This window comes from Rhineura floridana, chromosome 6 (assembly GCF_030035675.1).
Source record: "Rhineura floridana isolate rRhiFlo1 chromosome 6, rRhiFlo1.hap2, whole genome shotgun sequence".
NCBI classification, from domain to species: Eukaryota; Metazoa; Chordata; class Lepidosauria; order Squamata; family Rhineuridae; genus Rhineura; species Rhineura floridana.
In genome coordinates, this window is record NC_084485.1 from 103,593,401 (window position 1) to 103,665,489 (window position 72,089).

Here is a 72,089-nt window from a genome sequence, read left to right on the forward strand (position 1 = left end):
CTTTAGTATACCTCTGCACTCTTCAAGCAATGACACTGGAGGAAAATCTCCACATATCTTACATACATTATCACCACCTTTCATAAGGTTTCTGCAGCTATTTGAACACACATTGGACAAGTTTTGCACAATTCCAGCTGACTCCTGTTGACTTGGAATATCTAAACACTGTTAGCAATCTCTTGACTGAAAATCAAAATTCTTAGATGCCTCACTCAAGTAAGACAGGTGAGGCCCTTATAAAAATTAATACTAACTTAAGGCAGTTTTGACCTAGACTGTTGTGGCTACAAAATTCAGAGATTTCTAGTTTACATTCTTTGTTACAAAAATGGCTATTTTGACAAAGCCATTCCAACTCACCTGTAATATCTAAATTACAAATTTTATAAAATCAAGTTAATACTATATAGGTGGTTTGAAGCGCTGACCTTGATGCTTGTTCCACCAGTCAGAGGCCAGTTTATTGTGATACTGGTGCCTATAGCAACAAGTAAATCTCTTTTCTGACTCTTGAGTTATAACCTGGTCAGCGCATTTCTCTAGAGCAGATACCGCCAATGTGGTGTTCTCCGGATGTTTAGAACTCCCACCATCCCTAAACCTTTGGCTATGCTGCTTTGGGTTGATGGGAGTTTTAGACCACAATCTGGAGGGCACTACAAAGGTATTAAAATAATAATTACCCTTTAATCACCACTTAACATGCCTCCCTTTCTTCAAAGAGTAAGTGATTAAAGCCAAACTGTGGTTAAATCTTTGAACCTTTAAATCCCTAGAAATGAGCTCATGGGTTCCTCTCCCAGAGTCATTGGTCATATTAAAAATGGAAATGGACTACCTTCAAGTCAATTCTGACTTATGGTGACCCTATCAATAGGGTTTTCATGGTAAGCAGTATTCAGAGGGGGTTTACCATTGCCTCCCTCTGAGGCTGAGAGGCAGTGACTGGCCCAAGGTCACCCAGAGAGCTTCATGGCTGTGTGGGGATTCGAACCCTGGTCTCCCAGGTCGTAGTCCAGCACCTTAACCTCTACACCACACTGGCTCTCCAGGTCATGTTAATAGACCCTTAAAATATTACATCTTACAAGCTGAAGGAAGAATCTACATTTTTCACAAAGGATACCTTTGCTACACTATATTCGGTTATCAGCTCCTCTATTTCTGATTCAAGTCTTCTCTGCTTGTGCAAATGTAGCCAAAACAACATGTACACAAACAGAAGACCAACAGCACATCCAGGGTAACCCAGAGGTTTGCAAGAGTACAAAAAACCCAAACCCTTAGGAACCCCCATAGCAGCCCAATAAGGACTCAATGAGAGGAATGAAATGGAGTGGCTGGAAAAGGAAGGCTGAGGAATTTGACAGATATAATAGCGCATAGAGAGAGGGCTATCTCATGGTCTGGATATGTCATTTCCTCGTTCATATTGAGAAACTATCTGTAGATGTTCCCCAGGATGGAAGTGAAAGCTACCTACATAAATCAGTTGAGAAATCTAAGATTTCAATGTAGCTGGGATTGGTTATGTGTGCCCACTCCACCCAAAGCAGCCCACAGCACATCCAGTCAACATGGAGAGGATAACTAGGGGGAGGGGGGAATGGAATGGCATGACTGGAACCCACAACAGAAGCACTTCACTCTGCAACATTTTATTGCAGGGTTCAAAATCCTGTATATATACTAACAGCAATCTCCTCAAAGACTGGTGTTTATGTAGTTAAACTGACTACCAATACACAAGAGGAAAGTACAAGCAGACCGGGGTTTGAAGAATTGCAAAGATCTTTAAGAAAAAAAACCTCAAGGGAAGGGGGGAATGGAGTAGCTGGAATCCTGAACAGCAGCACCCCATACTGCAATGTTTTGTTGGAGCATCCACTGGAACATGGTCCAGATTAACAGATGGAGCCCTTTCATTCATGGAACTGGCAGACTAGATCCAACACTCAGGAATTTCAAGACTGGAATTACACATTGTAGTACTACTCATACATTTACATCAACACAGCATTCTACATTTTGTCACAACTCCTCTGTAATTTGCAGTTATCAAGTGAAACAGAAGTAACTAGCAGAAGCCTGTTTTTTATAGCCATTAGATCAATTTCAATACCACTTTGATATACATGCCTGTTTCAACCACACATTGTTCATTTAAATATACTTCTTAGGCAAGATCATGAGCTCTTCTCTGCAGCACTTCTGAGCATCTACAGAAGTGCAGCAGTCACAAACTCTTTGTTATTGATTTAACTAAAGCCCAAATGCACCTAAATTGAAATTGTGTTATCCCAGATTAATGGATCTTATCACTTTTGTAAGGAAACTTGTATTGATCTAACTTTGAGTGACCTAGCCTTACAGCTGCAATTTCCCATGTGCTGGGAGCATTCCATCACACACTTGGCACCACAGTCTTAGGAAGGCTGTAACATGAGATGCTTCTGAACAAATAGCTGAGATCTGCAATGTTTTAGCCCTCATCTAGCAGAGAGGTTTCAAATGCCAATTTTTGACATACAGAATCAGTCCCACCAGTATAATGGAAATAGTAATATGTCAAATTCTTGGGTATCATTCTGTCCAGATTGTTAAATTCAGAAGAAAGTATCACAGGCAAAAACTTTAAACCTAAAGTACTATTTGTATAAGTGCAAATTTCAGGAGCCTTTTGTGCCAGTTCCCCCTTCTAGAAGGCTTATAGAGCTGCTAACTATTTAAGTCAGAAAAACGTTATTCAGAAGACACATTGACTTGCATCTTGTAAAAAACTGATGTGAGTTCCATCACAACTCATAAAGCTATAAACCTTGAGAAATCTACTGTTCTTCAGGGCACCTGCTGCAAAGACCACCAAAGAGCAATCCCTTTTCATGAGCAAATCCAGAACTATGGAGTTACTTCTTTGCTCTTCAAAGCAGCAGCTAGCTTCTGCCCAGAATAGTTACTATGGACAGAGGCCACTGGCGTTCTTTCCAATGATTTGTAGAACTGAGTGCAAATAAATTGCCAGCCACTACATGCATGCACCCCAACTCCATTTATGATCCAAATAGTAATTACATTTTCCCCTCACATAGCTGAAACCTGAACATAATCATTAAGTCTAATTAAGCTGAAAAAGACATTTAATTCCCTCTTTCAATAAGCCACTTAAAAAAGGTATGTATTGCTTTGAGTACTCAGGCACAAGGTCAGGATGTTTCATCCGAGAAAAGAGGTTCACAATTGCTTTCCTTTTGTTGCTTCACTATCAGGGTATGGAGTAGATACAAGAACCTCAAACCCTAAATATTTTCTGGGATTTGATGGCTCCTGGGAAATCAGTTTAAATGTGCTAGTAAAAGGACTTTAGGATCACTCTGTGTAACACATGAACCCCATCACTAAGCATCCCATCTCTGATAAAAAGGTCAAACTGCATCTTCCTGAAATACTTTGCAAAATCTGAAAATTCTTCATTTGGCAAGGTAACAAGACTTCACCAGCTCCTCCGTGAGAACTGAAATAATTTACTGTTTACCCATTCTGGAATATCTTGACCACCACAATTTTTTTCCTCAAAATAATTTCCTGAGGTGCAAAAATTATAGCCATTTTAAATTATTTTTTCCTCTGCCAAACAACAGATAAGCAGCAATACAGAAAGGCCATAAAACAGCAGCTTCCAGGGGCTCTTTTGGGATTGTAGAGTTTTATAGTCAATTTCAGAGGCAGATGCCAATATAGTTGCCCTAAAAATAGCATCCTTTTGATTCGAATTTCCTCCTGTACCATATAAGGTGTATTGTTTGTGATTTCTGTGTCCAATCAGTTTATAACTTTAAAATAACTTCATATTGTTGATAACGCAGTGAACTTCAACACATCAGACTAAAACTGATCAGTGAATCTACTCTGAGGGATGCCTTTGATAAGCCCATAACCCATATATTTGTATGGCTGCCCAACATAATTTGTTCTCTGGGTGACTCATAAAAATTGAAAGAAAATGCAGTATTTTTTTAAAAAAAATGCAGCACAAACATTTCTTTCTGGTAGATATACAATAAGCTATGAATCTTAAGAGATCCAGGTCAAACATGCATGCAGGTTGTTTAAAAGGCCTGAATGAATAAAAGGGCCCTCTGGTGCCAGAGACCACAAATATGGTGGACTGTTTTTAAAGGAAACTTTACATACAACACATTGCAATAGTCTAAATGAGAAGTTACCAAAGGATGCGTGTGACCCAACATTATCTCCATCCAGTGATGGTTGCAGATGGCTCAATACATTTTACACTGCCAGACTGCAGATCTGATCAGCTAAGAGAGTGCAACCCCATCCTGACTGGGCTGAACAGCGTTCACTTGGATAAACAAACAGAACACCAACATTACTGTCATGTCTGGATTGAGTCTTGTTTATTCACTAATCTAGCCTATTATAATTCAGGACAGCCACAATCTCACCTACATATCATAAAAGCAATAAATCTAGGTGTCACTACATACTGGTGACATTTCAGGCCATGTTTTCAGATGAACTGCCTCACTGGTTTCATGTAGGTATTACAATATAATGCGGAAGGGGGACCCTGTGTTAGCCCAAAGCATGACCATGAAAGGATTGAACAGTGGTCCCTCAAAACCTTCATCTGGAGTTAGCCATCAAAATGGGAACAGAATCGTCTGTAACAGCTGACGTGTCTGAGGTTTTGGCTAGGTTTCTTCAAGAGTGGTTAACTTATGCCTTCTTAAAGAAGCTAGACTGCTCCCTCTCTCAACAAGAGTTTTACAATCTCATGCACCTACCTAGTCAGGCTATATTTATAAGCCATGAAGGGCAAGGGTCAAGCATACAAGTTATTTGCCAGATTTGTCTTGATGATCTGTGACAAGATCCAGAAGGTATGATTTATACCACCCTGAAAATGGCATAGTTTATTTAAGCAATTCTCTCATCTTGGCTAAGTATCACCTCAAGCAGCAGGAAATGTGAGAAAAGAGGAGCTGGAACCAGGTACTTCCAGACAGTATTATTCCCAAGAACTGGCTATATATTATGACAATTCCACAAAAGATCACTATTTTCAGATGCTTAAAACCTTTGCTGTAGATTGATGCTGTTAGGATTTTATTGTCACCACTGAGTATGGTACTGTTTTAATATTCAATAAAGAAAAACTGCCATGGAAAACATGGAGGGACATTGAAAAATAGCATCTGCATCACTTTCATACCCACCAAGTTTAATTTTGCATGATCCTATCCATTCTTGAAGAGCTCATCTATACAGTCCCAGAAGTGGCAATGTGAATGTGTGTGTATATATACATATATATACACACACACAAAAAGCCTGCAACATTAAAGTCAAGTCATTGTGACCTGGACTAAGAAGAGAAGTAGTCTAAGATAATGTAGTCTTGTGTCTTCCATTCAAAATAAATGGAGATTGTATTTGGTTGCCTAAATCATGGCAAGTGATCAGAATTGGAATATTAGGTTCATACCAAAAAGTGTTGAAATATGATTACAAGAGAAATAAAAGCATGCAGATGCAAGTAATTAAGACTTTACACTACATTGTAAGCAAACCAAACTGTAAATTTGATCGATGCATCTTGTTTGGTAGAATAAATCCACGTCCAGAAGTTTCCAAACACAAAAGCGTTTGTTGCTCTGCATTCTTCATTCTGTTTAAAATCTGCTATACTACTGCAGTGTTTCCTACTGTAGAAACCTGCATGTAGGTTGGATGCTTTTCCCCCATGAGTGGAATTTCACATTATCATGTTTTTCTACGTGTACACAGAAATACACACACAAAAGCACAGGAACGCCATCAGTTGCACTCTCATATCAGATGATGCTATGCTGGAGGAAGCTGGAGTGGCAGACAGAATGTGTGCTAACAGGAATGCTAGAATTTTTTTCCGGAGATCTTTCCTTTGAAAAGGGTTAGGTGATCCTCCAGTATAGCATGGGAAGTAGTGCTGGAGAAGTGGGAAACCAATGAAAATACCCTCCCTCCAGTGGGAGCTTCCATTGGATCCCAGCCCCTTCTGCAAACAGAAAGAGCCCTCCTGTTCAAGAATGTTTGGGTCCAACCCCTTCTACAACTGCAGCGAGGTACTTGCTCATAAACTGTTTTGGTTTCCCATTTTAATAAGCTAAAGCTTGTCTATTTTTCTGTGTATACATACAGAAACCTAACTCAAAACCACAAAAGCCCCATAATAAGCATTTTCATAACAGGGTGAGCACACTTCAGGATTGTGGAATATTTTTTTAAAACTACATTCTGGAGTTCACCAACTGGAGCTAAACTAATGGCTCACAGGGCAGACCTAGTCACAATTATCTGCTGCATCCTACAAGATGTACACTGGGCTGACCACATCTGGAGGAACAAATCCACACCTGAGTTACTGAATATTATTGATTCCAATATCCACTATTAAAAATGTGCCAGGGAAGTAGGACAAAGACTTTTGTCAAAGACAATTAAAACAGTACTATTCTACGAGGAATGCAAAAATCAGTGAGAAAATTAAGTGTTAAAGCCAGTCATTGAATTTATGGCAAGTTTTTAAAAATAAATCGTCACTGAATATAGAGCTGGGATAGGGAACTTCCACAATAGGATAAGCATGGAACAAATTTTGAGTCCTGCCATCTCTGATGAAACTAGACCAGTAGCCAAATCCTAACCGTAGGTCATATCTAACACTATTTTGCTAGTGCAACATAACTTTCCCCTCCCCTCCAGCTCCGCATTCCCTCAAAATCTTCTCTAGAGGGTTGGAGGGCCCTCTGGAGCAGATTTTGAGGGCACTCAGGGAGACAAGAAGGGCAAGGAAGTTCCATCGTGCAAGTGGACCTTTGCATACACAGCATTGGATGCAACCTGCTTATTTGGTCAGAATTTCAAAAGGGGCATGCTCTAAGATGTATACATGATTGAAGAGCAGTCCAAATCTGCCTCTCCGAAAGAATCAAACTAAAGCTGCAATTCAAAGTATTTATATGAAGTCTCATGGATACACATAGAGACTGCAAATTCCAGAATTTGCACTTATTCCTGTACATAGCTAATTTTTGTTCTCCCTCCCCCACAAAAAAATGAACCTAGGACAGAAAACATTGTCCAAGAATACGCAAGTTCAGATACAAGCTGAAATATAGGTATTACAACAAAATGCAGTAATATATAGTACTGCACAATTTGCAGGAAAAGGATCACTGGTTAGAGTTTAATGTTCAGAGGCTCCCAAGATTAAGTCCTAGAAATAAGTTAAGTTCCTTCTGTTCAGACCAGAACTGAGTTCTAAAGTACTGGAATAGAAAACAGTACCTTTAAGCATCCACGAAGTGCTCTTCTCTATTTGCAAAGCAACGACAGCCTGTTCCCACATACTGAAGAATCAGAGATAATTGCAAGACTTTTATCCTAGCCCCCCTTCTGATTTTTTTCAACCAAGCAACTGACAACTGAAATACAAGCATCAGCTCTTAACTCTTATTTATAGCATCCTAACTTTAGAGTTCTTTAAACCCACAAACCAGTTTTGCATATTTAACAATTCTCTTGAAGGCAGCAAAAACTGAAATATTTTTCTAAGCAATTCTCGTGTAAACAACTCAAGTTATCTTGCAGTCTTGTTTTTGTCTTACAATGCCTTCCCTATGAGTTGCCAAGCCTAAAGCCCCCACCCCAACCTTACAAAAAAGATAAATTGCTTTACACACCATTAGGAAATACAAGCTTGGATTGATGGAAGATATATAGCACTGGCAAACAGAACGAACCTGAAATCACAGGCAAGTTGGAAGTAGAACGATGCTGTATCTGTATCTCCCCCTCTTAGATGTCCCCTTCACCCCTCTGATAGCCCTTAGTGGTTTTTTTAATGCTTTATTTAGATTGTGTAAAAGGGAAGTGCAGGATACTGGGGAGCCGGACAGTTCTCTTCAGTCCACTGGAAATCATCTGTGAATTGGGATAGATGTTGCTTTTCAACATACCGGGCAGAACAATGAGGCCGACATATTGTGATCTGTGTATTTTCCAAGATGGACCACAGATAAAATCTACAAAAAAATTGAGCTGCCTTACTACCATTTATTATCTTCTTATTTATAATTTCAGTTAACACCCCAACTAGCATGTAGCTGAAGGTAAAAGCATATCTATACTCTGAGCACTCAAGACAGCCAGAAGCATCAGTCCTGCTTTTATTAAGTCAACAGGTATGATATGCAAGTGAATCTCATAGGGCAAGACGTAATCAACCATTAGATGCAGTACCTGTCCAACAAAAAGACGATGTATATTCACAAGAGACATAGTTTTGATCCATGGTTACCTTAGAAGGGCTTGTACTCTTTTCTTTTACTAGCCTGATTAACTTTTCTGCCTGCCAGTTGACACAAGATGAACTTTCATGCTCAAACATTAAAATAAGTCAATCAATCATATTCAATTGGCCCATTTTCAGAGAGGCCTCACCTCACGCCAAAACACAGTGGTGCAACAGAAGAATAAGCAATGAGAAAATGAGACACAGAGTCAAATTAATTAATAGCTAATATTAGTATTAGACTATGCCAGGTAGATTTTTGCTAAACCTACTGCTGCTGATGGATCCACAAGGGCACCATCTCTTGGGAAAATATTTAGGGGCTTGTAGGCCATTAAGTTAGGTAAGATGCCTGGTATTAGAAGCATTCATAATGCTTACTTTCCATTATATTTTTATAAAAGAGCATGAAAATAAACCTTTATTTAACACGCACCAATATTAGAGAAAATTTTCACAGCTTGACACAAATTAAGTACACATCTATTAAAAGAACAGCAAATGGGCCATCTTTCTAAAACTGTTCTATATTATAAGTATGCTATAAGATAAAGAATGTGTCCAGTATCAAATTGGCATGGGATGTGTGGCTTTCAGGAATAACATGGACAGAAGGACGTAGGTTTTGGGCAAAAAGAGCCATTATTAGCCTGAAAACGGGAAGTAAGGGGAATATAAACAGCAAAAAAATATTCATTAAGCATGTCTTTGGGGACCAGAATACTCACAGTTGTTATATGAAGAAAATATTCTTTAAAGACACAGACAACATCCAGTATCTCTCAACATATTCTGCACTATGAGATGAGGAAGGGCAGGGAACAAAAACTACTGAAAACATATGCACCTGTTGACCCAAGGAAATTGACTACCTTCAAAATTGGAGATTTCAAAACTAAGCACCAAGAACCTTTGAAAGAATGCTTGGCATCTTAACAACCACCCTTGGGGCAAAATCAATATGATACACTTTTTTTCCTGAATTGAATGTACCAAGACTTCAATCAAATACAGTAATGTTTGCTTATGTAAACAAATATTCATAGAAATTATTCAAATGCAAGCTAGTTGAACACTGCAATGGAGTTTACTCTTCAGTTGTCCAATACTGTTACCCATCCTGTACAGCTTTTAAAAAAATAGGGCAACACCATTAGTTTTCTACCTCACTAAGAAACCCACAAATACTACATGCTCTTCAAAGTGTAAAAACCTTAAATAAATGGTTATTTTCTGTCCTAGCCTCCTAACAAAAGTTGCAGACAAAAAGCCTAAGAAGTCCTTTTTATTTTTTGTTGTTCAAGTCCTTTTGTGTTTTGAAAGTGGTAACATTCCTGTTCACAGGGATTAAGTTAAAACTATTAAGAAAACTCTACAGTGGAAGGAGAACTTCTTACAATCACCCTCTGAAAATGAAACATTCACTTGTCAGCCAGCAGAGATCAGAAGCTGAAATAATAGAGCAAAACTCCATAACATTTCAATTAGGTGGTGAGGTTTTGGTTTATGTCCCACGGAGACCATGGCTGCCTCATTTTGATGCTCTTTGTTCACCAACTTACATGAACCAAATAATCCTTCTCCCAAGTAGCACACAGTGCCCTTGGGTTTCTTCTTTAGGACCAGGGTTGCAGCTAATGGAACAGTGTTTGAATGCATCCAATGCAGATGCATTTTTATGTGGATATACTGCATTGCCAGACAAGTATCAAACGTAGTTTAAACCAACTGTATTAGAAATAGATGCCACTCCCTTCCCAACCTCCCAAATTTTGAAAAAAAGGTTGCTCCAGTCTACAAGGTATTTTTGGTAGCAACAATATTAAGAAATTTCAACAAAGTTTACCAAACAAGCAACTAATTTTGTTGAAGAAAAAAGGGAGTAAGATAAAAAGGGTGTATATGAGAGGTGGAACACGGAGTTCTTTTAAAATGGCTTAGACCAATTATCCAAACAGAGCTGCTGGATTCATATGAAGGTATTTGAGTATAAACCAATGTGCTTTGACTATTTTTCAAGTATCTGATATCAATTTTGTATAAAGACCTTCAATACAGAAATTACCAAAGATAGAAGAAAATGGACTTTTCCATTTGAATTTAAGTATTAAAAACTTAAAATACTCCAGAAGTTAGTATTCCACACAGTACTAACAATTTTCCAAATTATTTTTGTACATATCCCAGCTGACCGTGGACTGAAAACAATCTGCTAAGCAGTACTAAAAGAAAGAGTGTGTGCAAGAGTTAACATTGTTTGTCGTTCGGGGGAAAACATCTAAAATTCTAACTTAAAAAAATAAAAACAAATGAAGTGAAAGCGTTAACTGGTACACACTGTTCACACCTATATTTCAAGTTTGGAAACGCATATTTTCAAGCAGCAATACAAAAAAGTATCCATGAAGAATGCATAATTTCTGAAAAAAATTATGAAAACATCCCTGCTACCATTACATTTCTAAATACAAAACTGACTACCATATTGTTGCTTCTGTGTAGCAAGAGAAGTTCATTTTCAAAACAGGTAAAATTCAGTCTTCAGGTGTGAATGGTATGAATGAGAGTCCCCTTTTTAATTTCTTAAGTTGTTTTTAGGATCCTTAAGCATGCAAGCCTTGTAGAGGAGGGCCCAACAAGGGGCAGGGTTGGCTTAGGGCATCCAGTTTAGGACAGAGCTGGGAAAGCTTCTGGATCATCAACATCAGGAGCAGAAGCACTTGACTGAAATAAAAATAGAATGCATATTATTTGGAGAGTCATTGTATTAATTTTCATTTGTGGCATTACATTAAAATAATGGAACATTTACATCCAATTAATACGTAAGAGTTGGTTGCCATAATGAACTGGATGTGGGCCAATAAACTGAAGCTTAATCATACAAGGCTCAGCTGCTGCTAGTGAATGGTTCTCCTGTCCAACTGAGTGGTGTGCAGCTTGCTGTAGATGAGGTCACACTCCCTCAGAAAAACAGAGTCTGTAGTGAGGGGTGGGTGGATCCACTGCTGTCACGGGTAGCCTCAGTGGCATGGATTGCCTTCCACCAGCTTAGACTGATGGCCTAACTACAACCCTATGTGGACAGAGATTACCTGTCTATAGGAATCTACGATCTGGTAACCTCAAGAATGGATTACTGAGACAGTTTGGAAACTGCAGCTAGTGCAGAATGTGGCTGCTGATAGGCTCAAGGCGAACTCATCTCACAACACCTATCTTGGCACAGCTGCTGTACATTTCCAAGCCCAAAAGGCTGGTTTTGACCTATAAAGTTGCATATGGCTCAGAACTCCAAAGTATTTCACAACACCTCTTCCAATGTCAACCAACCCAGACCCTTAAATTTTCACTTGAGGCCCTTCTCTAGGTGTCTCCTCTGAGCTTACTTCAAATGAATGATGGACAATGATTTGCATCCATATGCAGGTCCAGTATAAGAAAATCTGTTGGTGAACTGGGGATTCTAATTCTAGTCTCTGGCATCTTGAGAAGTCTGGAAGCATGGTCTAATTTTACTGCAGACTGAAGAGTGTGTTCTTGTTGTTACGTACATTTATATCCCACCTTTCTTCCATCATGGAACTCAAGGCACCGTACATGGGATCCCCAGGCAGTATCCCACCAGGCACTGACCAGACCCAGACCTGCTTAGCTTCAGCAAGATGGCTGCATCATGTGCCTTCAGACCATGCCCTGTGCATAAATGTACACACACAACTTTTCAGTGGTACAAGGAGAAAGACGCATGGGCACAGGTGATTTGGTGTTAAATGGGAAAACCAATAGTGGCAAAAATATTTACACCTGTATTTGTGATACAACTGAATCCATGCCTCTCTCAGAGATTAAAAAAGATGCTTAAGTACAGCCATGGTATAGCCAGAATATTACATTGTTCAGTTTTTTGAGATGAAACTGCTTATGTCAGTTCTCAACAATCAACGGTCACAGTTTAAGCAAAGGTTTTTAATACACCTACGATAACTCTGGTCAACATCTATCTACATGAAAGGGAGAGAAATTAGTTCTATTTATGTAGAAGCTGTATACAGCTCAGTAACATCCTAATATACACTGGTGGAATTTGGTTGTGAAGTTAGTGAAATTTGCTATGCGACAAACAGATTTTAGCTTCACATTGTAACATTACAAGCTCCATTACAGAGCTAAACTCAATTTTTAGAGATAGCTAGCGAAGAGACAGCGTTGAGTGTGTTTTGTATTGCTGAAAAATACTCTACTTCCTCACAGAGAGTTGCATCTGGATTTAAACGTTCCAGGTGTCCCTGCATATGTAAATGCCATGTTGTGTTGTATGCTGCTGGTAAACTGGTATCTTTTTATAAGACATTAAGACACCTCAAGAGCCTAGACAAGAATAAAAGTATTCAGAATGGAGGAAAACATTTACTGCAGTTTCTATGATTTGTCTAAATTTTAAAAAGGAAGCCATTAGAGTCCAAACACTCCGAACTTAGTCCTGGCAAACCCTGAGAACTCTATACAGTTACAATGTTTCCATGTTATACCCAATATAGCATAAAATAACCCTGACTTGCAAATGTAACAAAAATGTAGAGGTAGAGCATAAAGTTCAGGAGGATAAAAAGATGGGTATCCTTTATAAACCTTCAGGGCAGGCAACCAAAAATATGAAAGCAATCATCATCATCATCTTACCAAACACTGCTCCTCCACCACCCAAGAACCCATGGCAAATTGCACACAAATGATATTTTAATCAGAGAACGTAGTTGAGGTCTGAAATTCTGAGAGGAGTTATACATGATCAAATTTGGGGGGAAGAGGGTGTTGAGCCCCCCCCCATCACTAACATGTTGACTTTCACTACTAAAAAATGCATGACTAGGCTTAAGGCTATAATTGTATGCATATCCCGAGAGGTTTAGGAACGGATCACCAACCTGGTTGGGTGTGTGGATCACATCAAACTCCTTAACCAACTGGAAGGAAACAGACACAAATATCAATGCAGATCTGCGTATTTGTAATGAGCAAACTCACATTTTTGAGAACCTTTCAAAAAGAGAAATCGAGAAACTAAATTCATAGTGAAACAAAGCACATTAAAATCAATAAAGAAAAATGTTCCTGCTCGTGATCAGGAATTGATTGAAATAATTGTGGAAGCTTCGCTACCCAGAAGATAGCTAAGACAAAGTAAGTGGTTGTCATGAATTGGGAACTTCATGTTTTGCAACAGAGACAGGTATAACTGAATTATGCCTAACTGTGCAACTAACACGTGAAACATACATGATAACATCATGAATACATCTCTACCTTTTGTCAAGAAAACAGTAACTTAAAACCAAAATTTGTGAGAGGTTGGTTTTGCTCAACGCTCAGCCAAGAGAGCTTTTCAGCTCCTTCCTTCTAGCTGCAGCCCATAATGTTTCCCAAAGGCAGGAGACCCCATTAAACAGTTTTCCAAGTCACCAGGATGGGGTGGAAAGAAGTAAAACCCTATAAGCTTGGAGAAGTGTCTTCTACTCACGCACAGGGGATTTGGATTCAAAGCTCTACCAACTTTCAAACTCATGGTGGAATATTAAAATCACTAATACAACTTCTTGCTCTTCTAGAAAGGTTATGAGGGTTAGACTAAAGGGAAAGCCTGGATGGAACCTTTTCACATATTTTTTACTACAACTAGTAAATGTATGAAGAAGTGTTCATTTAAACTGAAAGAACCAATTGCTACCTTGTCAGTTCTGCTTCCGCGGTTAGCTCTTCCCCCACGTCCACGACCTCCTCTTCCACCTCTGCCACCACGCCCAGGACGACCAAGATCCCCAAAATTGATCTCCAGTTGGGACGTGATATCATTTGCTGGCTTGCGAAAGTGATGATCCATTACGGAGTCTTCAGCATGAGGCTAAAATGAAAGCAAGGATTCAGAAATACCACTATGTTTTCACCAAGTACTAGAACCAACCCAGAATATAAGAGAAGAGTATTATAGTACTCAACCAACATTACCTGCTTTAAATGGTGGTCAAATGCCATAACTACCCCCAGCCCTGTTGACTACGGCAACGAGGACAGTCAAGGCCAAGAACAAAACTGAGTATGTGCACACACACACACACACCTTTTAGCCCCCAAGCAGCTCAGGGTCAGTGGTTTTTAACCATTTCCACTGCCAGCATCCCTTGGATTTCCAAAATATGTTCTCGAACCCCTTAAAAATACTATTCATTTTTTATTTTATTTTAATGTTAATGTGTGTTTTAGTCTAACTTAGCTAAGATTAAATGAATTAAAATCTCTTGAACAACACCTCACACCTCTAGAAAAAGTGTCTCGCACCCCAGGTTAAGAACCACTGATATAGATGAACACTAGAAGTATACCAATATACAGAAAAGATTTACAGATTTTGAAGTGCTACTATTTATTCATATATCTCTATTTTAACATAGACTTTTCTAACAGGGCTATATGATTATAGTTGAAATCTACAGAAAACAGCAGTGTTGGATGTGGGGTGGTGAAGCCCAGCAGCAGCTCCCATTCTATCTCTAAGTTGTAACCAGCCCTGCCTCACCCTCTGGCAAACAGCCTTGGATTTCTGGAGGGAAGACATGAATTGCACAGATATTCAGAAAGTTGCTCAAAAGCCATAGAAAGCCATAAAACTGGCTGGCACTAATAAAATGTCCTATTCCAAGCATCTTTATAGGTTGCACAGGCTTCCTATAGTTAGAAGGGGTTACTAGGTTCTAAGTGTCAGCTGACAGGCAGGATGCGCCTTTTGAAGTCGCTGTAGCCTGGAGTGCCCCATACTCTGCAAACATCTATGTGCAACCACTCCCAGCTTCTGCTTATGTTAGACTTGTGTGACTGAAGGTCATCTTAGGGTAGAGATGGGCAACTTGCAGCTCTTAGCCTAATTTCATATAGGTGGCAAGGAGGGGGAAAAGGGATGGTAGAGAGAAAAAAGAGGGATGCCCCACTCACTTTTGGCTTTGGCCTCACACACCACTGACTTCAGGCCACTGCCAGGATGCGGCTTCCTAGAGATAAACTTCGAGGGAATGTGGTGTGACAGAAAGAAGGTCCCCGTTTCCTGGTGTAGAGGCTGTCCTCCAGCTCCCACTACAACTAGATCCCAATTGTGAGCCTTTACACGCACACACCCAAAAATCAGCATCTGTCCTCCCTTATCTTGGAACTCTCCAGCTCTGTTGCAAGTAGACACACTTAAGAATCATCATACTCATTTTAATATAGTACAGCCAAAACTATGGAAGTTATTTGCTATAAGGTAGTCCCCCTTTGGATCTTATTGCATCCAAACAACCAGGCAATTTTCTTTTAGTACACAGATCCCAGAACAAAGATCAACTGAAAGACAAGACTAATTTCACTGGGAACATATTATGCGATATCCAACATTGCACCAGTGAATGCAATGGGACTTTCCCAATCTTTCCTCTGGAACCCCCATCTTTTCAAAGGGTCCCCCAACTCCTATGGAGCACATTTTGATGACGTGCAGAGGGCTACAAGGAGGAAGAGAAGAAAGTACCATTGCACAAGTGGGCTGACTCTGGTTAATGTCACTTAGTTATAAAAGATTTCATTAGGAGCTACATATCTTAATTGCATTGTCCATTTCCAGTAGATTTGTTTGAAGAAACATCTCAAATCAAGCTTTTAAAACTTTATGTTGTTCATTCACAGCACAGCCACAGCAGCTCGACCCCCTTCTACAATGGGCAGCTCTTAAGCTTCTCATATGAACCAGGGTGAGTGCCACTACTGCTCAGGCATTGAGCCTGAATTGGCTAAGATGAGGTACACAGGGAAGGTATAATAAAAAGGTGTTGCCCTAGACCTGCATAGCCTGGCCTCTGCCACTGGCCAGAGCACCAAAAGGCCACTGGAAGGCTGGATCAAGAACTTCATAGCAAGAAGCTGACTAACCTTGCTCCATCAATCAGTTAGTAAAGAAGCTGCTCCAATGCTTGTTTTCCTCCTCCCGCCCCTCCCTTTCATATCACCTTTAAGAGATTGGGAAGCTGTCTGCAATTTCTCTCTTATCTTTGATTTATTACCTGCCTGCCCTTCACTATGCAGTGAATACACACACACACAAATCTGAGAAAGTTTTTGATGCTTTATAAGTGTTTAAGAACAAAATCAACACATAAAAAGTGTCCATACCTCATTGGATTCCATCTGACTTCCTTGCATCTCTGTCACCCCCTTTGTCTGATGCAAATTGTATGTCAACAAGCAAGGGAGAAAACAAAAGAAAGTAAATGAGACTCTACATATAGAAATAATGTGTTCTACAATAAAAGCAGGTGAACCTACAGGATACAAGCAATTAAACAAGTGAATAGAGCAAGGACGAAGTCAAAAGCAGCAAGCAGAAGATATTATGCAATTAGAAACTTAAGGACAAGTTTGAATATCATGGCGGCATACACAACAGGAATTTTCCTCTTCTCCTTGCTGCCCCTCCCCATCTACTTGAGAGGGCACCCAACCCTCCAGAGCAGATTTTGGGGACACGCAGAGGCCCACTGTGCAAGAGGTATGCCAGAAATGGAGATAACCCTTGGTTTTCAAGCTAAATACTTTTTTTTTGTAAAATCAATACCAGTAAGTGTTGAGAAACTTTTAGATGCATGAAAAAAAGCACAAACACTGACCATGTTAGAATACAGTATGGGTGGGGAATTTGATTTGGCCAGTGGGCTAGACTATTATCTCACCTACGCTTTCCAGGCCAAGTTTGACAAATGGCTCATCTGTCAATCACCAATGTCAGGTGACATTTTTTTGACCACACAAATGGAAATCAAGCCGTATGGGCAGATGCATAGGTATCAGCTCCACAAGACTTGACAAGCTAATTGGCAGTGCTTGCAAACCCCTTTCATCAGCTGGGCCAGATCTTATCTGTCCCACACCCAACATCATATATATGACATAAGTGTAGGGCGGGTGGGTGTGGCTTGTCCGAAACAGTCTCATGGGCCAAATGGAGAAATTTGGCAGACCTAATTACGCCTGCAAGTTGGAGATTCCCCCTGCCCCCGGAATAGTTAGTGTTAAGTGAGGTGCACATTGTAAAATACATTTTAAGGTTGCAACCTCAACCACATTTACCCAGAAATAAGCCTCAATGAGCACAGTGGGACCTACTTCCAAGTAAATGTGCAATGGATTGTTCAGTTGGTGTCCACTGTTTTCCACATTTATCTGCTTCAGTAAATATTCCCATCTCAGGGAGAAAGTGGTTCTAAAATGTTCTAGATATCACCTACTTAGCACCAGTATTAATTATTCATTTTGAAATTTCTGATAAGAATCAACTACAGTTGAGTAGAATGCTCCATGTATAGACTGAAGAGATACACAAGCAGAACCCCACTCACAACAGGGCTTTCCTGGCTCCCTTACTACAGATCCCTGCACCTCACAAAAAGCAGCTCTGGAAAGGGCATGTGATGTGGCATGGGGTCAACAGTGGGATGAGAAAATTTGGTAGGACTTTCTTTCTGCTCAACAAGGACATTTCTGGATTCAAGCTCTGGTAAACTAAAAATCATATTTTTCCTTAGCACTGCTGGCTGTCCATGGACTTTTAAATATGGTGAAACACCGCATCTTTAAAATTACTCATCTAGGAACTTACCACATTATTTCTGACTATTTGAATTGGCCCTAGATTTGGGCTTTTAATAAAATTATGGATGCAACCCATATCCTACTAGTAAGCCTCACTGAATTTAGCAGAGCTAGAATGCATATTTATTTAGATATACTCTAAAGACCCACACACTTAAAAACTGAATGCTTTACTAAGCTTCATTCTTGCCTGAGACGTCACTAGACATTAGCTGTATCTCCAGAGTTTGTGTCTGTAAATGCAAAGGCTAGAAACCTGTTTCAAAATGATTAAATAAAACTGGTTAAACACATTTTGTAGCGGTTTGGGAAATGGTGAAGTCTGGTGAAGTAGAGAATGCAAATATGGCTAGGATACCTTAAATTACTTACTCTTAAATGAAAATAACATAAAGACAAGATAATCCAGAAAAAAAACAAGTTATAGCCTACCTCCTCACTCTTTGACTTATGAAGAACAAAACCTTTTTTCCACTGTCCATCAGCGCCTTCGTTTGGTTTACGGATGTTGAATTCAACCTTTGCCCGATCTTTATTTTGAATAGCTTTCCATTCATCCAGAGTCATTTCCTTTGGACCTTCTTCCTTGACTTCTTCTACTTCATTCTCTCTGCAATACGTTTACAATAGTGGACACTCATTTCATATTTTTTATAGTGAGTTGACACACTGAAAACCGTGAAATCTGAGTATGAGAATGTTACAGGAAACCAGGAAGCCACACTTCTACAATGTATTCTTCACGTAGAAACCTTTATTTTAATAGAAATAATATCCAATTCAGATAAAACAACGCAGCTGGAAATCATTTCACCACACAAACTTTGATCTATATCAAAGATTAACATCTGGCTCCGTGACAACTCAATTTAATCCATGTGTGCCACATTGCTGAAAAGTGAAAGCTGGCAACTAAAGGAAGACAAATTACATATCCCCAGTAGAGCATGAACAGTGATCATGAGAAATTTGAGGCAGCCTTCATGGACCACCTGTTTTATAAGCATGAGCCCTAAGAAACTCCAAAAAACAGTATTTTGTACAATAGTTCTGAATGCTCTTTCAGAGGCATTTTGATTCAATTGTTATATCAATATATCAATTTCATGACTATTTTTAATACTGTTCATTTTTGTTTTGGGAGAAAAACTACGGAAAATTTATTCAAAATATCAAGAATAAGCAATGAGCAAGTTGCTATGTGCAACACAAAATAGAAACCTGTTACAAGGTAGCTACAGTGATGATCAAATGAAAACTTAATGACTGAAATAAGAGTATCATGTTGTTTTTCTTTAACACATGAAAAAAGGCTTAAAATTAATGTTGTGATGTTAAATGATATCTCAACTTATACTTAGAACAGCCTTTCCCAACCTTTGGGTCCCCAGATGTTGCTGGACTACAACTCCCATAAGCCCTAGCCTGTATGGCCAATGGTCAGGAATTATGGGAATTGTAGTCCAGCAACATCTGGGGACCCAAAGGTTGGGAAAGGCTGCCTTAGCAACAAAGAATAAGGCTGATCCCAAAAATAAGCATTGCCCGAAAGTCTGCAAAGAGCATGCATGGACCCAGTTCATATATCTGAATGTCACACATGGCTCTACTTAGCTGTACTGTGTATCTACAACTGCAGCAACTTAAAGAAAACAGTACAGCCTTGCTATGCTGATGATACAGCTTTTCCATTCTAAAAGGTCATGACAGTAAGTCAGGCAGTTTGTATCAATGTGCATGGTTCGATGATAGTCCTGCACATAAGTACCAGCTCCACTCCCCATTTTCATTGAATTTAACATGCCATGCCACTCTGCAAAAAGGAAATATTAAGTTACTCTAAATGCATCATACAAATGCAATGGCTCAAAGAATAAGCGTGAAATCCAATGTAGGATGAGCAGACATGCTTGCACAACAGACTTCCCCCTCCCCCATGCAGTCTCCTCCAACCCCACAAATCTGCTCTGTAGGGTCCTTCACAGTTGCTCATGGGCATCTTTCAATTTCATCGTAAGACCTTAACCACACAGACATTCTCAAAAACCCTTAAGATTTGAAACCACTCTACTTTCTACCCAGTACTGAAGCTGGATTTCTTAAGTTTTACCCGTTACAACTGAAGGCCAGAGCTTCTCACATAGACTCAACATTTCACAGATTTAGGGTATGAGGAATTTTAGGTTAATTTCCATTTTATTTAAACGTCTCAGTCTGAGTAAACCTGTCATGTAACAAAGGATAGGTAAGTACACACAGGTTCCTTTTTTTAAAATAAAAGCTTTCTACAAAAACAAACCAACCACCTCCCTTTCACATGAAAGGAACCAACCTCATAAATGATCAAAGATGGATCCTGACAAATTTAATACTTACTTATTCTCTGAGTCAGCAGGTGGATGCTCCTCTCCCTCCGGTGTTTCCTCTGTCACATTTGATTGATCCAAATCACTGCAGTAAGATTTTAAAAAATATTTGATACTTCATATGAACACATTTAATGCATCTGTTAATTAATATTTATTGAGCTCAAAATTATGTAAAAGCATAAGGTGTAATTTTCACTCCCTTATACAAAAATGTCCCTATCAGTAATTCAAGAATACCAATATAGTTGATAAGGCAAAAGCATGAGCAGTTTTAAATACCAACTGAGATTCAACACAGAAACAAATTTGCACACTAGAATCATAATGCCAGATTTAGAAAAATGCTTGCTATTTGCTTCACTGCTGCATGATGTTACACCTCCATAAAAAGCACAAAAGGAAAAGAATCCTGCACTAAGCCATACCATAGTCCACACCCAAGAAAAATGGATGAACAATGAGTATTTTAGGCAATATCCAACACCAGTCATACTCAAAGTACATCCAATGAAATCAATGGACTTGCGTTTAAGTCCACTGATTTTAATGGGTCAACTCTGAGTATGACTAATACTGGATATCACCCATATTGAAATCAAGTTTACATATCTGTTGAATAAATATGTTCTGCATGGGGAATACTAAAGATCTACATAGGACACTGAAATGGGAAATCCTTTTCACCACCTCCCCTGACTTCTAACTTAGGAAGCTAAATTTTATACCCGCTGCACGTTTTTGCATTCATGGTGTGATCTTGTAAGCTTTATATAGCCTTGCTTATAACTTATTCTGAAAAACGCATTTCAAAACAAAATACTAACGTTAGCTCATCTTTGACAGTTCCCCAGTTGTGCGATCCACTTCCACCACGCTTGTCCTCATGCTTTAGACCACTGAAATGCGAATGTGAAAGAGAACTAACAAAACTGAGTTAACATAATAGTGTTGGGACACAGAAATTCAAAGGCAAATTTTCAAAGTATTACTTTTGATAGAAAACAATATACTTCAAAGGGCAAAAAGTATTGAGTTTAAGACTTACGATCTGTCGCTTCCACTATGCCTATCAAATTCACGTTTGCCTCGAGAGTCAAAGCCATCTCCTCTGCCCATTCCACGCCCTCTGCCACCACGGCCCCCTCTTCCACCTGGGCCACCACGGCCACGCATAGGACGATCAATAATGGGTCTATTGTAAAAAAAAAAATGAAATTAGGAATTACATCTGAAACATTACTTTTATCTTGGCAGTACTAGTAATTATTTTTCTTAACCTTTCTCCCCAATATTAAGCACTAAAATTATTACTATTTTAGAGCTGTTAATATTCTTTAACAACATTATCCTCAAGGAGTAACATTCAACCCTAGGCCAGACTGGCTCTGTCTATTTTGGATTTATTTTTCCATTTCCAGTATTTACATACTTGCCCAACAATAAAGTTCTCTGGGCAATGTACAAGCAATAATTAAAACCATAAAATACAAGAATACAGCATGAAAACAAACCAGCAAAGACCAACAACAGAATAAAACAAGAAGTAGAGAACATTATCAGTGCAACAGTTCTAAAAAGTCTAGGAAAATAAGGTGGTTTACCCCTTAAACAAAAAAGACTATAAGGGCATCCTACTAGTGAGAACATCCACTAACCATGGTGCCAACACCAAAAAGGTGCCTCATTCCGCAGGGGTACCTGAAAGGCCTGTAAAAATTTTGTTTTAATTTTATTTATTTAATAACCTGTATACTGCTTTTCAAGTCAAGTCTTCTCAGACTTAACTTCTGCATGAAGCCAGTTGATCTTAGACTTCACACAGGTATATGTGCAAGAAGGCTATCCTTCAGGTCACTTGGCCCCAAGACATACCTGCACTCTGAACTGGCCCCAGAAACAGAATGGAAAACAGTGCAGATGGCAAAGCACTGTTGTTGTATAATTATATTGGCCAGTCCTTGTTAGCAATCTTGCAGCCTATTCTGAACCAACTGAAGTTTGCAGATTGTTTCAAAGGCAGCCCAATGTATAAAATATTGCGGTACTCCAAACGAGGTTATCCAAGCATGGATAACTGTAGCTAGGCTGTAGGCTGATATACCATCTACAGCCCCAAGCTGATAAAAGGCACTCTGAGGTAACAAGGCCATCTGTGTCTCCAGTGGCAGTGGTAGATCCAGAAGTATCTTCAAACCTCCAATCTTATCCCTTAATACAGGTTCATATATGAACACAAAAGCATTCCACAAAAAGACAGAAATTCTACATAACCTAAATAAGTAGCTTTAAATCCATTAAATGGCTAATCAGGCCACATCAAGCACACAATTTTATCCACCAATCAATCTTAAATCTTACTTATCAACAGAAAATTCTCCTCCTTCACCCTTTTCTTCAGCAGGTTTGTCAAATCGGCGTTCACGAGGTGGCCGTCTCTCTTGCCTCCTCTCAATAGGCTTGCCTTCCCCTTGAGGCTGCTGTTGATCAGGCCTTCTGCCAATTCGCCTTATCCCTAAAATAGAAAGCAATCCAGTTATTTTCCCCTCCATAAAGCAACTGCACATAGCACAGGCATCCTATAGTGGATAGTAGCTGTTTCAAGACTTGGGCACAGTACTGTAAAACTAGTCTGCATAACAAACAAAGAGGCCCAAATTATATCCAAATAGTACCTGTATGTTTTCAACCATATACAAAAACAATATTGTTTATTTTTTTATTGGCAGAAATGAGACATTATGCCTTTAAAGGAGTGGGTGAAAGTTGCCCCAGCTCAGGAATAACCAATTTGGTGCCCTCCAGATGTTGTTGGACTACAATTCCCATCAGTTCCAGTCAACATGGGCAATGATCAGGGATGATGGGAGTTGTAGTCCAACATCATCTGAAGGGCACTTTATTGGCAAACCCTGCCCCAGCAGATGTAAATAGAAAAGAAATATTGGGTGAGTTTATCCCTTCCTTAGGCCAGTGGAATTATAAAATTTTCAGACAGCTTGTTTTGAACACTTAAGAACAGTTGAAAACTAGGAAGCATGTTTTATTTTGTTTTGATATTTTAAGAGCATACAGTATCAGTGCATTGATATCAGTATACAGTATATCAATTTCAGTATGTAATACTGAATATAATAAAGCAGAGAATTATGTATATTCTGTAGGAAGTAATCTTCCTATAAAAGATTTATCAAGTTGGAAGAATTATAACAAATAACTATAGCAGCAACGTGCCCTACCTTGTGGCCCGCTCTATTCCCTGTTTAGAAGCTGTCGCAATTGCACAGCAGCCTGGCCATGCTGTTTGTCCCCAGCAGCCTGAGTTACTGCAAGTCAGAAAAGGCCTGTGTTGAAACAACTGTCCTTGACCTGTGGCCTTCCATATGTTGTTGGACTACAACTCCCATCATCCCGGACCTCTGGTCATACTGGTTCTGCTGAAAGTAGTTCACAACTTCTGAAGGGCACCAGGTTAAGGAAGGCTGGCTTAGAACTTCTGTGCATCAGCCTCCACATTTTCCATTCAAATTCAAAAGGAACTTTGCTTGAATTTATGTGTTAGAGTGGAATTTTCCTCTAATGTTGGCTACTGCAAACATTATTTTAATATCAATAATGTATGCAAAACCAAAAGATCTATACTCCCACTTTATACTCAGGACTAGGTCCAGAATTCTGCTGAATCCATGCCTCCACTGTCAGACAGACATGTATGTATTTTTTCCATCTGAACGTGTGTGTTTTGTTCACAAGTAATGCTACACCATAATTAATGAAGGTAGCTTGTTTAATTAAGAGTTTATTTTAAACCTGGATTCCTGGTTTGAATACAACGCTAAGCTGGCATTCTTTCAAAGCAACATTAACACAGTCCTCCTCCCAGCCACGCAAGAGGACAGAGAGTATGTGAGCCCAACCCTTCTTTAAGACTCATTCACAGAGCACTAAAATATGTTTCGTATTATGTGTGAATGACTGCTATGAATGTTACACTTTGCTGCACTCTACAATGTACATCCTGGGTAAGAAACGTAGGCTACTACTAAAAGGTAGCTAGAAAAGTAATATTGCTTTTTATGGAAGGACTGGTCAAACTAAGACTTTTTATAGGAATAGCTGAAATAAAATCTTCCTTTCCTGAACAGAATTGACCAGCAGTCCATAAAAGCACTCAAGAGATTGCCTCTGGTGACCTTATCATATAATATGGTAAGCATCCATGTGACGACCAAGATCACTCCTGAAGCTACCGCTGTGGCTTCAGATTAGAGGAAAGGAGATTCCCAACAACTAATATCGTTATAGTCCTCAACCAACCCCTGCCTACCTAGGAATCATGGAGGTAATTCTCCTTGCCTTGGGGGAAATTCTCCCTGCTCCCTTTAAGCTCTCAAACGGTTCATACTGGCTCTCTTCCTAACCTCTGTACTCTAGGGAGATCCCCAGGAATGCTTCCCAATCAGCACAGGCAGCCCATCCCACCTTCTGAAGCCAGAACTAGACTGTCTTCTTGTCTTGCCTGCTGACATGTTCTTCCAAAGCCACTGACATGCTAAAATGTGCTCATGATGTCTTGACAACTGTTTTCCTCTAAGCCATTCTTTGGCAGCTTGTTCTGGCTTGTTTATGCATGTCTAGTATTGAGCATCATTCAACCTACAGTCTACCCTAAAATGAGGCAAGACAGGGACAGGAATTCTGCTGTGACAATCACACTAGGCTTTGTAGGCACGACAAAGTAGTTGGATTTTGCTTCAAAGTACCTCCAATGTACTGTGTGACAGATAAAACACTCCTTTCTCCCTTTGCTTTGTGAGAAGGGGCAGGATTGGTAGCTATCATGAAATTCTGGGTACCAAGGGCGGTACTATAAATTCATATTGCATTTTAAGCTGTATTTGAATGCTCAGTATTTTTTTCTTAATATCTGTAGCACAACTATGCAGATGAAATGCTTCCCCAAAGCATTACATCGCTGCAGTTATAAGACAGTGATTCTTTTGCTGCTGTGGCATACTTTATAACACACTGGATATAAAGCCAGAGAAAACATTAGTAGCAGATTAGTTTAAGACAGCTAAAAGCAGCTCTTGTACCACTGGAGCAGCACAGATTTTAAGATCTATTCTCTGTTGAAAGGCCTGTTTGCACTTCCTCCTGGTTATCCAGTACAACACACACTGAATTACACACCACTAGCCTAAAAATCTGGAACAAATTGTGCACCTTATCAACAGATTCCTTAACTCAACACTGGTCAGTGACTGGTAACACTGCAGATTACCAAGATGGTGTATAAATGACTATTTCTATAGAAAAACTTCTACCTTACACTTTCCGCTTCCTCTGATCCAATGTTCATCACTGCACAAACATAACTGAGTCAATTTCCTCTAGTCTCATAAATCTAGTAGAACTGACTATGCCAGATTGCAAGCAGATGCTGGTCTAGCTGATCTCTCACATGTAAAACAAACTTTTAAAGCAGCCCCAAAGCATGGGATGAGGGGGAATGTAATACAGTACATGTTGTCAGCAAGGTTACTAAAAGGTGTTCACAATAGCCATACACACAATATTGCTGAAAATGGAAATGGACTGCCTTCAAGTCGTTCCCAACTTATAGCTACCCTATGAATAGGGTTTTCAGGGTAAGGGGCATTCAGAGGGGGTTTACCATTGCCTCCCTCTGAGGCTAGTCCTCTCCAGCTGGCTAGGGCCTGCTCAGCTTGCTACTGCTCCACAAGCCAGCTGCTCCCTTGTCCGCAACTGCCAGCTGGGGGGCAACTGGGCTCCTTGGGACTATGCAGCTTGTCCACGGCTGCACAGGTGGCAGGGCACATAACCCCTGAGCCACTCACTGTGGGGGTGATCTTCAGCTGGCCCTTTACACCCAGGAGACATGAGCGGGGATTTGAACTCACAGGCTCTGGACTCCCAGCCAGGCTCTCCTCCTCACTGTGCTATACCAGCTGTTACACCATATTGTTAAGCAAGACAAACTGTACTGCTGCCAATGGTAGTTTTACAGGACAGCTTTGAAATCTCTGAAAAGATATAACCTACACACAATCTAGGGATGAAAAGATCTGTCAATTTTGGTTCTCTCGGTTTCTCATTTTTTCAATCTTAAATTCAGTTCACATTTCTGCAGCAATTTTCAAATCCTCATGAAAATTCTCCAGCACTGTAGTGAGAATTTCTCCTAATAAATCCATTTTTGCAGGCAGTTTTTGTTAATGTACAAATATTTGAAGTCATTTCTCGTCATGCAATTGCATTTCTGTATGTTATTTTCACTCATACATTCATATTTATGCACACCTTCCCCTAACGTATGTATTTTTCTAAAAATTGATTGGCAAACTGCATTGCAAAATTTGAATAAGTGCGAATTTTGAAGGATGGCTGTGTTTCAGTTTCATATTGCTTCAGAAACTGCGAATTTGGTAGATTCGGCTTGAAATGTGAACTGAATTGAAATTTTTGCCCATCCCTAATACAATCCTAGCATTGCACTGTTTCTCCAAGGGAAGTTTATTGGTAATTTTAAAAATTAAGTAGTTTTTCCTCCTCAAATGACAGTACAACTAGGGGTCCATAATTTGCCATTGACACCGGCCCCTCCAATTCCCCAAGTTGGCAAATAATTCAGGGGACTGAAGGAGGGTCATGCTGGGTTTTGAGAAGGAAGACACCTGCTCAAAATTAGACACACACACACCCTTCAAAGCTGGGAAAGGGCTATAGTGCTGTTTTGCCAAGCAAGGGCCCTTTGCTAACAATGACACCACATTTTGATTTCTAGTTTTCTCAAGTTATTCTCAAGCTTTCTGTATTTGTATCAACTCCATTACAAAAATTAAATTATTTTTAAAATTATTTTCAGCATTTTTTACTTACTGTCTCATTTACATGGGCTTTTTGATTGTTTTAAAACCAGGCTGGTTTATGCCATCTGTTTCAATGAAAGGTTTTTGCTTTGTTGTTGTTGTTGATTTCAGTTATTATATATTGTATTTTTACACAACATGCAGTATTTTTTTTATGCGTGGCTATATACATTTAGCATGCCAGCTTTAAAAACACCCCAAATATTACTACATCTATGCCCAAGGTAAACTGAGTTATCAGCCTGAACAGATTGTTTATCTCTTTGGAAGTTTGGTACTCATATATGAAGAAGAGTGAAAATATGCAGATGTTCTTTATTTTTAAGAGCATCTATAAATGCTATAACATAAAAATCAGCATGAAAATGGGGTATAGCAGAAGGAAGACATTGCCACAAACAACATAAATTGCTGACTGTACACTCCATGGCTCTATCTCATGAAGGAAAGTAAGACTGGGCCTGGCCTGTACATTTGCTGCCAAAACCTCCCAAGGATGCCATGAAAACTGCCCTGATGTTTTTGTAAGAAGGATGGATATACAAATATGTGTTCGTGAATATTCATACTCATATGAAACTCACATAAAATGTGTGCCTGAAACAGATTAAGTGCCTTAAAAATTTGAAAGACTGTACTTCTTGTTGTCAAGCAGAGCACATGTACTCTAGGCAGGTTGCATTTGGAGAGTGATATAAGAATATCAAAACAGCTTCCATACCTTGCAAAAAAGGCATCTGTGTTTCCAAAGCTAAGTCTAGCTCGAAGTTCATATAAACATTTGTTCAAGCATAACTCAAAGAGTGAACCTCTGCTCACAGGATGCTCCTGCTAGTGGAAGAAGGGAAAGAGAGATTGATTCCTACTTTCCTCAGCAGCTCCCTGAAAAGCTGCTCCAAAACAGTCTGGAACAGTGTGGGAAGCAGTATTGGGAGGCTTCAAGAGGAAAGGACAAGAATGGCTTTCCCTCTTCCTCCAATAGGTGCTTCCAATAGGTGTCCCTTACACAAATGAACTTAGTTCTACCTTTAAAAGATGGGACACTCTGGATCCAGTCAGAAGTGTTTTTAAAAAATGTTCGTAATACACAAAGATGAGCCTAACTTCTGCATTGTTGTTGTTATTATTATTACATGACAGGTTGTCGCAAGGGCGGCTGGGATCTCTTCTTGATCATCCCAGATGCAGGACACAGAATAATGGGCTCAAGTTGCAGGAAGCCAGATTTCGACTGGGTATCAGAAAAAACTTCCTAAGTGTTAGAGCCATAGGACAATGGCTCTCAATTACCTAGAGAGATAGTGGGCTCTCCAACACTGGAGGCATTCAAGAGACAGCTGGACAGCCATCTGTCGGGAATGCTTTGATTTGGATTCCTGCATTGAGCAAGAGGGGTGGACTTGATGGCCTTATAGGCCCCTTCCAACTCTACTATTCTATAATTCTATGATTAGTTGCTTGTTACCCAAAGGTCTCCAAGCAACTTGCAACACCTTTTAAAAAAAATATAACCTATCATAAAAACAAAATAATAAACTACCCCCTATAGCCACTAATATGTTGACATTGTTTTCACATGTCTGACAGTCCTACAAGACTCAATAAGTATCAACATCTGGACCCAATATTAAGTAGTCCAAGCCTTTATTCTAATGCTTTAACCACAAAATTATCTCTTCCATTCTTCCTGATGCACTTTCTTACCATGTGAACTCTCAAGTATAAAAAACCCACACTTCTCCAAAACACACCAAAACATAAAAACTACAGTAATTTTCAGTGTTGGTTTACTTTACTTTTATATTAGCATGTTAACAAAACAGCTTTATTAGTATGTTTCAATTTTTTTTAAAAAAAATATTGCATTTATATCCTGTCATCATGGAATCCAAGGAAGCATTGAAAGACTGTACTTTTTATACAGTCACTCATCCAGGTACTTCAGCAGACTCAGACCTGCATAGCTTCAATAAGGTGGTGTCCTCATGTGCTTTCAGACCATATCATCAACCTAAACCTGTTTACAAATTGGGTAATTCATTGCACACACCAAAGTATTTTCTTAATTCAATGAGGCATGCTTTGCTATATTAATTAAATATCCATTTCAGTTTGTTTTCTATACCCGATAACCACTTCGATCTGCTGCTCACATTCTACAATAGCCTGTTTTACTTAAAAAACTTTGGCAAAAAGCCAACCCTTCCACCAACTCATAACCAGGCCACATGTTGCTGCTGCCAGCACCCCATTATTCACAAGTCTCCTTTCCCGCCTCAAGTTGTTTTTGGGTGGGCCAAGTAATTGATAGCCTAGCTTAAGTTTACAGGGTTCTTCTATTCTCCTTCCTTACTGAAATGTACTTAAATGGAAAAACTAGAAGAGTACAGAAGCTGGGTGGTGTTGGTGGAAGAAATGAAGAGACATTATAATTGGGCCAAAAAGCAGACAGAAAAGTTGCATATGACACAAGGACTAGCAGTTACAGAGTACAGCTCACAAACTTGTTTTTCAGAATACAAATAAGCAAAGAGACTTATTTATTAGGTACTCAAAATATTTTTGTCAATAGCTATATCACTTAGTACTTTAACAACAAACATCTGCCAAGAGGTGTGTGCTACTCAAAACGCACAGCACGTTTACTGTGGTGATACAGGACAGTGTTCTCATTATTAGAAACTCTGCTTAAGGACTAATGCAATTTTGAAAGAATGGCACACTCCACGCTTTCTGCCAATTAATTGTGAAAATAAAACAGCAAATTAAGCACACTAAACAGCTTTTCATTTGTTTTAAGTAATCTGGAAAATACACACTAAGACACTAGGTCTTAAGAAAAATGTTACGGCATTAAGTCCAGTACACAAAAGGTTATTTTTATGTAAAAAATTGTGTTTACTTCACCTGTAAATAAATTTTAATTATTTCATTTATATACTATAGAGCATTCTGTACATATCGCTGCTCATTTATAACTGTACACTTAGGAACTTTTAAGAATATCATCAAGTTATGCATCCAGGGTTTTTCTCCTAAAGAGCACATGCAAACAGTGGAATCATAACAAGCATGCATGATTCTTTTTTACCTTCCTCTACAAGTTTAGAGAAAATGAACCCAATTATCACCACATAGCTGGGTACCATTTATTAACTATTCTAAAAATCCAGACATTTACAGTAGAATCCTATACATGTCTACTCAGAAGCACATTCCATTTAATTCAATGGGACTTACTCCTAGGTAACTGTGCATAGGATTGCAGTCTTACTCACATGACATGTGTGGGGTGTTTTATTAGTGCAGAATGACAGAAAAATATTAATACACTTTCTTGGACTCCAGCGTTACCTTTGAACATTTTGTGTTCTGCATACTACTCAAGTTGCAAAGGGAGAGAGAGACGGTCCATACATCAGTGCACAGTTGTTAAGTTTCATATCAGAATAAGCATAAATCACAAAAATAATACTAACATATCTCTAAACAGAGACAAAGTAGCAATCCTATTCACTCTCACCTAGAAATAACTCCTATTGAAGTAAAGCTTACCTCACAGTAAGCATACACAGCACTGGGCAACCTGCCTGCAATTAAATCTTAGAACTATATAAAATATTCCTGTATGTTACCATACACGGCCCAACTAAAAGCATATAAAGGCTCCATTTTGTCTCTTCCCTCAGCCCCTAGTAGGCGGCATTCGATAGCTGGACCAAGCAACATGCGTGCAACGCACGTGGCCCAGGTATAAATTGGCTAAACTTCATTTAGCAGCAGCCCCACGAGTCCGCGGTGCTGCTTCTACTGCAAGACAAGCAGCTTTACAAAACTTGAGCCACGGAAAATCACTCTCAGCTTATAGGCCTTTTTCATCCCAAGGTAGCAATACCGTTCCCTCAAGAAACATCCCACTATTAACTCCCGTCCCCGCTTCCAGGGGGCTCGAAGGCCAAACCATCCGAACGCGGACCTACCCTTTACCCTCACCCCGACACACACTCCCTCTTTTTCCTTCCCCCTCGATAATTTGGAGGCCGAGCGAGCCGCTCCCTCCATTTCCCTCTCATGTGGCGCGTTTTCAAACGGTGGCTGCTCAACACGAGGGGGTCCGACTCAGGCAAAGCAACGTGAGGTCCGCACACCAGGCCGCCTTTCCCTTCAAAACACAGGAGGAGTCGCGTCTCTTCGAGGAAAGCTGCCTCTGCTCAGCCCACCAGGAAAAAAGCGGGGCTCCTGATCCAGTACTGTGCGCTGTTTAAGAGGCCGGGGGGGGGGTCCTACAGCGGGCTGGACTTGCTGACGGGGAAGGCTGGCGCGCTCGCTCTCTCCGCCCGCCCGCCGGAGACACTACCCTTGCAGGAGGAGCGCTTGTCTTCTACTTTAATCCCCTCAACACACAAAGACACCCCACTGGTTACCTTCCTTCCTGAGGGGCGCGGAGCCAGGCTGCCCGCCCCCATCCTCTCTTCGGTCCCCGGCGCCGCCAGGCCCAGAGGAGGCAGTGAAGGGCGGCAGTGGGTTTTTGCGCTCCTTCTGCGACTCCCTGCGCAGTTGCTTGGCCGCGCTGCCGCTCCCGCCACCAGAGCCAGCCTGGCCCGATCCGCCGCCTGAGGAGTTGGCCTGGGCCGCTTGCCCACCGCCGCCTCCACGACTGCTTTGATGGCCCCCTCCGCCTCCGCTCTCTTTCTTGCGGCTCTCGGCCGCCTGGATCACCTCGAAGGGGTCGGATTCGTCGTCCAAGAGCTGGTCAAAGCGGTTGGTGACGACGCAACCGAAGCCTTCCTGCAGGTGTCCGGGCATGATGGGCCCCTCTCGGTGGGATCCTCCTCCGATACTGCCCAGGCCCCGGCCCACCCCCTACGCGCTCGCTTGCTACCCACACAAGATGGCCGGCCCGCAAAGAAACTCGCTTCTCTTCCGGCGAGAGTGACATCCGGGAAACAGCGACAGAGGCCGCTGGCGCCCGCACGGGTTCTCGGGAACTAAAGGCTGAACTCTCCGGCTACCAGAGCAACCGGCTTGCCTGGCAAAAAGGGACCACAATTCCCAGTAGGCACCGCGGCGCCGAGAAATAGATTGGCGAAGGCTACATCCCTACGGAGCCTCCTCTCAGAATAGCCTCTTGTTACTTAAATAGTTACGGGAGAGGAAGAGCGGGAATAGAGAGACAGTCCCTCGTCTTCTTAAGATGAAGTGACACCTTTTTAAAATAAAGCAAAACGTGGGATATTCTCCCCTACAAACCTGGCTGAAAACCTGAAAGGCTAATAACGCTCCTACTTCTGCTAACTCAAGAATTATTAAGAGAAATTATTTCAAGCAGCCTCAGAAATTACAGTTTTGCGGGTCTATGCAACACATTTAGATTATGCCCTCAGAGCTTTTAGGTGCATACAGCAAATGTTTATGCAGGTGGAGAAGGCAATGTGCAGATTGCTTGCTTCTAGGCTGTAATCTACAAAACCTTACTTCCAAATATAATTCATAGGTTTGTACTATAACTGAAGTAGGGGCCTCAAGCTTCTGAAAATATGCTATGCGCCAAAAATCAAAATAGTAAAATTGTGGTCTCTTGTATATTATTCAGCACATGCTTTTCACAGGATCTTAAATCATACTCAGTATTAAACTGTTCTGAAATTACAGCCATGCTTTGATTCCATATTTGCACACTACCATGGATTAGAATAATCATGTCGCCCATAACCATGCAACAAAAAGGGAGACAAGGTTAATCTTAATATCCTGTTAGGAAAACAAATTGAAGTTAAGGAGCAATTCAACTATTCTGTGCCTCTCAAAGCTGCCCTTCTATAAGAGATCATGTGAAATAGATAATCTGTGACAACAAAAAATTGACCATGGCAAAAGAAGGTTGTTACCTCAAAAGACCTTCTCTCTATCCCACTAGTCAAAACAGCTAGACTGGTGAGGACTAGAGAAAGGGCTTTTTCAATTGTGGCCCCCACCCTATAGAACTCCCTTCCAAATGATCTCCGCCAGGCCCCCTCTACAATGAGTTTCCGCCGGGCCGTGAAGACCTGGCTCTTCAGGCAGGCCTTTGGGGTGGGCTAGATTTTAACATCATTGCTTTTAGATTTTAATGTTATTGCATTGATGTGTCATATTGTGCTATTTTGCTTATTTTGTATGTCGCCCAGACTGACTGGTTAGCCAGCCAGATGGGCGACTAAGAAATCCAATAATTAAATTAAATTAAATTTCATAATGACAGAGCCAGCTAGATGTATAATGAACTAATTCTCAACGTTGTGTTCCACATGATCTTCCCCCAAAATGTCAAACATCTAAATCTGGGGAATGAGGGAAAAGAAGCCACATGTATTTGGTGGCACTAAATGCATTGGTTACAGCTTCACCACCTTGTGGTCATCTTAACTTTGGCCATAATCATAAAATTTAAAAAAAATCTACAGTCACTTCCAGATGACCTATTTATTGAGCATTCATTATGATTTGTTTGAAGGGAGGTTATATGACATTGCATCAAGCAATTGTTATCCCACACTTAGCAGCGCATTTCCCAGTTGCAAAAAGGCCAATTTTGGGGTGAAAGCTGGTTTGTTGCATGAGAGCATCAAATCACTTTTTAATTGAGAGACTTGAATTTGCCAGTATATGATTGAATTCCAGCCAAAAATAGCGACAGTCTGAAAGCACTCTACATCCTGGTGCTCATTCTCAGGATATTCCCCTAGCAGGACCTAGTGCCTTTGGTATCAAGCATAGAGGTCTAATGTCAAAGCTGCAGGTTGTCCTATGGATGAATAGATACTTTTACAGCTTATTGTTTTACCTGCTTTCCCTAAAGCAGCGGCACAAGCATCTATGCAACATCAGGAAAAAAAACCAAGAAGTTATAGTTACACACATTTAATACTTATTTTACTGTTCAGATGGAAATCCATTGTATTTTGACACATGCTAGCTATTATTAAACATTCCCACTTCTCCCTTTTATTTTATCTTATGCTGGGCTAGGAGGACAGATTAGGGAGTCTGCTGATGTACTTCCCACCCCACTCCCCAGAAGTGTCCTTACCTGTGTTGACAGAGATGGTCTTGGACATGGTGCTGAAGACACAAAGCCTGCTGGTTCTTGGGGATGTCAATATTCACATGAAGGCCATATTGTCTGTGGCAGCTCAGGACTTCATGGTTGCCATGACAAACACAGGTTGCCTCAACAGTCATTGCCCCAACACATGTAGGAAAGCACACATTGAATTTGGTTCTTGAAACCAAGCAGAGAAAGGGTGACCTTAAGGCAGGGGACTTTGCCTTGATTCCTTTGTCACGGTCACATCATCTCCTGGCGAGATTTAGACTAAAAGTTGACTTTCCGTTCTGCAGGAATTGGGAACCTCTTAGGAGAGTCCGCCCCCAGAGAGCTTTGGGGTTTTTTCCTCAGATTATGTGGTTAGCTCTCCTGCCAAAGCTCTAATCTGTGGAATGCAGAGATGACGTGCGCAGTTGATACAATTGCTCCTGAGTGTCCTACTCCATTTAGCAGAGCTTAAAGAGCTTTGTGGTACACCCTGGAGCAGAGGGCAATGAAATAGGCTGAGAGATGGTTTGCGTGTAGGTGGAGAAAACTCCTGACAAATGCAATCGAACACTGATACATGCTCACATTTGAGCCTATTCTGTAGTAGCGATCTTTTTTCTCCACCTCCAGTTCATTTTCTTCTCCATCTCCACTACATTCTCTATATGCCATCCAGTGGAGCTTTTGGAGGGTGGTTCAGAGCCTATTACATGCTGGCCCAAGAGAGGTAGTGGAGCCGTCCAACACCCAATATGATATGCTTACAAGTCATTTTGAGGATAAAATCATTTGCTTTCACCTCAGCTTGGAGTCCACCATAGCAGCAATTGGACAGTGAGGTATCTGGAGTGTTGTCTGGACTAATTTTGTAGATGAGTTTCAGCTGCTGAAACGTAAGGATGTGGACAAGGTATTTAGCCAAGTGCATGCAACCACCTATATGTTGGATCCTTCTCTTGTAAAACCTGGCAGGGAGTGGGCAGCTGATGGGGTCAGGTAGGGAGTGGTCCTGAACTGCCTGAAAGAGGCAGTGGTTAAGACCACTTCTTACGAAACCTACCCTGGACCCAGAAAATCTTAATAAGTTTAGACAAGTAGAAAATGTCCTCTTCCTGGGCAAGGTGGTTGCTGTCCAGATCTAGGAACATATGGATGAAACTGAGGCTGTGAGCACACCACTTACAGAAAAGCATTTTCATGGGCCACACCTGGAGAGGGAACTGATTGATCTGCCGATCAGCTGCAAAATCTCTTTGAAGTGAATTAAAAAAAACACAAACTCAAGCTGATCCCAACAGGTTTTAGAGTAAAAAGGGGCAAGGTTTGATTAGCATCACGTGCCCCCATTTTCAGAAAAGAGAGGTGGAGACGCACTGGAACAGGCAGAAGAGTTAGTGTGTCTCTACCCTGATATTCTGGGTACATTTCAGTAAGGACAGGCCTTGATTTGGCACAGAAACCACTTTGATTACCCTTCATGATGAGCTGTGTTGGGAGAAAGATGGGGAAGTGGATTGATTCTCCTTGATCTATTAGTGACTTCAATAACATTGACCATGATATCCTGGGAAGACTATCTGAGTTGGCTGCAGCAAGGGGCATTCCTCTGCAGTGGTTCCACTCATACTTGGACAGATGGCTTAAGAATATGGCATATGGGGAATATTATTCCACTTAATGACTAATGGGGTTAAAATATGGGATCCTACAGGAGTCAGTCTTGTTCCCTATGCTATTCAACATGAAGCCACTGAGTGGGGTCATACAGAGTTTTGAAGTGCATTGTCATCAGTATGCAGATGACACACCGCTCTAATTCTCCTTTTCATCTTCTGCAGGTAAGGTGGTTGAATTGCTGAATTAATGCCTGGTCATGGTAATGGACTGAATGAGGACCAATAAACTGAAGCTCGATTCCAAACAATAAAAGACTACCCTCCTGGCAAATGTGAAGTAGAAGGGGCAGGACTGTAGCTTGAGATTGGTAGACAAATATTGAAGGGATACCTAATCACTTTGAGAGTTCAGATCTCCAGGATCTGATGAACTGCATCCTAGAGTACTGAAGGAAATGGCTGAAGAACTACTGTCTATTACCTTTCGAAATCATGGAGGATGGGTGAAGTGCCGGATGACTAGAGAAAGGCTAGTGTTGTCCCTTTCTTCAAAAAGGACAAAAAGGAGGAACCTGGGAACTACAGATCAGTCAGCCTGACATCAATCCCTGGGAAAATTCTGGAACAGATAATAAAGCAATCAGTCTGTAAGCATCTTGAAAACAATGCAGTGGTTACCAGAAGCCAACATGGATTTATCAAGAACAAATCCTGCCAGACTAATCTTATTGTTTGATCAGGTAACCTCCCTGGTAGACTATGGGAATGCTGTGGACATAATATATCTCGACTTCAAGAAAGCTTTTGACAAAGTGCCCCATGATATTCTGATTAGTAAGCTAGCTAAAAATGGGTTGGATGGAACAACTGTCTGGTGGATCCACAGTTGGCTACAGAATCATACTCAGAGTGCTTATCAATGGTTCCTTCTCAAACTGGGAGAAGGTAATGAGCAGGGTACCATAGGGCTCGGTCCTGGGCCCAGTGCTCTTCAATATTTTTATTAACAACTTGGATGATGAGGTACAGAGAATGTTTATCAAATCTGTAGACAATATAAAATTGGGAAAGATAGTTAATACCCTGGAGAACAGAAACAAAATTTAAAGTGATCTTGATAGGCTAGAGCATTGGGCTGAAAAAAACAGAATTAAATTTAACAGAGATAAGTGCAAAGAAACCAAATGCACAGTTATGAGATGGATGATACTTGGCTCAGCAGTAACTACATGTGAGAAGAATCTTGGAATTGTTGATCACAAGCTGAATATGAGCCAACAGTGTGATGTGGCTGGACAAAAGGCAAATGCTATTTTAGGCTGCATTAACAGAAGTATAGTTTCCAAATCGCGTGAAATGCTAGTTCCACTCTATTCGGCACTGGTTAGGCCTCACCTTGAGTACTGTGTCTAGTTCTGGACACTGCACTTTAAGGATTCAGACAAACTGGAACAGGTTCAGATAGCAATGAGGATGACCGGGGGACTGGAAACAAAGCCCTATGAGGTGAGACTGAAAGAACTGGGCATGTTTAGCCTTGACAAATGAAGACTCAGGAGAGATAAGATCACACTCTTCAAGTACATGAAAGATTATCACACAGAGGAAGGCCAAGATCTCTTCAATCATCCCAGAGTGCAGGACATGGAATAATGGGCTCAAGATACAGGAAGCCAGATTTCAACTGAATATCAAGAAAAACTTCCTAACTGTTAGAGAGGTACGACAATGGAACCAATTACGTAGGAAGGTGGTGGGCTCTCCAACACTGGAGGCATTCAAGAAGCAGCTGGACAGCCACCTGTCGGGTATGCTTTAAGTTGGATTCCTGCATTGAGCAGGGGGTTGGACACGATGGCCTTATAGGCCCCTTCCAAGTCTATTATTCTATGAGTCTATGATTCTAAGATCTGTTCTCATTGGATGATTCCCCTGATCAGAGTGTTCAGTCTGTTCTAGACAGAGCTTGGAAAAGTTACTTTTTTGAACTACAACTCCCATCAGCCCAATCGGGCGGCCATGCTGGCTGGGGCTGATGGGAGTTGTAGTTCCAAAAAGTAACTTTTCCAAGCTCTGGTTCTAGATAGATTTGCACTTCCCCTGAAGAAGCAGATCCATAAGCCTGAAGAATCTCCTGGTTCTATCATCACTGTCACTTGAGGCACAAGTGGCTTCATTGGCACAGAATGCCTATTTCTAGCTACAGCTGGTAGTCCCCCTGCATCCCTATCTACCCAGGCATAACCTAGATTTAGTTATCCATGTTCTGGTAACCTCTGGGTTAGATTACTGCAATATACTATATGGTTCAGAACAGCAGCTTGTGCAGAATGTGGCAGCCAGCCCAGGCAGTCTGACAATATAACACCAGTTTTGATGTAGTTGCATTGGCTGTTTCTACATTTCTAACTTCAGTTCAAATTACTGGTTTTAATTGATAAAGCTTTACACAGCTCAGGACCCCAATATCCAATGGAATGTTCTCCTGCCAGGAACCTACCTGGAATCTTAAGATCCACATCAGAGGCCCTTCTCAGGGCGACCCCTCCAAGAATGGTTTGGAGTATTGTATCACGGGAAAGGACCTTTTTTGCTGTCCCCCACCTATGGAATGCTTTCCGCAGTGAGACATGCCTGGAGCTGACTTTTACTATCTTTTGGGTGCCATGTTAAGACTCTCCTCTACTCCCAGTCATTTGATGGTATGTAATGAAAATGGAAATGGACTGCCTTCAAGTCGATTCTGACTTATGGCGACCCTATGAATAGGGTTTTCATGGTAAGCGCTATTCAGAGGGGGTTTACCATTGCCTTCCTCTGAGGCTGAGAGGCAGTGTTTGTTTAAATTAAACTGTTTGTTTAAATTGTTATTATGGTTGTGTTTTAACTTTTGTATTTTGAACTTTTTGTGTAAGGTTACTGCTAAAATAAATAATAATTATATGTTTTATAGAGTCTGGGGTAGAAATAAATAGTCTGACGCAAAATAGATAATGTGATCCTTACCAAGTTTTATATAAAAATAAAATGTGCAACTCAAATTATATAATGCACTGGCATAAGTGAAGAACCACTAACCACTAATATCATGAAGATGAAAAAGAAGACTTGGCATTACTATGCCCATAACAATCTGTAATTTAATGGAAAACAACAACAACTAAGAACATTAACTGAAAACATGCAATAAACTGTCTATACTTATAATCAACATAAAATACATTAAAGCTGTGTCAGTTTTGTGACATTCCTTAATTTAACACACATACTATTCAATTATTTTGTGTGAGTTTAAGAGCAACATTCTGTTATAGTGGAATGAGTTGTGGACATGGGGTACAACCATGACATGAGCAAGATATACCCAAATTTATAGTAGCCAGATTTTGAACACCTGCCATTGCCCAAACCATCCAAATTATTAACATTGATTATCACCCGTATATTCCAGAAGTAAAACAAAAAAACACACAGGACCCTCCAGACATCTTTTTTACTGTGTTATAATGATTTTCACTCATGGTGATATCAGGGTAGTTATATGATCCCACTTTCAATACAGTTTGTGCCTGCAACAGTTTTGGGGCTAACATGCTGCTTCATTTCCAATCTGTGCATGTCCCATAGCTTCCTTCTGAATTCCTGTCACTTTTTATATCACAAATATTCCATGGGATTTTTGTTCCGCTTTTGTTGTGCTACAGCAATAATGCAATGTTATTGGGGAAACATCACATAACAATCACTTAGAGATTTTTTAAAATATTAAGCAGTATATAAAGGCTTTTAAATAAATAAAATAAATAAAAACAAAGTGGAAGGATGAGGGGACGGTCCAGTATAACTTCACCACTAATGCACTATTATTGTGTCATGTTGTAGAATATACCTACAAAAGAAAAGAAAAGAAAAGAAAACCCTCATCTGTAGGGGCCCAGAAATGCAGCCAAGCATAGAGCGACAGTGACTGGGTGGAAACTACAAAACATTCATGGGTGCTGTTTATGATCTCCTCATCACATATGGAAGAAACACGAGTGAGGTCCAGGTAGCCGCAAATGGGGAAAGGAAGCTTTTAAATAACCCAGCAGTATTAAAAACAATTTAAAGTTTATTTTTTTTGTAAAAAGAAAATCCCTTTAAGACAAAGAAAATATCTTCTAGAGATCAGAGATAAAACTTCACAAAAAGCTTAGGAAAAGAGAACACTGCAGTAACAGAGGAACAGAGCACACAACAGGAGAAAAGGGTAATATGCTATTGCTCTTTATAAACCTAGAACTTAGCTGGGTTAACAAAAGTAAAAAGGTAAAGGTAAAGGTGTCCCTGCACTTGTAGTGCGAGTCGTTTCCGACTCTTAGGGTGATGTCTTGCGACGTTTACTAGGCAGACCATATATATGGGGTGGGATTGCCAGTTCCTTCCCCGGCCTTTCTTTCTAACAAAAGTACTGAAGTAATAAAACTTCATGTATGAGATAGGGGGCAAATATAAATAAACAGAGAACAAAGTACAGGAAGTGACAGAGAAGCTGCAGGGGGAAAGGCACCTTTGTAATTTTGTATTGTTCATAACCTTTATGTATTTTGTAAATATGTCATACGAGAGAGAGAGAGAGAGAGAGAGAGAGAGAGAGAGATGCACCATCCAAACAAAAGTCCCCCCCCCCAATCTTTAGACCAGTCTTCTCCAGCCTGGTGCCCTCCAGATATTTTGGATTACAACTCCCATCAGCCCCAGCCAGCATATGCTGTTTGGGGCTGATGGGAGGTATAGACCAAAAACATCTGGAGGGCAACAGGTAGCCAAAGGCTGCCCTAGAAATAATTAATATAATCTGTGGAGGAAACCCCCCCCCAAAACACCCTATTAACACCCTGTTTTGGGAGGCAAAAATGAAAAATAAATAAATAATATTGAATTCAGATAGACATTCATAATAATATTTTCAAATACTAGTAAAACTGCACAAAACGCAATCTGCAGATCCTGAAGTAAAAAGTTATGATTCTTCAGAAGTTTTTAAAGCAAAGGAGCCAGGCTGAAGAGTTGCATTACAGAAATAAAGAAATATACAATGTTAAGTCTGAAGCTATTTTAATTCAGTTGTTTTTGGGAAAGAAAAGACAACATGTTGCAACAGAGGAACTACACAACACAATGGAAAATGTGCTAGCTTTTTTAAGAACACAAAAGTTTCATTCTCTGTAACATAGTAAGTCCAACCTTTGACAGTTGGAAAAATTTTGTTTTATGTTTTGTACTGTTTTAAGTAGCTTACTAAAATGAAAACAATAGCTCAGGGATGGGGAACCTGTTCCCTTCCAGATGGACTACAGCTCCTACCATCTCTCACCATTGGCCATTTTGGCTGAGGTTGATTGGAGTTTGAATACAACAGGTTCTGGTTGGCCACAGGTTTCCCATACTTGGAACAGCTGAAGAAATAATAATAATAATAATAATAATGATGATGATGATGATGATGATGATGCCACTTTCATATTTGACTAGTTACTAGTATCTAATGCAAATGGAGTGCAGTTTGGAAAAGATAAGATGTAGCAGGAAGCTCTTCCTAGTGGTACTGATGAGACACCCTTGCTGTTCTTTACCTTCACCATACCTCAGTTGAATTGGGAGAAGATCCTCGCTCTCTCCAAATACCAGGGGGCCCAAGCGTGGGGCAGGACAGGGGGTAGTTGGTGGCATAACATAAATGGCTACCAAGTGAGCCAAGCCAACATGTAGCAAGCCAAGCCAAGCCAAGCCAAAAAACCAAAGAATTAGAAAAAGAAAGCACTAGAAAAATTAAGCGTGCTGTGTCTATGCTGCAGCTCTGCTGGAACAACAGGCGTGTGTGTGTGTGCACGCGCATTCAATAGAACTTCCTCTCTTCTGCTGTCTCCTCCATCCCACCCCCCATGTTCCTTCAAAATCAGATCTAGAGGGTTAGAGGACTCTCTGGAGTAGATTTTGGAGGTGCACAGAGGAAGGAGGGGAAACTGAGGTCTCATCACACAAGTGGATGCTCATGCAGTGCTGGTGTGTCCAAGTTCAAAAGCTATAGTTGCAATACGAAGATGGTTGCCTTCATATCACAATGAAAAAGTAGTAAAGAACAAGACTTCACTATACGAACACCATTTTTTAAAATGTGATCCTGGCCCAGTTTGTCCGCAACATTAAATAGTGACAGAAAAAGCTGCCAAATACAAAATGCACTGGCTTGTGGCTGCAAAGGAAGAAACAGGAGTATACTCTGAGTGCTCTCTTTATTATTCTTCCTTTTAGTCATGGCCTGAAGTTTCAAGCTATGGTTTGAACAGGAAAAGGCAGGTATGGTTTCCCCCAAATTACTTGGTGGGCCAAACTAAGCCTGCAGATTGGAGGTTCCTCACCACTAAATTAAACCATAGCTAATTTTTAACTATGGTTTTAGACTAATGAGCAGGCTGCTAGCGCACACTGCTCAGAGGTCCATGCTTTGCTCCTCTTCTGCTCCTGACTTTGCCCTGCCAGGGAGAATAAAAACCAGAAGTCAGTTTCACACTACATGTGAGCAATCAATTGTGGTTTGTTTCCCTCAAAAGGCCAAGGATAAACCTTGGCTTTCACTCATGGTTTGTCTGGAGAGCACTGGTTCACACATAACATGAAACCAGCCTTTGGTTTGTTTCTTCCCTAGCATGACAAAATCAAGAGCAGGGGAGGAGCAAAGTGGAGACTTTTGAGCAAGGTATGCCAGCATGCTACTCATTCACCTTAAGTCATAGTTAAACATTAACTAAAAATTAATTACATAAAACCAGGCTACTCTCTATATGCAGCTACATCCAGGAAGGCCTGACTCACTGTTTTCATATTGGAGATGTATCCAATTATTTACAGACTAAAACTCGAACTAAGTTTACCATCCTGGATCCTCAGATAAACTAACGTCACCCTGGGCTCCAACTGGGAGGAAGGGTGGGATATAAATCAAATAAGAAATAAATAAATAAACAAACCTAACATTCAAGAAGTGAAAGTTTCCCAGTCCCTTGCTGCCTCCTGTAACAACCTGCATCCCTCACAAGGACAGGGCTGGCCTAAGACACTTTCCTCCTTGAGGAATAGGACAGGATAGTGTCCTCATTCCACAAACACTGTTAACGAGATAGCACTCTCTGACTAAGGTGAGTAGATTAGTTTAGGGGTTACAGGGCAGGCTGCAGAGCACACGCAGCTCCTACAACAGAGGGGAATGACCAGGGGCTCAAGATGAATGGCTGGGCAGGTTGCTGCTGCTATGCCTGCACATCCCCTAGCATCTGCCCTCTGAGGCAGCTGCCTCACTCTGCCTAATGGTAGGGCCAACCCTGTGAAAAGTCTCTCTAGAGGTTGAGAAGCCCTCATGAACAATGCAAGATGAATCACAGGGTTGTCTGGAAATGGGGGGATTGCCCCATACCCCATCAGACATTGTTCAAGAGGAACCTCCCAATTCTGCAGAGAGGCTTTTTTTGGTGGTAGAAGTGACAGGCAAAAGGAAGGGACAGGAAAATTTCCCTTCTTGAATTCCATTATGTTAACTTATCTGAGTTTCCAAGCTAATTTTTTTGTGAAAAACCCTAAGCTGTAGGGGGGAAAGTCCCTTTTTAGTTTCTTCTCTTAAAAAATAATTTCTAAGGTCAGCTTCACATTACATTTTGGTGTTCACATCTGAAAAGTATGACTGGTGATCAGGTGCATAATTATAGGTAAACTAGTCAGACAGTTGCTGCTGTTATTATGGGATTAATCATGGACCCAAAATGTAAGCAAAGGCTAAACAACAGGTGTGTTTGTAACCATGCAGCATAATGTTTTCTCCATCCATACCTAAAGCAGAGCTTGGTCAGAAGGGGGAATCTAACAGGAAACTGTTGCAATATCTTCCTATCAAATCCATAGGAGTAAGTCAGATTGAGTTCTCTCAGCTTCCTAGCTTTGTCTAACAAATTGTACCAAACAGAGCTGGAGATGTTGGCTCCAATCATTCTTAGTGTCATCAGTCTAGGAATGGCAACAAAAACAGATTGAAAACCAAGACATAGAAGAGAGAGAGAGAGAGAGAGAGAGAGGCAGGAGGAATCATAGAATAGTAGAAAGGGGCTACAAGCCATCCAATACAGGACAGAAATGCTAGGCATCTACCCTTTGGAGAAGAGGTCCCATTTCAGGTGCCCACAGACTGAAACCATGTCTTCTAGTTACTGAAGTTCACACCTTTTAATAAGCCAGAAGACCATTAACATTTGAGCCACATTATTTGGAACAATCCACTTCAGAACACTGAATTTGACCCTATACAAACTGAGGTTTGTATAATTCAGTATATATCAGAATCAATACAATTAGCTCAGTGATAGAGCATATGTTCTGCATGCAGAAGGTCCTTGGTCCCCAGCATCCCGTTAAAGGATCAAGTAGTAGGGGATGTAAAAAATTCACTGCCCAAGACCCTGGAGAGCCAAGTCAAGACAAATACTGAGTTGGATCTGGACAGGCAAACTGAAAGCTGCCTCATACTAGATCAGACCAGGCTCCTATTTCTTACATGCATTATAGCTAATGAATCAGGGTAAGTTCCATCCATTTCATTCAGCACATTTTCCTTTTTTTTTTTTCAATAATTTTTATTCAGATTTTCATAAAACATACAAGACAAAATCATAAAACATTCAAAGACAAAAAACAAAATCAAAAATAGTTAAACAAAAAGAAAAAAAGAAAAAAAAAACAAAAATAAAAAATAAAGAGTAAAATATTGACTTCCCATTTGTCAAAGATCAAATCAGTTATAAGTCTATAATATATAACAATCCTGTCTCTTAAGTCATATTATAAAATCACTTTCCTCCAGTAGTTATCTTACTTAATCATCAAATCTCATAAACATTACTTTATTCTTTCCACAAAAAGTCAAAGAGAGGTTTCAATTCTTTAAGAAATATATCTATCAATTTTTTTTTCCAGATAAGCATATCGATTAATCCATCTCATTACTAATTATGATAATCTTATTGTCATAACCATAGTCAAAATAAACATTTCAATTAATCCATCACATCAGAATCTGTTAGGTTCAGTAATTTCAATAGCCATTGTTCTATTATCTCTAGTAATTCCATTTTCCATCTTCCATCTTCAGTAGTCTTGTTAAGTCCAGTAATTTCAATATCCAATCTTCCATTATCAGTATTCCATAATAATCTTGCTGTCAAAGCCATAGTCATATAGTAAGAGTCTGATGGGAATTACCTCTATCCCAAATATTTTCTTGCCATCCATTCTGAATAGGTTGCTGAAATACTGCTGTAAAATCATATCTCTGTTCTTTTTTTCAAAATACACTGGGTCATCTCTTAAAAGTTTTTCCATTGTCACATGGCTGCAGTTAATTCCATAGATTTTCTCTATATTGGGCTCCATCACATCATTCCAGTCCAGAAGATAGTCCATGCCATTGATAACTTTATCTCTAGAATCTTCATTAATTTCTTCAGAGATAACATTGAGTTCCAAACAATAGATTTTATTTCTAAAGTCCATAGACTCCAAATCTTGTTCCTGTTCCACGTTTGTTCCAATCTCCGGGATCTCCTCTCTCACAGGGACCCCTATTCCAGTCTCCAGGGTCTCCTCTCTCACAGGGACCCCTGTTCCAATCTCCGGGGTCTCCCCTCTCACAGGGACCCCTTCCAGGGTCACCTCTCTCACAGGGACCCTTATATCTTTAATCTCCTGCTTCATTTTACTCAATTCAATTTTCATTATCTCAATCTCATCCATTATTTTCTGAAACATAGTTATTTCCAGATTCTCAGCCACTTTCTTAATTGCCATTTTAAAAGAAAAATATAGGAAAACCACTTCTTATTTCAGCAACAATTGGGTTAATACTCCAAACTTGGTGACATCACAGTATAAACAGAGCAGACAGCCTTATCTCTCCAATAGTTAAGTAAACAAAATGCAGTTCCCAGGATCGAAACAATTAATGGCAATCGTCAAGAAACAGATTCGTCAAAATAAAATAGACCAAAAAGAGAGTAGTCTCAAAACAGTATAATATTTTTCAAAATAAAAATCTGGAATAGAAATCCCTCTTCTGTGTATATCTTTAGAATGCAAATCCAGGACAGCTTTTTGCAACAAAAACAGAGATAAGCTATTAATTAGTGCGTAGCAGAGAGAAGTTACGGCTCCCCAGTGAGATGTCAAAAACCGATCAATCTGGCAAATCTCTTTTAAACAGCAACAATTTAAGTCAAGTAAAAGAAAAATATAGAAAGAAGGGTGCTTGCCTGTTAGTGCGTTCTCTCTTAGAAGATAAGATGAACGTTCGCTTTAACAGATAGAGATTGCTGTTGAAAATCCGTCCCACCTTCGTCGGCTGGACCTCGTCCCATAAATTAATGAGATCTGGTCGTCCCAACAAAAATAGGCTTTGAGGTTAATCTCTTCGTTTCTCCCTACCCGGGAGAAGTTTAATCAGTCAAAAAAAAAAGAAAAAACTGACTGATATATCTGAATAAGCTTCTTTTGAGGCAGGAGCCCGTCTCAAAAGCAGGCACAGGCTAAGTCACCCTTCCCGGAAGTCCATTCAGCACATTTTCCTGAATTGATATCACTTCCACCATACACTACAACAGGGGTGGCTAACCTGTGGCCCATAGGCCACATCCAGCTTACTAAGCCATGGAAAGTGGCCCACCAGCCCCCACAGTTTTATCTCCCAATCTGATCAGGAGATAAAGAACTCTACTTATTCTTTAGAGAGCAAAAGCAGAGAGGGGGATATTTTATCTCCAAACTTAGCATTAAGCACCACAGCACTAAGATCATGTCAGGTCCCAGCCAGGGGAGTCCTCATCAAAGGAGTCCTCATTGGAGGAAGACCAGGAGGCTCTGGTCTTGAACCCAGCCCTGGCTCTGGTTCCATCTAGGGTCAGGGATCAGGGACCTATAACGAGGTCCCTGGGCAGGCTATCTGCACCTGGGCCAAGTTTGGCCTCTGACATCAAGGCTGAACAGCTTCCGAGCCCAAGGGAGAGGTGTTGCCTCTGATGCCAGATGGAGACCCGGCCCATCCAGAGGAGTACCCGACTACAGGCCCAGACTCCTTGACAGTAAAGGCTGGCTGCAGGTGATCAGTGGGAATCAGCTGAGGTTTGAAGTTTGGTTGAGCAGTTTCAGCATAAAACCTCCAGTGCCAGGCTGGAAGGGTTGCTAGAACAATGTGTATATTCCAGCTCTGTACCTTACCCATCTAAAGACTTCATGTAGACCCTGGACCTGTTTCTTGCTTTGCCCCTTACCTGTGTTGCTTACCGGCTGCTTGGCTTCTGACCCTGGAACTGCTCTGACCCTGATTCTTGCCTGATCCCCTTGGTTTTGAGGTAGAATCTGGGACTCTGACTTTGGACTGACCCTGGATACTGCCCTTGTGCTGCTCTCACTTGTGTTTCTGCTGGGTAGTCTCTCACCTCCTTAGGAAGCCCGGTAAGAACAGAACAGATCAGTAGCATTGCCTTCCACCCTGGCACGTGTGAGTGTGTGTGTGATGACTGTGCATGTGTGGTAGTGAATATATGTGCATGTGATTTGTATGCATGTTCTCTCTCATACACACATATATACCACCTACCTTTTTTGTTCATGCAGTAGGAATTTCACCCATGATGTGCCTTCCTATAGTCTGTATATGCAGCAAAATGGACACATATACGGTCACATGCTACTCATGTACATGCATCATAGAAATGACTCCCATTGTCCTGCTTTTGAAAAGTTTTTTTTTTTTTTTTTTGCAGGGGATGAAATCCAGGTTACCCTATGAGATTTCTATTGGGCTCCTTCTGGGAGGAAGGGCAGGATATAACAACAACAACAATAATGAGGAGGAGGAATAATCCTCATTGTGATTTTTCTACTTAATATCTGCACCACTCTCATGAATTTTATGTGGCACTAGAAATTCTCTAGTATATTCTGTTGACATCCACGTAGTCACTGTGGAAGAGCAATAAGAGGCAAACCACATTCTCTCAGTTTAAGTTGTCAGAATATGGCTTGTTGTGAGCCTTGATCTCTTGCCAGTATCACTAGGAAACTGTCAGTGCAAAAAGTGAAAAATGCAATGCTCATTTAGAGTGCAATCCTGTGTGTGTCTGATGATCAGATATAAGTCCCACTGAATTCAAAGGACTTACTTTGTCCCGAGTAAAAATGTAAAGAACTGCAGCCTTATTACAGCATTATGGAGGCCGGGCCATAAGTGGCACTGAATGGATACCACAACTATCCCGTAAGACAGAAGGAATAGGGGGAAAAGAAAGAAATCGAATTATGTAAGTTTGCAGTGAGATATTAAGATATGCACATTTTTTAAAAAATAAGCCCAGTCATACTTGGGAAGCCTATTTTACATCTGTACTTTTTATAGGCATATCCCCTGCTCACAAGCAGTGAGAGAACTAGTAGCTTGATAAAATGTCACTACTTTGTTTTGTACAATGGTATCTGCTGCCTTTTTTGTAAAACAACAACAATCCAAAACACACTAAACACAGACCTTCCAGTCTTGTGACCTAAAGTAATGTGATCTGAAATTTAGGAAGCAACTAATGGAACAAAGCAAGACCTTATTCTTAAATCCAATCCTCTCTGGGTTGGAAAGGAAGGAGAGGGGAAAAAAGAGAATGTTCAGTTTTGGTTGTCTATCATTGGCCGTTGCCTTAAGCTGCAGCAGTCAGGATAAAACAGCCACCGATATTTAGACTTCATTTTCTAACTTTTTCTGCTTCAGCTACTTAAGCTGCAGCCCTGTGCTTGCTTGCCTGTGGGGTTTATTTCTGAGGCTGCGTACACACCATACATTTAAGGCATATGACTTCCCCTAAAGAATCCTTGGAGGATAAGGCTATCAATAGCTACTAGCCATGATGGCTATGCTCTGCCTCCATAGTTGGAGGCAGTATTCTTCTGAATATCAGTTGCTGGAAACCACGGAAGGGAGAGTGCTCTTGTGCTCAGGTCCTGCTTGTGGGCTTCCTATAAACATCTGGTTGGCCACTGTGAGAACAGGATGCTTGACTAGATGGGCCACTGGCTTGATCCAGCAGGCTCTTCTTACGTTCTTACATTTATCCAGGAAGTTCCATATTTTCAGTCTGTTTCTTTGGTATTGTTGGGTCCACACCCCCCCCAGGGTTACGCCTAACCCTACACAATGGGATTCACTCTTTAGGACCAGTGGTCATCAAGGGGAAAGAGATGGAACATTCTCAAGTGTATAGGTCTAGCTCAGGGCCAATTTGAATCGGTGCAGTGACAGTGTGAGATGAATGGCTCCATGTTGTTCTGAAAATTGTGAAGTGGTCATGTGATTGTTTTACAGATCAAGCAGTAAGCTGGGCACATGGTGAAGCAAGCATGTGACTGCTTGCTTAACACTACAATCCAAGTCCTGTGTTCAGCCACCCAACCCACACTCTCAACATACCAATCGGTTATACAAATTATCTCTGAATGACAGCTAATTTGCTGTCATTCTGGCCCTCAGACCAAAGGAAATAAAATGTTTAAAGGCAAGATATTTGGAAAGGAATTTGGGAAGAATTAAGAGAACAGGAAAAGGAAGAGGCAGGAAGTAGTAGGAATTCTACACCTTGGAACTGTCACTCAGAAAGCTAACTCAAAACAAGGTACAGTTCTCCATAGGTTTTCCCAGCCTGATGTTCTCCAGATGTTTTGAACTACAACTAGGGCCAAATCTGTCAATGTTGGATTCTCTCAGTTGCTCATTTTTTCCATCCTCAAGTTAAGGTCTCCACATTTCCACAGCAATTTTTGTGTGTGTTTGTAAAAAGTCCTTAAAATTCTTCAGCATTTTAGTGCAAATGTCTCCTAATATGCACTGTTATGTATGTACTGCTCGTTTGCCTAATATACTCATATTTGGAAAGCTGTTTTCCCTAATACAATGCATTTTTTGTATACTGTTTTCATTAATATATCCATTTAAGCACACATTACCCTAGTATATGCATTTTTGTACACATTACATAGCTGGAGAACTGCACTGTAAAATTCAGAGAAGTGAGAATGTTGAAGGATGGATGCATTTTGGGTCACTTTTCTCACCTCGGGAAAATATATGTAGATTTGGTAATGTTTCTCATCATTTGAAAAAGCAGCTGGTGGTGGTGGTTGTGGGGCACAATTCTGATCAGCAGGAGGGTGGGGAGAGAAAGAAAAGCAGATAAATAAAAAGAGATTATCACTCTCCTAATGCATCATGGGGATTTTTTCAATTAGTGAAGGGTAAAAGCAAGCTACCCCTTTCTTTCTCCAGATCAGGCAGTAGTAAGTAGGTATGCAGGCATGCTGACATTTATGGCACAGTGGCAGGCAGGCGTTGTTGTTAACATTTATAGCTCACCTTTCCTCCAAGCAGCTCAAAGAGGTATACATGGTTTTCCCTTCTCTGTTTTATCCTCACAACAACCCTGTGAGGAAGGTTAAGCTGAGAGACAGTGAATGGTCCAAGGTCAGCCAGTGAGCTTCATAACTGAGTGGGGATTCGAACCCTGGTCTCCCGGGCCATAATCTAGCACTCTAACCATTACACCACACTGGCTCATATTACACCATATATTGCACCACACATTACTTATTGCAAACACAGCAGAATTCTTTCAGCAGAAGCTTTTCCCCAATAATTCAAGCAATCCTGAAAAGAAGTCAGCCGACAGAGCTCAGATGCTTGAACAAAGGTTGTAGATCAACGTCTTCTTCCAGAATGGAAATTCAGTTCAGAGCAGGGAACTGAGTGTGCAGGAAAGCCCATCACACACATGAGAATTATGATCACTCTAGTAAGACTTGTTTATGATGAGGGGAAATTTGCAAGCAAGCCATACACATAGGTAGGGGCTCCCCATTCACTGGGTAGGGACTCTGTACTCCAGTCTTTAACTAAACCGGGGCAATTTATTTTGATTCTTAAGTGACACTTTTGGCCACAATAAAATAAGTATTGGTTTCAGCTCAGGCAGCTAATTGTTGGTCTGTCCTTCCCACAGGCCCCACCACTGGTCCTTTAGCTTGGTCTTAAAGCCTGTTGATGATAATTTGCATGCTTTAAGCCCAAGCTGAAGGACCAGTGGTGAGGCCTACACCAGCCAGCCTGGTGCTCAAGGAGAGAGATGCTTTCTTGTTATCTATTCCTATATGTCATCTCACCAACACTAGATATCAGCAATTGGTGATCCTAAGAGTCTAGGGTTAGGTTCAGAAGGGTATATATCTGCCCATCTAGCTACCAACACTTAAGAAAAAGTGTGTTTCTGTAACAAGGAGCCCCTGAGGCCACAGAGCTGGCCAGCAGTCCCTTTTGGGACTGTAATAGAACCCTGACCCTCCACCCATTCCTCTAAATAGTTTTGTGGACAGTGTCATTGTATAGTTTAATCACTAGGTGACACTTGAGTTAGCATTCTCTGGGACTTTTCCTGATTCTGTTTTGTTCTGTTTCTGTTCTGTTGTCTAAGAGACACAAAGTTATTGCCTAGGTTCCTGACTGGTTTGTCCCTTAAGCCTTCCACTGCAGTGGCCCTCCAGTAAAACTAGTTGATCACTAAGGCCTATAAAACATTTTCTCACTCACTCCTGGGACAACTGTCAATGCCTCTGACTGCCACATCAAGACTGGGTAACATCTCTTTCCTCTTGGTGCAAGCAAGGGCAAGTTCCACAAGATCAGGTAAATGGAGTAAAATGATGTCTAATATTTTACTAGGAAATGTCCATAATATGAAAGGAAAGGGTGTGCAGATTCTGCTAGCTGGAAATCTGCATCAGTTCAGAGTCACTCAGTGCAGTCATTCCGCATAAGAGCAAGGTAGTAAGCTGTTGACAGTGCAAAATGTCCTGGAAGATTCTTACTGACAAATTCACAGTCTTCCACATGGAGATTTTGTAAGCTTGCAATCAACTGCAGGCCTTTTGCTGCTGCATCACTTGAGAGACTGTCTATCATCAAATCTTGTAAGCACGGCAGGAACCTAAGGAGCTTCTGCCAATGATGAGCTTTGAACCCCTTTAAGCGCAATGATGTGATCTTTTGCTTCTGGAGCAATTTCTAGAATGTATGGTTGAAACTGGCCCTGAATTGGAGGACAATTGTACTCATTTGCCACAAGGCAGGTTGGTCAATCAAGTCCTTGAAGTGACTGCACGCAGATTTGACTTCTCAGCATGAAGATTGTACCTTATTGTCTCTGTCAGGATCTCCTGTGGTAGCTGTAGCAAGTGAGTGCATTTTGGTGTTGCTGAGTTATCCCTTCTTCAACACTCCTATCAACTGCCCATAAAAGAAAAGAAATGGACACTAGGATTTGAACTGCATGAGCCATGAAATCTGTTTCTCAACTCTCAAAAGAAGAATTTGTTACGGGGGCCACGGACACATTGCCAGCACATTACTAATGTAATTGTTGTAAAGTATCTGGCACAAAGCCATCCAAACTCTGAAAGGCAGACAACTGGAAGCATAGCAATCGCTCAGTGGAAAAAAGTAGCAGCCACCCTCTCCCTCTCGGCGAGGATGCCGAGGAGAGGGAGAACAGAAAGATTCAATCAAGGCCTGGCACCACCAGTCAGCCAGATCAGTCACTGGCCCCAGTGGATCCCTTCATTGGCCTGACCTGGCTGTGCCACCATTCACCATCCACCCCATTGGGCCTCTGTATGGCCATGTTAGCAATCAGTGGGCAGCTTGCCTCCCATCCACAATTGCTGCCTGTCATCTTAATTTACACAAAATACAATGCCCCGGCCTGTAGGTCTATGAAATCTATAGATTTTTGTTTAGCATCCATCTTGGCTACTATGCCCAGGAACTGCATCTAGCCACAAATATCCTCCATTTTCATATGAGATCTAGAACAGCTACTTCACTATCAGCAATAGCCATTAAATATATACAGACGTAAGGAAATTTCATTTCCAGAAACAGAGTCAAAATAAGTAGCCCTTGAACAGTAATGTTAATTTGTAAACCCAAGACATAAGTGTTAGTATGAGGAATGATTTGGCCATTTGTGTCTCATTTTAATAAGCTAGATGGTTTAAACACAACATATAATGACCCAAGTATATCCATGCCAATGATAAATCTCTCTCCCTACTTCCTCTTCAGTATTATTTTTAGAACTCTTGCTCTGCACAAGCACATGCAAGGTCATAAGCATCTTGATACTGCAAGGCACTCTACGTGGGGCTGCCTTTGAAGACAGTTCAAAAACTGCAGCTTGTGCAAAATGCAGCGGCCAGATTGGTAACAGGGATCAGACGGTTCAAACTTATAAAACCGATTCTGGCCCGCTTGCATTGGCTGCCTGTCTGTTTCTGAGCTCGATTCAAAGTGCTGATTTTAATCTATAAAGCCTTACATGGCTTGGGACCACAATACCTGATGGAACGCCTCTCCCAACACGAACCCACCCGTACACTACGCTCAACATCAAAGGCCTTCCTCCGGGTGCCTACTCCGAGGGAAGCTCGGAGGATGGCAACAAGGGAGAAGAATTTCTCAGTGGTGGCCCCCAAATTATGGAATGATCTTTCTGACGAGGTGCACCAGGCGCCAACACTGTTATCCTTTCAGTGCCAGATCAAGACTTTCCTCTTCTCCCAGGCATTTTAGCATGTGTTTTTAAATTATTTTTTTAAAGTGTTTTTAAATTTGTACATTTGTTTTTAATGTTTTTAATTGTTGTAAACCACCCAGAGAGCTTCGGCTATGGGGCAGTATACAAATGTAAATCATCATCATCATCATCATCAGGGCTAGGAAATTCCTTAGCCAGAGGCCTTGTATTTGCATAGCCACTGCCGGGTAAAATCAAGAGTTCTGAATTAAGGGGTCTGTATCAGACAGTGCTTCAGGCAGCAACAAAACTTGAAAGATCTTTCCTAGCCCATGTGGGCCTGATTCTCATGTAACGTTAATCATGGCTTAATTTAACCAACTATTATTATTGCAGGGGTGAGGAACGTGATCCAGATGGCAGGCCAGATCCTTATCTCCCTTACCCACCATGGGTCAAATCTTATAGATGGACTGGGCTGTCCACCTACCAATCACCTGAAGTCACAATGACATCAGGTGACATGGTGCTTTGAAGCCCTGACATTCAACTGATCTTGGACTTTGCCGAAGAGATTGCAAGGGCTTGTATAGAGCCATTCAGAAGCATTGAGTGACACTTCAGAAGCCTCTTTTGGCTCAGCCGGCTTTTTATCTGCCCACATCTGACATAATATATTACATTAGGTGGACATAGCTTGGCCAAAAATGGCCTGGAGGGCCGAATTACGCCCATGGGCCAGAGGTTACCCACCTCTGGCTTAGGGTAACATGCAAACCCAGCCCCTTTACTATATACCCAATTGTTCACCGTGCTCTGCAGGTGAGGACCTTCTGTAGATACCACCTTATCAGGAGGTCCATTCCACACAACATAGGAAGATGACCTTTAGTGTTGTGACACCTACCCTTTGGAATTCCTTCCCCTTAAATATTAGACAGGCCCTCTCTGTTGTCTTTTCGGTGCCTATTGAAGACCTTCTCCTTTCAACAAGCCTTTGAAGTAGAGACCTTATCCCAGTCTGCATCTATGTTGGAATTGTGGCTAAAAAAGTTTTCAATTTTTTTTTTACAATTTTTTTAAAGATTTTTTTTTTTAAATTGAAGATGTTTTGTATTTCAGATTTTTTAAAAGATATTTTATAGATGTTTTTAGTGTTTTGTTGCTTGTTTGCATCCTGGGCTCCTTTGGGGAGGAAGGGCGGGTTATAAATTTAATAAATAAATAAAGTATGGATTGTTAACAATTATTTGTAAACAAAAATAAGCTATGGTTTGTTGTTGGCTAACTGACCTTAACTATGGTTTTGTGCTATGTGCAAAACCAATCACAAAAATGAAGTAGCACCATGAGTGGGCAAAAAAAGGGAAGAAGGAAAGTTCAGGTGCTACAAACAAGCATTTCTTGTGAGCCCAATGCATTTCAGAAAAAAATTATCATAAGGATTCCTTCTCCCTTTATCTGCCTATTACGTGTGACACCAGACATTGTCTGACCCTGCAGCCTGCCAAGTCAGTAGAAGGTTGGAAGACAAATACCACACCCAGAACAACACTTTAACAGTTGATCAAGCAGAAGGCTGAAGAGTGGTAGATGTGGGTACAGATGGCTGAATCTGTCGATTTTGTCCTCTCAGTTTCTCTTTTTAATTTTAAATTCAGTTCTCCTTATTTCCACAATTTGCAATTTGTTTAAAAAGTCCTCATTAAAATTTGTTAAGATTTTAGTGCTAATTTCTCCTAGTAAACACATTTTTGTATGCAGTTTATGATACAGATTTTTCCAAGCAATTTCCCCCAAACATAAGGCATTTTTGGTAAGTTATTTTTACTAATATATGCCATTTTATGTACACTTCCCTCTAATATATGCATTTTGTACACATTATTTGGTAGGAGAAGTGCATCACAACATTCAGGTAAGTGCAAATTTCAAACAAAAGCTGTGTTTTGGTTTGTGTATTGATTCGAGAACTGTAAATTAGCTAGTTTCTCATTAAAATGCAAACAAAAATAAAATTTCTCCCATATCCCTAGAGAGGGGTAAACAGATTAGTGATGAGAGTGAATGAGTTAGGATTTTTTACCATGGAATTGTCCATTATTCTGGAAAGGAGCCATACAGGAAACTATTACAAAGTAATCCAGCAGGACGAATGTATTCCATACAACAAGGGAACAAAAACATAGCATCATTTGATGTGCTCTGAATAGGCATGTAAGACTCTTATAGACAGTGAGACTTTGGGGCTCAACTTTCAACTTCGTGCCCAACTTTCTCCCCTCTCCTTTCTTTTGCTTAAGATCCAGCCCAAAGAAGAATTCTGGATAACTCAAAAGGTTGCTCACTATTTCGTGACATTTTGGTTGGTCCTGATTAAACTATTAGCCTACAGTGATTTGGGGGGTCTTCCCACTCCCACCAATCCATCAGCATGTCTACCGTACGTCTTTGCTTTGTGTTGCATCTGTTCTCTTTCAAATCTGCAGTGTTGAGAAGAGAGAAAGAGAGAGAGGCTGGAGACAGCCTATAGTTTTATTTATGAAGAGTTGAAGATGGTATGAAAAAGGCATCGTCCATGGTGTACATCCTTATCCCACTGTAATCTCGGGTCAAAATGAGTTTTTGCAACTTTGCCCTACTACTTCAAAAAGCTGCAAAACCTGTTTGACCAACAACAACAGCAGGGCAAAAGCATCAAATACATACATGGCAGACAGCAAGGCTTCTTCTGTACCATTTTTGCTCTTTTACAAACTTACTGCTGGTCTCACCCCAGTAATATACCTACTGGAGATCCTTCCTCATTATCCCAATGTTTTCTTCTCCACAAGCCTTCAATAATTCTCTTACCAGCTACCCAAGAACCTCCTTCAAACAGCTGTCACTGTCTATCCATTTGGAGCAACTTGCCAATGGCATACTAAGTCAGGTCATGGATTGCATCAGCTCAACTGGGTATTTTTTATTATTTAAAAAATATTTCTTACTCTCCGTCACTGGCAAGAGAAAAGAATTTGGAGTGAATGAGAAACTGAGCCGAGTTTCCCCAAGACTCCTTTGCTCAAAATTATCTCTCTCCCCCTCCAATGGTGGCAATCTGCATTGCTTTGCATACTGACTGTGAAATATTCACTTGTATCTGAATTATGTGCAATGAATATTTTTTGTGTGTTGACAGCTGATTATCTTTCAGTATTTACTGAAAATATTTTTTAACCACCATCCCTCAAGAGAATTCCAGGATGCAAATAAAACACATAAATATAACAGAAACAAATTAAGTATAACAATATATAGCAGAAATAAGAGACAGACTAAAAGCACATTGCTAAAGGGCTGAGTAAGGCAAAATTCCAACTAAAATATCTAAAATGCCTGGACAAGTAGGAAAGTCTTAGCCTGGCTCTGAAAAGACTGTAATGTCAGTGCGAGCTCTGTATCTTTGGGAGGGCATTCTGAAGTTAGGGCACCACTGCAGAAAACTCCCTTTCCTTTGTAAATATGTAAAGTACTTCTGTGAAATATTGTATTTGGAGATGGGTCTCTACAGAAGATTTATGAACCAAATAAATCCTACTAATGCTGTTTATGGTGGGAGACAACCTTTTTCTCTTGGTCAGGTGACTCAGGTCAAGACTAGTTAGAAGCCTGTAGCCAGGGAACTGACTGATTAGTTCACATCAGCAGTAGCATAGTGACAAATGGAGAAGTGCAGGCTCCCTTCCTGCTAGTCACAGCCATGTCACCCCCTTTTGCTAATGGATTGAGAATAAGATCCCTGTTAATGCCTTCTCCCACAACAAACATCCCTAGGAGACAATCAACATGAAAGGGGAGAGTGTTAGTTATTGAGAAGAGTCTTCTCAGTGGCTGACTCACCTCTTTTCACTCTGATTGGCTCCAATCAGCAGGAAAGGACAAGGAAGCAAGTTCAAAGACTCTTCTCAGTGGCTAACACGCTCCCCTTTCATGCTGATTGGCTCACAGGATACTGGAGGCACAGGGACCCTGCTGGGACCCTGCTTCAAAAAAAGTAAGGGATCTAAGACTCCCTGACAGGGCCGGCCCCAGACATGCTGGGACCCTTGGGCACAAGCCTGCCTCAGGCCCCGGTGCTGTGATTCATGTCAGGATCGCGGATTGCACGCCCCGCCAATCCCTTGCTTAACCTACTTTGTTTTGCAGTTGCACACGCAGCACTGCCCTTAACAGAGATGGCAGCCGAGGTTTCCCTAAGGGGCTGAAGCCTCTGCTGCCATCTTGGTTCATGGCAGGGATGCGTGCACACTGCATACATGCATGCTATCAGCCAAGATGGCAGCAGAGGCTTCAGCCCCTTACAGAAACCTTGGCTGCCATCTCTGTTAAAGGCAGCGCTGCGTGTGCAACCACAGAACAAGGTAAGTTAAGCAAGCAAATGGCGGGTGCTCCGAAGCTCTCGCCATACGATCCATGACAGGGGAGCAGAGGGGCCCCTGTAGCCGCAGGGGCCCTCGGGCCAGTGCCCCACCTGGCCGCCCTTTAGAACCAGCCCTGCCCCCTAAGACCCTGGATGACTACACCCCTGCAGACCAGTAAGTAAATTCAACTCTGTCACTAGTTCACCACTTGGGGTTATCAGGTTACAATGCCACAGTGGCAACAGAAGACTAACTACATGTGACACACTGTGATTAGGAATCATATAGCATGCTTTTCAAAATTAAATACCAGCCACAGGGAAGGGAGAAACCGTTATCAAGATCACAGTGCACAGAAGGGGAGGTTTAAGCCTTCTCTTCCAAGGTACAATCTCCATGAACCCCTCCTCACTGCACATGAATTAGCAATAGGAAAAAGCTCCCAGTACATTTGAATGAAAAAAAGTTTCCATTGGCAATAGGAAAAATGCTCCCATTGGTGCTCATGCAATTTTTCCCCATAAAGCTAATTGCTATACTAGTGGGGGGAGGAGGTTAATGGAAATTGCAACTTGGGAGTGAAGGCTTAAACCTCACCTTCTTCGCACTGTGATGTTGATAACAGTTACACACCCACACCCCTTGCCTGGTATTTAATTTTGAAACAGATCTCATTCCCCTCCCCTGGTCTGTCATTTAATTTAAAACACATGGTATAATTGCAATATGTGAAGTCAGGCCCTGAAAATAAAGGAAAAAGCGCTGCACTTCTATGCAACTCTTAAAGTGACTGAAGCCTCCACTGGCAAACCACATGCTTTACACTCAGAAGGTCCCAGGTTCAATCTCCAGCATCTCCTGGTAGAGCTGGGAAAGATCCCCATCCTAAACCCTGGACAATACTGAGGCAGATACATGGTCTGACTTGGTATATGGTGGGTTCCTCTTTTAAGAAGATCCATGGACTAGAAATTTCCAGAAACCGTTCAGCTGTTCTCTTATGTTCTCTCCACGTGGAATCATTACTGGCACACACAGCATTTACACTAATCCTCAGACACTGGCATGACTCACCTGTGACTTTAAAATGTCATGCAAGAAAAGCTTCGGGAACAGAGCCACCGCTGAACTGTCATGCTTCTTGTTTGAGGTCACTCCTGGTACTGACAGAGCTTCATGTGACCAGCTCCTTTTAGGGAGAGGGGGGATGAGAAACCAGGTCAGGGTCATGGCTACAGTCCCAGTCCCAGAAAGCAGAGAACGAAAACTGGACAAGAACACCAGGCATTTATAATTTCACAAACACCGTTGTTTTTGCTTTGATACCAATGCTCAAAAGTATTAGATTAAGCCTTTCACAACATTGTAGGGGATTTATGTCCTCAATCCTGCTGCTGGATTTTTTTTAAAAAACTGGGGTAATATATTATAGACCAGAGCATGCTTATAGAAGGCCTATGGGCCATACCTGGTGTTCTAAGACATCTTTCCTGAGCCACCACCCATGGATGAGTCACTACATAAAGGCCAGGGAAAAGAGTTTATAGCTGAATATTCCTACCCCTAACGTAGGGTTCCTCGGGATGCCCTTTTTATTCAGCATTCATCCTGATTTGCTTATGCGGTGATTAGAGTATGTCCAGTCTAGTACATATTCTGATTTGTTTATAGCAGCGATTCCCAACGTGGGAGGTAGCGCCCCCCTGGGGGGCGTTACAGCCTTTCAGGGGGGCATTTGGGTTCATTAGGGGGGCATTGACATTTGGGGGTCTGATGCAACAGTTGAAGCATTTAAGTTTAATTTTATTTAATAAACAAATCATTAATTTTTAAACTGTTTTGTCCCCAGTTAGAATGTATTTAATAGTCTCAATTCATGGAAATAACACTATAGTGTGTGTTCTTTAGTAAATAAATTCTGAATAGCAGCCAGTGTCATATCAAGGAATGGGGATATTAGCCACACCCCGGCACTAGGTAACGTTCTGATGCTGTCTTGAGTGATGTTGGAACCAATCACGAGAGAGTGTTTGATAAGCTGGGTGTATTGGTGGAGGGCGCATTCTTCCAACGGATGAGTGCCGTGTGCAAACGGGTGACGCAGACAGTCAGTTATTCGCTGGTTTTCTTCAGGAATGGGACACACTCGCTACCCGTTGTTTCTGTGATGTTTACTTTTCTATAACTATGTATGTATATTAATAAAGCATACTAAGAATTCAATGTGTAATCTAAGTGCAATAGAGGCATGATAAAAATGATCAGTAATAATAATTGAAAATACCTTTTATGCATTACCCATATTTTAAGGGAAGAATAGGAAGCATTGGCATATACTTAATCTGAGGGGGGCGTTGGGCACGAAAAGATTTTGCAAAGGGGAATTGGGTCGAAAAAGGTTGGGTAATGCTGGTTTATAGGATAGTTATGTTCCAATGAGCATTTGTCCTACATTCATCCCAATTTGCTTGCAATGGGTTTACACATCTTCTCATTAATCATTTGTTCATTCTACACTTGTAAATGCATTTCCACAGAAAGTCCCATTCTTTTAAAAAGTGGATTTGTTGAGCTAGGGCAGCAGTGCACTTTAATCTCCTTCAACTGTGTAAACCTAAAGTTGGTATGTGCTCAAATTTCTCCCATAAAATAGTGATAGTTTGAAAGCTCCCATAGACTTTTTTTAAAGGATCTGAAAGCAACACAAAAGTGTTGCGATTCAGTAGGTAAGTTGTTGGACTTTGGATCTAAGAAAACTGAGTTTATAGCCCCCCTTCTTCACAGATTCATGGATAAGTCACTCTCTCTCTCTCTTTGCTTCAGTGTGTGTAGCTGTAAAAATCAGAACAGTAGTTTCTTTCATCACAGGGATGTTGCAAGATCCAACACAATGGGATGTGGTCAACTAAGGCCTACTCAGAGTAGATCCATTGAAATTAATGAACTTAAGTTAGTCATGTTTATTGACTTTAATGGGTCTACTCTAGAGATGAGGGAGAAATCTAATTTAGTTTGCATTTAAAACCGAATTCATCAAATTCACATTTTCTGAAACAATGAGAACCAAAACACAGCCATGCTTCGAAATGTGCACTTATCTGAATTTTGCAATGCAGTTCTCCCACAAAGCAATGTTTACAAAAATGCAAACATTAAGGGGAAATGTGCTTAAAATGAATATGTGAGTGAAAATGACATACAAAAATGCATTACATTAGGAGAAATGGTCAAAACTGCATACAAAATGTGTTTATAAAGGGAAATTCACACTAAAAGCTGACTAATTTTCATGAGGATTTTAAAAAATAAACGCACAAAAATTCTGCAGAAATGTGGAGAACTGAATTTAGGATTGGGAAAATGAGAAACGGAGAGAACCAAAATTACAGATGTTTCCATCCCTAGACTGTTCTGAGCAGAATTAGCACTGAATACCACCCAATAAAGCTGAGTGAGGATCTGGTGAGTTTTATATGCATCACAAATACTAGGAGATCACATGTTCAGTTTACCTCTTGTGATTTTCTGGATATTTTCAGAATTCTGAAGTATTTGCTGCCTTTACCATTTATTTTTATGTGGTATTCACAGAGGCAGTGGGGTGGATGGGTGGGAAATCTGTACCAAATTTTTCAAATTAGTAGCGCACCCGGAAGCAGGAACAAGCTTCAAGAAGCCATTTTCATACGAACTGGAGATTAATGATTTCTAAGAATTGAATCAGCTTCTATAGCAGAGAGCTTCTCCAGAAGAAGCTGATTCTATTAATCACCATTTAACACTAGAGTAAAGCCAACACTTCCAGGAGCTACAGAAATAAGACTGCTGGAGATATTTATGGCGACAGAATGAAAATAGCATAGCTTGGCTATGCACCAGCTCATAACCTACCTAAGGAACTGCCCTTGCACTCCTTACCAAAAGTGGCGCCAAGTTCTTTGTGACATGCGAAGCTGTTCATGCTATTTTCAAGTAGAGCCAACAGCTGCTACCAGGCAGCTTATTAAGCAGCACCAAGCAGAAAATAGGAAATGCAACAAATGGATATTGAAGACCACGAAGAAAAAGACTCAGCTACTGTCTTGGGCTGTTAACTTTCCAATATTCCAAAACAAACTCTCAACTTGTTAACGCTGCCACATGTATAGTTAGACCATGGCAATGCCACAGCAAACACAAGGATTTTATCTGTTTATTATTTTCTTTTACAGCACCATTATTGAACGGCATTCTAAGTTGATAGGGTTTCATAACACACACGCCCCCAGAAGAAAAAACATAGAAAGCTGCCTTTTATTTCAGTTTATTGGACCCTGTAGCCTGGTATTGCCTTTTGATCAGTGGAAGCTGATCTATTAGGGAAAACGGGGCACTGCCTGGCCAACCTCAGTCTGCTCACAGCTAGCCCCCTCATCCAGGGACTGGCCGTGCCTGTCACCTTCCTCCTCCTTAGTCTCAAGTGTTGCCTTTGTATAACTCAACAAGAAAGAGGATGGGGACAAAATTAGAATTGATTGACTCTGCCTGGCATCGGCTCTGGCTCCACCTACTATTTGCCTCCCTGCCTTCTGCTCTACCAAACCCAATGAACACCAACCACCACTGCTTCTGACTGGCAGTGACTTTCCAAGATCTCTGACATTCCTATCATGGTTGTTGCTTGATCCTTTTAACATCTCCATCTTGGGCATTGAACCAGAAACCTTCTGCGGGCGTGCAAAGCAAGTGCTCATCCACTGAGCTATGGTCCTTCCCAAAATAATGGGTCTCTGCCCCAAGGAGCTTGCAATTTAAGTTTTGACTGTGGGGGTGGCAGAATACAACAGATGGATGGGAGAGAGGCAAGGGTTAACAAGAGACAGAATTAAGCAGATAAAAACAGCACTAAAGTTTGTTACAGTTGGGGAGAAGAATGTTTAAACTGCATGATTTTTAGAATATGCTTGAGATATCCTGAAGGTTTTATGAAAAGCACTCTCCACTACATTTCCTTAATAAAGAATGCTATTTCAAAATAATCTTACAAATCATTAAAGGAATTCAAATAGCTGTTAACACACAATCATTGGTCAGACTCGGACTTGTTTTATTTTTCACTTAGCCATGGACAACATGTTCAGTGAATGGTAAAGTGGCTATGTGAAAATGCAATAAAAAATACACAGGGCCATACAAGAGACCACAGCATACAACGAACATGGGGAAAACACAACAACTGCATCTCAAAATACACCACATTTATTAGTAAAGAATGGCATTACATCTGGGAGGGGGGGAGGCAGAGTGTTGCCCAACAGGCCATTCTGAATGTACAACATTATACCAAGAACAGGCTCTGTGTTATCCTTGCTATACCCAGACTCCAATTCAAACATAGCTATGAAAGAGAGCTTCGGCTATGGGGCAGTATATAAGTACAATAAATAAATAAATAAGTGTACATTTTGCTGTAAAATACGCCAACAGATACACAGGGCACAATCCAAAATTAAGCACTTTCAAGCCCCATTGCTTTCAGTGGGAAAGATTTAAGCACGTCACACTCCGAAGAACCTGTTTAAGGCTCAGCCCCATAATATATTTTTTAAATTGCCCTACGCACAAGGTAGATGTCTTTCCCTTTCCACTACCCACTACCTGATGACACTCAACTCTATCTCTCCCTTCCATCTGATGGCAGGGTGGGAGTGCTCATCCTAAACCGGTGCATGGAGGCTGTGAAGGCTGGATGTGGGCGAACAAACAAACTTAATCCAGACAAGACGGAAGTGTTGCTGGCCAAGGGAAAAACTGCCCCAGGGATAGGGTTGCAACCTGTTCTGGATAGGGTTGCACTCCTCTTGAAAGAGCAGGTCCGCAGTCTGGGAGTTCTTCTGGACCCTGCTCTGCTGCTACAATATCAGGTGGCTGTGGTAGCCAGGGGTGGTTTTGGCCATCTCAAAATGGTCTACCAGCTGTGTCTGTTCCTGGAAGCAGCTGACTTGGCCACGGTGACACATGCAGTGGTGACATCGAGGGTTGATTACTGTAATGCACTCTACGTGGGGCTGCCTTTGAAAACGATTCGGAAACTACAGTTGGTCCAAAATGCAGCAGCCAGAATGTTAACTGGAGCATGGCACAGGGAGCATATCACCCCTGTGCTTTATCGACTCCACTGGCTCCCAATTTGCTTCCGAGCCCAATTCAAAATGCTGTTTTTGACCTTTAAAGCCCTAAATGGCCTTGGACCAGTGTACTTAAGGGACCGTTTACATTCATATGTTCCTAGCTTGGATTTAAGATCATCTACCTCTGGTCTCCTCTGCGTGCCTGGAATGAAAGAAGTTAGATTTTCAATTGTGGCTCCGAGACTTTGGAATTCCCTGCCCCAAGAAGCCAACTTTGCTCCCTCCCTGTTGGTCTTCCGGAAACTTGTAAAAACTATTTTGTTCCGGAGAGCCTTTGGTTGGGACTGACGGGTCAGCTTGACACTGTTTTAAGTTTTTAATCTTTTTTTATCTTTTAAGTTCTTTTATTCTCACTTTCTTATATGTGTATGCGCATATATACATGTATGTATGTTTGTATGTGTATGCATAATGCATTTTATGTATTTTAATAGTATTTTATGCATTTTAATTAATGTAATGTTTTGTGTTTTTATTGTGTATTTTATGATATATGTGTGCAATTTTATTGTAGCCACCTTGGGTACCCTATTGTAGGGTAGAAGGGCGGGATAGAAATATTTTAAATAAATAAAATACCCACTACTAGCTTCTCTCAGGCTGAAATCACCCTGTTTCAGAGTTGTAGCTCATACCTAGCCTTCTTGAAAAAGAGGTGTATGGGTGGAGCTTGGTTTTGAACTTGAACTATGCACCACTTACCTGAACATGTACACCAGGGGGGCTTGTGAACCTCTGGATGTTGTGTTGCAACCTGCTGGACTTAGTGTCCCAACATCTCTGGCCATTGGCTATTCTGCCCAAAGCTGATGGGAGTTGGAAACCAACAACATCTGGAGGGCCACAAGTCCCCCACCCTGATGAACACCAATTTTCATTCAAATCTTTGCCTTTAAACTTGAGAGCTCACCTTGTGCTGCATTTTGCCTTTCCTTCCCTGTTTTGAGATCAGATGTGGATGCCAAGCTGTCATTCAGAAGTGAAGAATTGAACTGTGCCATGAAGCATCTATCAAATTTCATTTCCACTACATCCACGTTCATTATTACATTCCAGACAGAATGCCAGAACAGATGAGTCAAACCATTCTTTCCCAATCTGGTGCCTTCTGGATATTTTGGACCACAACTCCCAGCAGCCCCAGCCATCTGGTAGTCCAAACCATCTGGAGGGCTCCAGATTGGGAAAGGGTAAGTTAAACCAAAGGCCTCACTTTTGTCCAGGCAGTTAGGGGGACAGACTTAGAGATAGGCTTGAGTCCTGGAACTCCTCAGTTTAGAAATTGAGAATGGCAACCAAGATATCATTTTAAATCAGCCCATTTAATCTTTTTCTTTTTAAAAATCTTCCTGCATATACCTCCCCCTTTGCTTTAGTTCTTGGTTTACAATCGCTACCAAGGGTTTGTTATTGGTAATGACTATTCGCTGGCAACAGCTGAGCTGCTAGATCAAGGCAGGGGTTCTCTACAAGACAGCAGCAATTTTGCAAAAGAGTGGGGCCAATTAAATATTAGCTTTATGGTTACTTCCTGAGGACAGATAATGGTGCCTTCCTGATAGAAAGATCACCATCCATGCTCCAGAGCATTAGGTTCCTTCCGCACTGACTGTTTTCTCTGGAACTGGCCTCATTTATTCACTCAGGCTGCAATGCAATACATTTATCTGGGAGCAAGTCCTATTAAACTTAGTGGGGTTTATTTCTGAGAAGATGTATACAGGATTGCATTCGTTTTGGTGAATTCAGGCAACGCTGCTGTCCAACTATTGAAATTCAATGCGTTTTCTTTGTTGTGCTTCCCCCATTTTCCAAGACCTGGTCTGCAGTTACTGTTTGGACTTTGCAAGAACAGTACAAGCCTGTGCAGAGTGAGCAGGCAAAGTACTATTGATGCTCCTGGAGGACCACATGGACCCTGGAGGACACCCCACCATTCCCTGATTGCACTGCCATTACACGTTTTGCAAAGATTATTCCCTCATTACTTGTCAATGGAGTTTTTCCCTTTAAAAACAGATCTCATTGCTAGAGCAAACAGTAGGAAGAAAAGAACAAGCAGCCACTCAAAACAAAAATGCTCCATTTCTTTTTTTCTTAAAGGGCAGAGAGTTTATTCAAAGTTTTAAAATAGAAATCTCAATGGCAAAGTCATTTATCTGCCCTTGTAAAAACATCTGCATTTCCTCTCCACCCTCCAGTAACAAATACATACTAAGTTGCCAACAAACAAGAAGGAGAGAAGTCAGTATATAATTAAAGGGCTGAAGTTCTAAAGCCTTTACATGGCTGAGATCTACAGGCAGGCAACTGACTCTTTCCAAGAGGCTCTACAATAGCACTCCTCCCTTGGGAGAACCTCTCCCATGCTTGTCCCTATTATCAACATTTCTCTCACACATCTCAGTACTATATCAATGGCTACTAGCCACAATGACTATGTTCCACCTCCATTGTCAGAGGCAGCATGGGAATCTCAAGTGGAGAGAGCACAACTGTGCCCAGGTCCTGCTTACTGGCTTCCCATAGGCTGAGAACAGGATGCTGACCTAGATGGGCCTTGGGCCTGATTCAGTAGACTGTTCTTATGGGACCAGGGATGAGCAAGCTGTGGCCCTCCAGATGCCATTGGATTACAAAAGATGAGAGACAACTCCCATTATGCTATGCTGGCTTGGGAGTAGAGTAGAGAGCCACAAGTTGCTCATCCCTCGTCTCTCCTCCTTCCCCCCCTTCCCACAATGTTTCCATCCACAAACTTATGCCACAATCTCCATTATTATTACATTTGCCACCAAGGCACAATATGGAGAAAGAAGTGTTATTGCACCACAGTGTATCTATGTACATTCACACAATTAAAAAAAAAAATCTGTTTATTGCCTGGGAGCTGTATGTTGTTAAAAAAACCCATTCGCCCAGAAGCTGACCGACATATTCTGGAGCTATGCTTACTGTTGTAACAAGGGTGCCACAACAGCCAAAAGCCCCCTGATGACACTGGTCCTATTTACTACACTAGTCAAGATTTGTACGTATGTAGGATACCTCTAAAGGTATTAGTTAAAACCCCTACAACATTCTTTCCAGCAGAATTCTTTGGTTAGTGCCAGTTCTTCTATATTCAACAAGCATTCCTCTTTATTACAAAGTTAGCAGGCAAGGGCTTAGCTGAACCATATCCAGCTTTTATATGTATAGATTTAAAGTAATGCAAAGTCACTACACAGATCCTGTCTCTTGCAACACAATCCCATACACGTCAACTTAAAAGTAAGTTCCATTGAGTTCAATGGGGCTCACTTCTTGGCAGATGAGAAATACCCACTGGGTATACAAGTGCAGCTTAACTGACTTTGCAAATGCTCCTTTCTCTTGAAACAACCTGTACAGCAGGTAATGTTACTCCTCTGTTAGAGAGAGAAGCTAAGGACTTAAGTAAACAAAAGATATGAGCAGACAAAGACACTCCTCATTACCTTTTTTGCTGTGTCAGAAGCATTTTCATCAGCTTTTCCCAGTAAGTGATCTCCCATTAAGTGCTCCCCCACCCCCACGTCTAATGGGTTAGAGGTCTGTGCATGCCCAGTTACACAGAACATCTGATCACATCAGGAAGTTCAGATTCCAGTTCTAAACACACTTACAGCCTGATCCCAGATTCCACAAAGTTTAATAGCTACCTTCTCATGCACATAAATGCCATTTATAAAAATATGTGAATGCTGTGAGCCTGTGTTTAGGACATGGTTGCCATAAGCAGGATTCTATATCTTGAATGTTTGCATGACAGGCTCCTGCTGGGAGGAAGGGCAGGGTATAAATCAAATAATAATTTTTAAATAAATAAATAAATAAAATTCTCTGATGAAGTTTTTCACATAATTTCATCTGCATGTCAGGAAAAGCCTACTGACTTTTCTATTTTCATGCAGTGATAAAACACACAGGAGACAGGTTACAAAACTTTTTTTCTGACCGAAGCATAGGATTGATTTTTTTAAAAAAAGGAACTTAAATGAATGTGTAGCTTTGTATTTATCAGTAAATACTTTATTATTTATTTTATTTATTTATTATTTGATTTCTATCCTGCCCTTCCTAACAGGAGCCCAGGGCAGCAATACTTCAGGGTACATTCCTAATATAACACATATCTAACATACTGTATACTAGGAAAGCACCAAAGGCCATGAAAAGACACAAGAGCAGGAGCTATAAAAACTAAAGCATAGTAGTGTACTGCACGCACTAGATGACGTTGGAGGTCCCTTCCAGTTCTACATCTCTATAAACCGTACATCCAGATTCAAAGCCCTTAAACTAATCACATATAGCTTTATGCAAATTTATTATTTCTCAATCTCACACAATTATTGTGATGATAAAATGAAAACAGTTTACTGTAACTTGTCCTGAGCCAATGAAAGAGGGTAGGAAAGAAATCTAAATAGGAAAGCTGGCTGAGGAAGGAGGACCAGTCTTATGAACATTCCAGCTCAACTCCAGAAGTCCACCTCCACATAGTGGACATGTGGAAGATGGCTTATGCCAAAAGCTGAAGAAGAGGAGCACAACTTCTTTCCTTTACAGAAAATCTAGTTAACTACGGCCGCAGCTTTCCTGTCTCCCGTCGGGCCAGTCTCATGCAGTGCAATTCTTATGCATATTTACTTGCCAGTAAGTCCCAGTGTGTTCAATGGGGCTTAGTCCCTAATAAATCTGTTTAGAACTGCAGCTTCATAGCACAATCCTATAAATGTCTTCTCAGAACTAAGTTTCAAATGTGTGTACTGAATAGGCACATTAATAGGAGATAACTCAACCTCAGATAGGCTAGAGCTCCTCATTTCACACTTGGTGGCAAACCCAGATTTATCTACACATAATGTATAAAATGGCCCTGATTACAAATATGTTAAAAGTTTGTACTATACTCACTATTCAGCTGTAACTTAATAAACACAACTTTTTTATTATTATTTACAGCTGCTTCTATAATATAAAGATGCACGCCAATATGTAGCATACAGTATAATAAATATGGACCATTGCTTTCAGCAAAATATCCTAATCCACACACCATCAATATTTTACTGAATAATACCAAAGTAGATATTTTCTTCATGTTCTTCTGCAACAGTATCCTTTGACGTTCGCTCAGAGTTCTCCAGTGATGTAACAACATTTCATGCTACTTTGCATCACAAGAGGAATGATCTAGTTACTTTCTATCATCATTCTTCCTTTGTTTTGTCTTCACATTCTTGCAATAATTTTAATACAAATGTAACTAGGTATAACCTACATATTTCTTAGGGACATCCCTTGTTACAGTCTTGAAATGTTGCAATCTTGAAACAGATTAACCTTTTCCTCCACTCATGCTTCTGCATGTTCTCTTTTTATGAAATAGATAGGCTTCCTTACAAATATCTTAAGCTATAAATTAGGTTTTGTATATTAACAGAAACACAAGGCTATATCACCCAATCTTTAATTGAGAAATTAAAAGTGAAGAAATAGTCTACTACACCTACGTTTGTTGTAGGTTCTTCATTTCCTGAGGACATCAAATACTGCTTGTGCTGACTTGCAAGAGCTAGAAGAGGTCAACAAATTTACCTGCATGGTCCTCCCTAACAATCTTACTGACTTTGAGGCCTTGTCCCCCACATTAAAAGAAAGCACGCCCGGGAAGCCAGCGAGCTGCCTCCTTCCCCCCCTGACAGTGCAGAGAGCCAGCAACAGGGCGACTTTGAGGGGGAGGCAAGAGGACTGTAGGCTGCCACCACCACCATTATCACCGCAGCCATCCAGAGGCCCTGTGGCTTTTCAATGGAGGAGCAGCCCGGCCCACGGCAGCAGCACTCGCTGTCACCGCCCCCGCACCACCACCACCGCTACTATTACAACCACCACCAATACCACTAGCAGTACTTGGCTGAGGGCAGCGGGCCTGGTAAGGCCCAGCCACAGCAGAAGGCGCTCCTGCAAGCGTTCAAGCCTCCAGCCTCTGCAGCATGAAGCACCCCGAAAGACAGCAGCCTTGCAGTGTGGGTTAGCTGGAGGGAAGATGATGGTTCCAAGGTCATCTAGGGAGCTGAGCAGGGACTTGAACCTGGAGCTCCCCAGTACTTTTGATTTAACTAATAACTTCTTCAGATTGGAACCCTGGGCTCTCCCTGCTTTTAATTAACAATATTATGATAATGTTATTTGTTATTTAATTTAATTTTTGTAAATTATATTGTTTTTATTGTACTTTATACCTGTGTTTATTTTTCTTTGTAAGCCGCCTTGAGGGCCTTTGGCCAAAAGGCGGGGTATAAATAAAATTTAATAATAATAACAACAATAATAATAATAATAATAATAATAATAAAATCTTAGTGTTTGCTCAGTTAGAATGTTAAGTGCACAATAAGTCTTTCTAGGAAGCTGCTTCAGAAATAATTGGAAGCATATTCACTATGTAAACGGATGTAATAGTTAAGTTTCCAAGAATCTTGGGAATGGAATTTTTAAAGAGAATGATGACATTCTTAGGGTGCTTTCAGACTATTTTCAAGTGGCATTCAATCTCACAGAGGTAAATTTAGATTGCACTGATATGGAGCTCTTGCACAACAAACCTTCCTCCCTAAAAAACTGGAAAGTTTGGGATAACATTTGCTCAATGCAACATGGTCTAGCCTCCCCATAAACAAATTAGAATGAATGTTCAATAAATAGCCGATGTTAGGCCCCTCAAGACTGGGGTTTTTTGGAGGGGGTATTTTGCAATATGTCATTGATGTAATAATAGTGCATTAGTAGTGGATTTATACTGGACCATCCACACATTATTCCACTTTATTAGTTGTTTTGTGATGCTTCCCCAATGTTACTATATTATTGCTATGTGGAGGGGCATGTGATGTTCCTGTATTAATGTATATATGGTAAGTGCTGTTTGTATAGAAGATACATGGTAAGTGGAATGAAAGAGGAGGGGGAGTAAATGAGCAGTAGAATGCTGGATGATTGGCTGAGTGTTTGGATGGCTGAGAGTATAAATGGAAGGATGACAGCTGAATCTGGGTGGACATGAGTGGGTTGTTTGAGAGGTGTTAGGTGGACATGAGTGGGTTGTTCTGGTGGAGTTGGGAGGTGGGTGTGAGTTAGTGTATGTCAGGAGAGTGTGGAGAAAGAGGGAGGTGGAGTTCGGATTAGTAATAAGTCAAATATCACAGTAATAGATGAAACCATAAGCTTGTAGATCATTATCAAAGTTATCTTGTTATTAATGTTATTTAATAAATACTATTTTGGTTTACCGAAGGCCTGATCCTTGGCTGGGGTTTCACAGACCAGAAGGGAGGGTAAGGTAATAACCAAGGCTGAAGGGAAACAGTAACAAATGGTGGCAGCGGTGAAGAGGAGAAGATAACATTATAAGTATCCAGAGCAACCCCGAGTTATGAGTTATCTGCATTGATACAAGGGGGTTGGGAACAGCATAGGCACGCAGTCACGAATGTAACTGGATAGAGAGACTCAGGCAAGGTCTCTGGGAACATTGGTTGTAGAACGTGACTGGTGGTGCTGCCTAGCAGGGGGATCTATTGAGATCTGTGCTAGAGCAGAGAGAGAAACCATAAAAAAGGACAGTCCAGACTGGTGGAGTCCCTGGTGGTGCCTAGTGAAAGGCAGTAGCCACGAGCAGGTAGGAACCTGACAGGGAGAGCCAGGGAAGGGCATCACAGGTGGTGGTAGCGGTGGGATATGGACAAAAGAGAGCCCCTAACAGTGGTGTGGCAAACAGAAATAACAAATAAAGATTACTTGTGAGAGTGACTGGCAAAGAGTGTG

General features: G+C 40.9%; 1 protein-coding gene across 2 annotated transcripts; it reads right to left on the reverse strand.

Annotated features, from left to right (window-relative positions):
- Positions 1 to 9,629: 9,629 nt before the first annotated feature.
- On the reverse strand, positions 9,630 to 32,239 carry SERBP1 (SERPINE1 mRNA binding protein 1). Of its 2 annotated transcripts, none has more exons than XM_061633379.1 (10): positions 31,715 to 32,239; positions 22,759 to 22,912; positions 21,446 to 21,592; positions 21,225 to 21,320; positions 20,408 to 20,482; positions 18,464 to 18,641; positions 16,556 to 16,603; positions 14,088 to 14,261; positions 13,288 to 13,326; positions 9,630 to 11,083 (listed from the first exon to the last, which is right to left on the reverse strand). In XM_061633379.1, exons 1-10 carry the CDS (start codon positions 32,094 to 32,096, stop codon positions 11,027 to 11,029), a joined length of 1,350 nt encoding a protein of 449 aa, XP_061489363.1. In that variant the 5' UTR covers positions 32,097 to 32,239; the 3' UTR covers positions 9,630 to 11,026. The 2 variants fall into 2 exon arrangements, with proteins under 2 accessions (XP_061489363.1, XP_061489364.1); XM_061633380.1 differs by having other exon boundaries at positions 21,225 to 21,296; positions 31,715 to 32,238.
- Positions 32,240 to 72,089: the final 39,850 nt, after the last annotated feature.

Coding starts and splice junctions, on each gene's coding strand:
- SERBP1 (XM_061633379.1), bottom strand. CDS start 32,096: ATGCCCGGACACCTGCAGGAAGGCTTCGGTTGCGTCGTCACCAACCGC. Junction 20,483..21,224: donor ACTGTCAAAGATGAGCTAAC/GTTAGTATTTTG, acceptor ATCTTACTGCAG/TGATTTGGATCAATCAAATG. Junction 13,327..14,087: donor GCGGAAGCAGAACTGACAAG/GTAGCAATTGGT, acceptor GTTTCCTTCCAG/TTGGTTAAGGAGTTTGATGT.